General features: G+C 37.3%; 2 protein-coding genes across 2 annotated transcripts; both read right to left on the bottom strand.

The window, feature by feature from the left end:
• Positions 1–18,225: 18,225 nt before the first annotated feature.
• CCER1 (coiled-coil glutamate rich protein 1) lies at positions 18,226–19,494 on the bottom strand (the record flags this gene model as incomplete). The annotated part of the gene is made up of 1 exon (XM_084255967.1): positions 18,226–19,494. One exon carries the CDS (start codon positions 19,492–19,494, stop codon positions 18,226–18,228), a length of 1,269 nt encoding a protein of 422 aa, XP_084112093.1.
• A 6,091-nt stretch (positions 19,495–25,585) lies between these two features.
• On the bottom strand, positions 25,586–53,572 carry EPYC (epiphycan; the record flags this gene model as incomplete). Its single annotated transcript, XM_084255342.1, has 6 exons — positions 25,586–25,756; positions 27,211–27,306; positions 28,842–29,044; positions 30,591–30,749; positions 33,566–33,734; positions 53,408–53,572. The coding sequence occupies 6 exons, from the start codon at positions 53,570–53,572 to the stop codon at positions 25,586–25,588; spliced, it is 963 nt and encodes a 320-aa protein (XP_084111468.1).
• Between the last annotated feature and the right edge of the window lie 18,517 nt (positions 53,573–72,089).

The following is a 72,089-nucleotide window of genomic DNA, read 5'->3' as shown; positions in this document are numbered from 1 at the left end:
CTAGAATCCATAGTTATCTGGACTGGTTCAGTGAAGAAACAAAACATATGAAGATATTTTCAAGAATATATATGTTTATGTAATAGATCATGAAATGCAGACATATTACTGATGTAAATGAAGTCAGAAAAATCTTGGCGGAATGAAAGAAAAATGAGTGTTGGAGGGTCTGGGCATCTCAGTGCAAAGACAAATGTGTCATGAACCTCCCTGGAGTGTTGGCAGGATGCAGAGTGGAAAAGGAAGCTGTGTTCACTTTCCTCAAATTTCAAAAATGGAAATGTGCTTGTGTGTGTGTAAAATTTTTGGATTGTGCAATATTATCAAAAGTATGTGACATTTACTACAAGAAGGGTGAAACATAGACACAGGGCCATTTAAAATTCTCAAGGCAAAATTGAAACCTGTGTCTACATCCAAAAAATTTATTCCTCTTCCCTGAGAAGGATGTCACTCTTCATGAGAGTAAGGGGTAAGAAAACAGAATTAAAAATGAAGGGGACCAGTGGGTCTCCCTCGTGGTACAGGGGTTAAAGACACAGAGCTATCAAGCTATCACCAGACACTGCGGCCTGAGTTCGATCCCCAGCCGGGGAGCTAACCCACATACGGTGCAGCAGACCTCTCCTGTCTCACCAGCTGCTCCCCTCACCAGTGTATTTCAGTAGATCTACCTGTTCTGTTCCCCACTTTGTCTCTGGTGAATCCTCTCACCTCCCTCCCCAAACCTCTGTCCTACACCCCTGTTCTTGTATGCATAAATAAATCTTCAAAAAAGAAATGGGCCAGAGAACAGAGACTTAAATTTAAGTTTCCATTAGTCTGTTGACTCCCAGTTATGACAACAGTCAGAATGGGATCACAAAATAAAGTATTTGAGATGGAGTTGTATGCCAGTGGGGTTTAGTTCAAGAGCCTGCGAAACAGTGAGTGTAGTATGAATTTTCGACACAGCTGGAACAAATGCAGAGTTTAAAGGTGGAGAAGGAGGTCATGCTGCAGAGACAATGAAGCAATCAGTGGAAAGTTGATAGCAGCCAGGAGGCTGGTAGATGGAGAGAGAAGTGTAGCTGATTCTTGTTCCTCCCACCCTCACCCAGTTCCTTGAGCTCGAGAATAATCAGTGTATGCTCAGGTGGCTTCGAAGGGAGTCACGTTCTTCGGAACAGCACAGGATTTAGAAAGACAGAAAGTTCGTTCTGTAAAACGGTTGAGAATTCTGGGAAAGCATTTACCATGGTAGGGGCAGGAGGGACTTCTAGGTGTACTCGGTGCCCTCAAACAGGGCATTGCTCTCAAAGGGTACTGGGCACTTGGGGTTAATGCTCTGTGTGCAATACCTACCTCTTATCAGTTTTTTCTTAAAATTTGTTTTGTAAGGGAAATTTGCTGGGAAGATGGAGAATTCCTGAGGGCTTACCTGTTGTCCTGCCTCCCTTGAGTTACCCACTGCTCCCCTTTCTCCCACTGCCCAGCAACTGTAGTTACCCCAAGGGGGGCTAGGCCTGTGCTTGAGGAAGATAAGTCCCAGGGGGAGCAGGGAGTGAGGCTTGGGTTCCTGTAAAGGTTTGCACTTCCCAGTGAGGCCATATCAAACACAACAAAACGGCGTGACTGGTTGAGAGAGAGAACACAGAAGAAAATATTTTTCCCTGTTTTCTTGCACAAGGGGCCCTGCATTTCACACTGGGTTCTAGAAATCATGCAGCTGGCCTTGACTGGAGGCTGCTAAAGATAACAGGGGCAAAGAGCAAGGGAGAACAATGTTGAGAAGAGGGTTGGAGACACGCACATCAAGGCGAATTTAGGGGAGGACCATTGAAAACCATGTAACAGGGGTAGGAAGCATTTGCATTTCGAGCAGTGGTCAAGGATGAGATGGTGACATGGAAGTTACTCTGTCCAAGATCCAAGTGGAACTCTGATTTTTGTTTTTTATTTATTTATTTATTTAAATATTTTATTTTATATAATTCTCACATATTTTTTCATCTTTGCACAATGTATGCATTTTCATTTTGGTTATATTAACCATACAATTGCACCCCCCCTTATTTTGACTCTAGTCCTTCCTTTCCCCACCCCTGATCCCCCCACCACCCGTAGTGTGTCTCTGGTTTATAGTTGCTTGTTGATTTTGATTTTTACTTTGTATTGATTAGTCTTTTTCCTGGTCTTTTGTTTGGGTTTTCTAAATTCCTGCTATGAGTGAGACCATCCAGTATTTTTCTTTTTCTTTATGGCTTATTTCACTGAACATGATCCCTTCTAGCTCCATCCAGGTTGCTGCAAACTGCATGTGTTTATCTTTTTTGAATGCTGAGTAATATTCCATGGTGTATATGTACCACATCTTCTTGATCCAGTCATCTATTTTGGGGCATTTGGGTTGTTTCCAAAGCTTAGCTATTGTAAACAGTGCTGCTATAAACATAGGGGTGCAGGTGTTCTTTGGAATTGATGTTTCTGTGTCCTTTGGGTAAATACCTAGGAGTGGAATTGCTGGATCCTATGGAAGCTCTATGTTTAGTAGGTCCAGAAATCTCCACACAGCTCTCCATAGTGGTTGGACCAGTTTGCACTCCCATCAGCAGTGCAGGAGAGTTCCTTTTTCTCCACAATCTCGCCAACATTTGTTGTTGCTAGTTTTTTTAATATGTGCCATTCTCACTGGTGTGAGATGGTATCTCATTGTAGTTTTGATTTGCATTTCCCTGATTACAAGTGATGTTGAACATTTTTTCATATGCCTGTTGGTCATTTACATTTCTTCTTCAGAGAAGTTTCTTTTTAGCTCTTCTGCCCATTTTTGACTGGATTATTTTCTTTGTTTGTGTTGAGTCTCATCAGCTCTTTCTAGATTTTTGTGATCAGTCCTTTATCATTAGTGTTGTGTGCAAAAATTTTCTCCTGCGACCAACTAGGATTCATTCCAGGGACACAAGGATGGTTCAACATCCAAAAATCAATCAACGTCATCCAACACATCAACAAAAAGAAATACAAAAACCATATGGTAATATCAATAGATGCTGAGAAAGCTTTTGATAAAGTACAACACCCATTCATGATAAAAACCCTTGAAATTCTTGGGATACAAGGAATATACCCCAACATCATAAAGTCCATATATGACAAGCCAACAGCCAGTATCATTCTCAATGGCAAAAAGCTGAAAGCATTTCCATTAAGATCTGGAACAAGACAAGGATGTCCACTCTCACCACTGCTTTTCAATATAATACTGGAAGTCCTAGCCAGAGCAATAAGACAAGAGAAAGACATCCAAGGAATCCAAATAGGAAAAGAAAAAGATAAACTATCACTATTTGCAGATGATATGATAATATACATAGAGACTCCCAAAAACTCCACAGAAAAACTAATTCAACTAATCAATCAGTTTAGTAAAGTGGCAGGATACAAAATCAACACGCAAAAATCAGTAGCCTTCCTATACACAAACAATAAATCTGAAGAAGAATAAATTTTAAAAAATCCCTTTTATTATCAAAACAAAAAAATCAAATACTTGGGAATAAATCTAAAAAAAGAGGTAAAGGACCTATACAAAGAAAACTATAAAACACTGTTAAAAGAAATAGAAGAAGACACAAAGTAATGGAAAGACATTCCCTGCTCATGGATTGGAAGAATTAACATCATCAAAATGGCCATCCTACCAAAAGCAATATACAGATTCAATGCTATTCCAATAAAAATTTCAATGACATTCTTCAAAGAAATAGAACAATTATTGATGAAATTCACATGGAATCACCAAAAACCCGAGTAGCCAAAGCTCTTCTGAAAAAAAAAAAAAAAAAAGGGAATGGAGGCATCACACGCCCAGACTTCAAACTATGCTACAAAGCAATAATCATCAAAACTGCATGGTATTGGAACAAGAACAGACACACAGACCAATGGAATCGAATAGAAAATCCAGAAATAAACCCACATATTTATGGTCAACTAATATTTGACAAAGGAGCAAAGAATATTAACTGGAGCAAAGAAAGTTTGTTCAATAAATGGTGCTTGGGAAACTGGGTTGCTACATGCAAAAGAATGAAGTTTGACCACTACCTCATACCATGCACAAAAACCAACTCAAAATGGATTAAAGAACTAGACATAAGACCTGAAACCATGAAATACATAGAAGAAAATATAGGCAAAACACTACATGACATGCACCTCAAAGACATCTTTACAGACACATCACCCAAAGCAGTGATAGTGAAGGCAAAGATAAACAGCTGGGACTACATCAAATTAAAGAGCTTCTGCACAGCAAACGAGACAATAACAAAAACAAAGAGAAACCCCAAGTGGAACTCTGGCAAAAGTTGTAGTGTGAGCCCTGAATTTCAATGCTTAACCTACTGCTGCTGGCCTCTGCCCCTGGTGCCAAACAGAAAGGTGAAAGCTTTTCCTAAGTTGGTCTGATAAATCCCACCCCAGGGGCTATTTACTTAGAGATTTCATTTTAGGTTTGAAAAAGCTCCTTATGTTGAATGCAGCAAGACACTCCTAATATTGGGAGGGTGGGTGGGGTAGGCAGAGGAGAGAAGTGCATCTCATTCTAAAAGCAGGATATAGTCAAAACCTATTGAATTTACAAAGGAAAAAAGAAAAGACTTTGATTCCTGACTTTTCGATGAGCAATTGAAGACCTTAATTTGAGGTGTATCTGTAAAATGGGGAGGATGTTGTACCTGTGCTATTTATTTTTACTGTTCAAGGTACTTCATTGTCAAAATATATAGTAAATGTGAAATTGTGTTTCAAATTGTTACGTAAACATTAATTGGTACTTTAATTCTATATGTTTTAAGGATGCTATGATACTTAAATTATTTTGTGATGGTGTTAGGAGAGAAACACTGAATTATGCTTCATCTTTGCCAGTGCCAGAGTTAAGTCTTGGGGTGAAGAAATGATAAATGTAAATACAATCAAAGCAAAAGCAAAATGTGAAGTTCCAAGCAGAGGAAAGCTAAGTTTATATATTAAAATACTGAGTGTGAATGGGTGCGTATCCTAGAAGATATATCTTTTAAAAATGAGAACAGATTAAGAAAAGTTATTTTCTGAATTTTAGAATTTTACTCTATGATTTAATCTACAACTAAGAAATGCCTTCCTTATGTTATTTTCTTTCTCTTTTTTAATATCTTATAGAATAGTTTAAATGTTAGTGGGCTTAGCTCTATTTACCCCCCTTTCTTCAATTGCCAGTGGGATGCTCACAAAATAACTATTGCAGAATGTGGGAAAAGAATAAGTACCAATTTAAAGAGAGCAGTGAAGCAATATTACTAAACAATGCTGCCAGGATTTTAGGAAAGAAAACTATAGATAGTCAAGAAACTAAAATTCCAGTAAAATGTTTCCGTCCCCTTCATTACTAACTGAAACCCCAGCTTATTTCAAACCAATGTTTTTGGGTACTTTTCTCAAATATGTTTTTAAAATGTTAAAGTAGATAAATCTACCTATCCAATTTTTCAAGATTTTGGAAACAGAAATTAAAATCATATTGTGTGCCAAACTGTATCCCTATACCCCACCACGCCCTTTCTGCAGATGAAAACTGTAACTAAAATAGGGGAGAAATATCAGGTAAAGGCACTTGGTCAATTCTCTTAGGAAGTGCATCGCTTCTTTGAAAAGATTGCCACCTAGAGGAAAGTATGAGTCAATGCAACATCTGCAATGCACCACGCATGCTGCATAATACCAAATGACAGATTTAAGAAGAAAACCATGTAAAATGTTCTCATATGTCAGTAATGAGGTAGGCCACCTAGGAGACACATACTATTGGGCCTAGCATGTGTATTTGTGCACAATTTTGTTTTCATTCTTAATTAGCACTAGAACTGTATATTGTCCTTGCTAATACATTTGGACTTGACTTAAATTTTTTCCTCTATATCTAGAAATATTTTTAGAACAAATATCCTTAGACTGTCTTACAGGGATAAAAATTATATTTTGTGCAAATTGTGCTATTTGAAAATAATCAGCGATTTTTAAAAAAAGATTTGTTTATGCATATAAGAACTGGAGTACAGGCCAGAGGTGGGGGGTGTGAGAGGATTCACCAGAGAGAGTGGGGAGCAGAACAGGCAGATCTACTAAAACATACTGCTGAGGGGAGCATCGGGTGATGCAGGAGAGGTTTGCTTGCACAATGTGGGCTGCTCCCTAGCCAGCAGGGAAATTGAACTCATGCTGCAGTGGCTGGCAACAGCTTTATAGCGCTGTCTTTAACCCCTGCGCCATTAGGGAGGCCCCAATAATCAGCAATTTTATTTAGTACCCTGAAAATGTTTAAGAGCCCAACAGGTGTACACATTTTTATTTGAATTGTCTTTGAAATTAACAAAATATTTCAAATGTCCCCAGTTGAGACCGAGTGGGCTGGTAGGATAATTTGGTTGGTTGGTTCAGGTGAAAATGGACTATTTTTGGATAAATGTCTTAGAGAATCACTGCATTGTCTGAAAACATATTAATGTGAAATATGATCCATCTACTGATCTTTATAAATTATGTCTTTTACAGACACATGTTACAGATATGGGAGCTTGAAAGAAAGCAAGACATCTTTAAGGTAAGTTTAAATATGATTCAGCAGTCATGACAAATTTTATGTTTTTTAAAAATTACTAACTTCAAAAGTTAACTCTTTAAAAAGTCCCTAAAACTGATTTTAAATTAAATCATATGTTCTGAAGGAAACAATTTTTGCTTAATTCTATGCCACTGCACTGTGAATTTTCACTATGTCAAGAATTATAGAGTAGATAAGAATATAAATAAAAAACAATTTTATGGATTATTTGAAGTTTTGTTGTCTGTGTCTACACTTAATTAGATCAGTCGTCATACTGTTTGGTGATTGGCTATTAACGCATCAATTTTCCCAACTAAATGGTTAATTCCTCGGGGACAGATAATATGCCTTATATTCAGTCATTTTCCGGTTTCTATTTGGACAATGTTGGATCTGATTAATCTGTACCCATAAAAATAATGGTTAAATATTTTGAATATATCCTGTATATGTATCTATAGCACTTAGAATCATGCTTGACATTTAGGAGGGACACAAAACACGATGGATGAGTGAATGAAAGACCTCTCAATTTGGATCTGCCCTCTGCTTTCAATGTATATGGATGAACTATAACTCTCTCTCACCAAATAAATAAATAAGAAGCTAATCTACTAGAGAAGGCAAAGGCAGACAAATTGTTCTTATTCCTTTTTAGATTAGCTTATGCATCTTTATAGGTGATCAATAGTGACACACAATGTAGCTAATTTGTCATTTGAAATTATATAATTATATATATCTTAGGAATAAGTAACATTTGCTAATAGAAAATATTTTTGGATGCATTTAGAAGAATGATAAATTTATTTACCTGGATAAGTGAACTTTATGTTCAACCACTGCGTAGTTATTTAAATTACCTGGCAGGGCACAGGTAATACTTGCAAGCTATGTTAAATTCAATTAGCACTGATTATCTTCATTTTGCAAAATAACTGTGTTTGAGTGGAAACTTTAGTTTTCTATCATACCGCATAAAAATGAGTAATAATGGATTTTCCAACTGCTGAAAAACTCTACATCCTGAAACATATTTGACCTCAGGAATTTTATCTTCAAGGATCTCCCTTGGTGTACATAATCTAGATCAATCCACACCTCTGTCTAGTTCCTATCAACAATGCGTCACCACATTTAAATCCCCATCAAATCATACCTTGTTTTATTTCCTACAAGACCTCTTTCCCCCTAAGTCTACAACTTTGCGAAACTGGCTAAATTAACCCCTGTTCAAAAAGTTTACTGGTCATTACTCATTGTCAACTCTCTTGTAAAAAGTGTGGAATTTGAGAGTGGATTTACAGGGGGGGAAACTGTCTTAAACTAAATGAGTGGAGAGGCTTACAGGGAAGTGTTTTAAGTTATAGAGACATGAACATGCCATTAGCCAGTAGAAATTATTTTGAAGGAAATATAGCTTCAAGGTATACCGAAATTTAAACTCCTTGCTTTTGTTCATACTTGTGGCTGATTCTGATGCTTGCTCTAGTGACATAGGACCCACAATACTTTACATGATACTATTCCTAATTAAATTTCCTTGTAAGTTTCATCCACATTTCCTATTTATATTTCTTGCCTGCTTTAATTCCTGATACTTTCCTGTATGGGTGAACTTTTCGCAACTTAAAACACTTAGACTCTTCATTATACCTATCACTGACCTCTTGATGTTGACCACTGCTTTTAGTTTTTATACTGTGTACCCTCCCCCAAACTGTGACTGCCATGTGCCAGCCCTCAGGCTCTCGTCCTACCAATAGCTAGCAATTTTCCATTTCCACCCACTTCCATTAGTGACAGCTGATTCCTAATTTAGAGAACTAAGAACTCTGTAATCAGAGCAAGCTTTATACTTTCACCTTAGAAGAAAGGGGAAACGCACTAGCAAATCACTCTAATAACATGCATATCCCAGCACAGTTTTGCACTTTGCTTCTTTTCTCCCTTGAAAACTTCTCATTGCATAAATAATTTATCACAGAACCTTTGGACATCAATTACTGAGACTCAGCATTTTCCAATAGATTACAATATGCAGTATAGGTGTACAAGTTTGACTTTGGTTATTAACACAGTTATGTCCTTAAATAATTTAAACTGAATCTAAAATTTCATCCTACTCCCTTCCATTTCATGGAGTAGAGTTAAGGATATAAGGAAACAGACTGTGTGACCTCCAACCTCTGTCATCTCCAAGCTGATTGATCTTGAGTTCCTCAGCAGCACTTAGCTTCAACTTTCTCAATGGTTAACCAAGTGCAAGGGCTCACACAGGCCCCGGCACAAGGGTAAGGGCTCAGCAAAAATGAAACGAGGAATGAAATAAGTATTGGTTGTTTTCAATTTCTAACCCAGTCACATTAAATTGTAGAATTACAAGAAAATACATTTTCAGTTGCATTAAGAATCGTTGATGTGAACATTAGCAAGGTAGTTCATACTCATGATTCTGTGACCCAGCAAATTGGAGCCAAGAGCTTCCTTGTAAAAAGATTCTGTGTGCAGTTCTTATGAGGTTCTACATGCCAACAAGGACATGTCTCTGATATGACATAAGGTGCACTGCAGGGTGAAAGTGAAGCAGTTGAATATATGCTAACCTAACAGTTCCTTCCTTGCTTGGTCTTCTCTAAGTTTTCATACTGAATGTGGCTTTAGTACAAATAACATGAATAATTTGCTATAGTTCCCTGTTATAACTAATAATCACTGTTTCTTCACAGTTCATTTTATTTTTTCATGCCATTTAAAATATTCATGCAAGGGTTCTGATGTACAGGACTCTGCAATGGAAATAGAAAATCAGTTCCTAACTCTATAGAATTTATTAGACAGACAAGAACCCCAAACAGTTAACTATCATTTAAAATGGATAGTGGCGGTAAAGTGTTAATAAGGAGGTAAAGCAGAAATACCCACTACTTCTAGAGGTGCAATGGAGCGAATAATGTATGCATTACTAAGAAAGTTGTAAATGTGGAAACTGCCTCTCAGGCTAAGGCAGAGCCAATCCTTAGTGGCTGATTTATGTTTCCAATGGAAGTGGTTAAGCAGCTGGAAAGAGCTGGAAATAGGAGAGTAATAAAAATATTAATTATCCTCTGGATGCCAGAGCAACAAATAAGCAGGTTTTTCTCTTCTTGTAACATGCTGTGCTCTCATTAGTGACTGTGACCATTAATAAATTAAATGACACTCAAGTCTCAGGAGGTAATTGTCTGTATCACAAGTTCTAGCAATGGACAGGTATTCTCATTTTTATTTCTCAGGATTAAAATAGTAAGAATGATTTAGTTGGACAATTTGGACATACAATTTAACCATATAAAGATAAATTCTAAATTTGTTAATTGTCTTCTCTGCTGTCAGTATCAAAAGAAAAACAAAACAGATGTACTGCCGGTGGAGAGTGCTAATGTTAATTTGTGGTGTTAATGTGAAAAGGAACTCAAAATAGATTTATTATAGTAATGCCTTGAGATAAGCTTTTCTAATAGTATAAAATTATTATAACTGTATAAAGTTAATAAGCCATGGACTTCCAAGGACTCTTTTGGCTCTATATTTTTTCTCTTTATAAACTTAGGTAGTTTGTATTTATGGCTTTATCTCCTAGGTCAAATAAATACTAATTATTAAACACCAAGGTATACGGTGACATATTAAAATAAGCAATTATCTTAATATGGTTCCTGGTGCAACACACTTGAAATACTTCTTTTCTATGTATTAATGTATTAGCAATATATTAATGTCCCAAAAATGCATGCGTAAGTAAAACAAAAATGACCATAAATTTTGGTTCACATGTAAATGTTTTACCTTTGCCACTAGGTGGCGTCTGAACGCTCGTAGTTGTAGCACATTCTGCAGAAGGCAAAACAAAGTGTACAGAAAGGAAAGATAGTTTTATTATCTTTGCTTTGTATTTAAATGTTTGTGTTAGTATTTATCTATCTTGAGGGTATGGGTTTATTACATAAAATGGTGTGGAATTCACAAAAATTTAAGGAAAGGGAAAACATTAATATTTCTTTTTTAAAGAAAAAAAAAGATAAACATTGACAGAAATGTATCCTGGGAATATTATGTAGAGTTACCTCATATTGAATTCAGTTTTCCATTTTATAAAATAATCACTCAGTTCAAGGGAATTCTACAATCAATAGAGAATTGACAATAATTACAATACATAGCAGCATTAAAATTTTGCTTTTGGTGGAATTATTTAATGGCAAATGGCATATGAAATGTTTAATCTAATAATGACTTTGGTAAAATCCACTGTAAATTAACACTAGTTAAAAGTCTTAAATTACTAGAACTAAAAGTGACATGTTAAAAGTCAAAGTTACTCTTAGGAAAGAATATTCAAATATTTTATTATAGAAATATCAATTACTATAAAAAGTTCAAGTGCCAATGAAAATATTTCTAAGTAGTATCATCAGTTATAGTTAAAAGTTGCCTGTGAAATGAGTTAGTTATTCAAGTTTTTCCCTCACAATTTTCCTCCAGATTTGTGAACGTTAATATCTAAATTTATAGGACTGTTCTGAAATGGAGTAATGCATATGTCTGTACTAAAACACAAAGTGTTGTAAATAGTTAGGTGTTGTTATTTCTTAATCATTGTGTGTACATTACAAGCAAGTGCAAAATTCAGGTATTGCAGACAATCCCTAGCCAATGTGTAAAATCATTCTAAATGTTGTATACAAACTATTAAGGCCTCCAAATATAATACCCCATCCTTGAGATACAGATCAATGGAAACAAACCAGTGACTAGTTAATGCCACAGCAAGGAAGACAATGAGATAATCTGTCTCCTGTGCATCTTTTTACCATTCTGATCTCAAAACTAATAGAAAAAGCCTCAAGTACATTATTCTAGGTACTCACACACTGCATTTAACATTATAAATCTGACCCAATATATATGTTTAAGCATTAAAAACAAAACATTCAAATGTGATATGAAAACATTAGAAGATGCCAATATTAATAGCTTGTCTTTGAATATTGTGAGACAAAACCTTCAATAATGTGGGAGTATTATAAATGATATCCTGTTATCTTACGCACCTTTAAAATTATCCATAAATATTATATTTTCCAAAGTCAAGTTTTGATTTTAATTACAAATTAAAAGCAACACATTATCTTACCTTTATTTATTCCACTTATTTTTCCACTATACATGTATATATATTTCCACAAATACATAAACATATTGACCAATCTTTTGTTTAGATTGCCATCCTATGACCGGCATAAACTATTAAGTGTTGCGTTGAGCAACACCACACTGATAAAGACATGGGAGTGGCGGAGCAGGCTGCACAAGGCAGGATGCTGCTGAGAGCAAGATCCTGGCCATTTTTATTGATATAATAATCATAGAGAATCAGCTATGTGCATTAGGACAAGGAAAAAAGCATGGGTGAAACTCAGGAATGTCATCTAGCTCTTGGGGGACATGAGTCTGCTGAACATGTTATCAGCTTGATGATCAAGTGTCGTAATCAAAACTAGACCCCAGACCCCAGGCCACGGTCCTAATTTTATCAACAAGGCATTCCACTGATCAGCTTCTGGGGCCCCTTGTCATACATCGGTCCTTGGCCTCCCCAGGCGTTTCCAGTCATACCTCATGATGTATGAGTTGGAAGTAAGTTTATGCATCCGTCCTCAGTCTCCCGGGCATTCCCGGTCATACCTCTTGATGCATACCCTTCCCAGAGTGGTCAAGTTTTCTTCTCTTGATTGTATGAAAGGCACTTTGTAAGGTTTGGCTCATATGACTGTGACTGGACAGTTCTGACCTTTGTATAGGAATGCAGGATTGCAGGTAACCATAATGGTGGCTGAATAGGCCACTTAAGTCTAGCAGCCACTTAAGTCTAACAGACCCACAATTAAGCTTTCAGTAAGGATTACAATCGAGACTGGGAAAAAAGAATCTCTTCTTCAGGTGCCACATTACCAACAACATATAAAGGAAATTCCTTGGAACTCAGGCCAAACTTACTGAAGGAAATCAGGTTCCCAGAGAGATTATTCTAAATAAGACAATGGGGAGATAACGCAGTGGATAAACAATTTTGAACTCAAAGTTGTTTTCTAGGGTCTTGTAACAATCTACTTATTAGAATTTCAGGTTATTTTTTTGTAAAAGGAAAATAAAGCATTAGTTTATGGGATGTTATATGTTTATATAACACGTGATGCTGTGTTAAGAATTTTCTGTACCCTCACATTTTTTGAAAGCTTAGTTCTCTGTTCTGAGTTATGTGTATACATACCTGGCTTATTTCAGCTATATAATATTTATAGGAACTTTTACAATCTCCAGGTACAGCATAAGGCAGAACCTTCTTCTGTAAGAATTATGATGCATACATTTTGATTTTGAAAATACACAGTCTAATATCCAGTGCTTGGATAAGAAAGACTGATCCTGACTTGAGTGGGGACTTCCAGCACTAGCCATAAGGCTATTAGTGTCGACCATAAGAAAGGAAACATGGACTGGGTAGATGGGGAAGAGCAGGAAGAGAAAGTGTATTCTGGCAATGAATCAGCTCTAGAAATTTGGTTTCTTCACAGTGTCTATACAGTGTGTGGCTCAAAGCAGTGTATCTGGTAAGACTTATTCAAGAGCAATCTCACTGTGTTAATGAATCCTTCTGCTAATCATCTTGTGAGATTTTACATGAATAGCTGCTCTAATCACTAACAAGTGAATTTAGGTCAAGGGTCTCTTCTGTGTATTATTAAGTAATAATTATAATTACTAAGTATTGAATATCACTATTCTGAATGTTTGATAAGTATTGGTACATTGTCTTCATAGACTTATTTAATGCCATGAGGTCTGGTCTGCAGAAGAGGAAAATGAAAAACCAAAGTATCAGTAACATGCCTCAGGCCACACCATTAGAAATTAATAGAAGTTTTGATTCCATAAACCATAATCTTCATCACTAAATTCCCATGAGTACTCTGCAGTAGGTCTAATCCCTACAGCACAGAGCTTCTAAATCTTTACTGGGTCTGTAGCTTACTCAGATGTATTGCTCCAAAGTAGATTCTAACTCAGTGGGTCCGGGTGGAGCCTGGGCTTTGGCATTTCTAAGAAGCACTCAGGTGGTGCCAATCCCTGGCATGTGAACCCCACTTTCAACATCAAGGCACTAGATCAATAGATTTGCACCATTTTTACTATTTTTTCCCCAGAAGCCAAAATTAAATTTCAAGGACAAGTGAGTTTCTGTGGTTACAACTGCAGTATCGCAGTACACCAGAATGCAGTATTTCCCTAGTTCTATGAATGCCTCTAATCTCACCTTCAGAAATTGAGATGATTTAAACTCTAACATGCAGTTCAGGATATAGTGATATACAGTAGACAGAGTGATTCTTCTTAAGTATTGGGTTATTTGAACTTCACAATAGGCCTGAGTGGTGGTGGAGCCTGATAAGAAAACAAGTGGCTTCCACTGTAGGTCCTAAGCAGAGACAAGACACAGATGCCCACATTTTTCTCCACCAGCTGACTCTGATGTCAGGCATGTCTCATCAACTGGCTAAAGGTAAATAGGTGGAGAAAAGCCAAAATTAAAAAAAAAAATGTTTTTCACTTCCTCCCCCCAAGACCACCTGCAGGGTGAAATTGTATCATTTTCTTCCCAGGGTCTGGAGATTAGGTGTTGCTGGGAAGAGGGTGGTCATTCTTGTATTTATTTTAATGGGACTAGTATGTTGGAATTAGTGTCTTCTTTCTATGTAGATGTTATAGAATTTTTTGAAAACATACTCAGAATTCAGAGTTGATCCTCTAAATGTATTTCATCCTTAAAGGGCTTATATTTTCATAGACCAAAAAAAATCCCTTTATGTTACTGTGAAAACAAAGTAATGACAATAAACCAAGAAATGATGTCAGTCACTGGGAAAGGAAAATCCCAGAATCTCTGCATGTTAAAACATCTGAGAATAGACAGCGAAGGTGCTTATCAAGCATAGGCTTTCTACATATATTTATAATTTACACTGCTATTTTTCTGACAGTTCTCAAAGGAGGTAATCATTCTAGAATTGGCTGTGGTGCTTCATGTCACTGTGTTCAGTCATCAGATTTGACATGTCTTGAAGAAGAATAATGAATGAATTTTAGAAAGTTGTGTGTTGTTGTCAAGTGTACACTTACCTTTAAAACCAAAGACTGGGTTTATTCTGAGTCATGTTGGTACTGGTGCTATTGTGTCATGGAGTTGTGCTGAACAAGTTGTAGAGCTGTCTCCATGGGAACGGAGGACCTTGGAGCTCTGGGCACGCTGGGCAGCAGTGCCAAGAACCACTCCATGACATGTGGTGGGTGGGAAGGTCTCTGGAAAAGTGAAAAGGGTATACTGGGGTGTCCAGCCCACCCACCCATCACTGACAGGATTTAATAAATTTTAGCCTTCGGGATTAGTAAAGGGACTATCACAAAAGCTGGTTTATAAAATAAATGAGGTTGGGTGGAGAATTGGTGATTAATTTCTTCATTTATTTTTGCTGGTGCCTGCTTTAGAAGGTAGGGGTTGTTTAGAAGTGAGCAGATGTGGGCCTCCCTGATGGTGCAAGGGGTTAAGTCTCAGCACTATGAAGCTATCTGCAGCCACCGCAGCATGAGTTGATCCCCAGCCAGGGAGCTACCCACATGGTGCAGCAGACCTCTCCTAACTCGCTCGTTACCCCCCTCAGCAGTGTATTTCAGTCAGTCTGCCTGTTCTGCTCCCCACTCTCTCTGGTAAATCCTCTCATTCCCCCCACCCCACACCTATGGCCTACACCCCTGCTCTTGTATGCATACATAAATAAAATAAATCTTTAAAAAACAAAAGTGAGCAGATAACATGGTTGCTGCCAACCTCTCTCATTTCTGATTGGTTGCTCCTTCAGGACACTCTGGTCCTTTTGTCTTCAATTCTTCAAAGATGCCAAGCTCCTCCCAGCTCTCAGCATTCAGTGTCACAGCTCTGTCTACCCACAGGAAACATCCCCAGCTTCACCGTGGAGTGCTCTTATGTTACACATTTTCATAGTGGTGCATTTCCTTTAGAATATTTGATGTCACTATGTTCTCTAACTCTTCTTTGACTATCTTTACTATTATACTCAAAAGCAACATGAGAGAAGGGATTTTGCTTATTCACTAAGGATCCTAAACAGTTGACTCCTAGTAGTTTAGTAAAAAAATGTTGCATAATGGTTCATGAATTAAACTCCTGAGGTATTACTCGTGTTTACAGCCCTTAAATGACTAATGGTTAAAGCTTTATGCATGTGGGGGCAATTAATGTGCTGAGTTATTTTTATGTAAAAGTAGAATCTTCTGCAAGATTATGGAGAAATTCAATCCTCAATGAAAGGATTTTTCAAATGAGAACATACTTGAGATTTAGTGATGAAGTGTCTTTAGATAAAGGACATAAGGGTTATGATTTTCAAGGATTTACTGACTCATCTTATGGGGAGCCAATTTTAAAGAATTTTTACAGGTCACTTGAAACTGCATCTTGTAGAAAATAATTTCTTAGACTATAATTAAATGTTTGACATTCACTGCTGGAGTTTGGAGTGGTGTGACATTTTAAAATTCCTATGATGTTTGCATTTTCTTTTTCTTCTATTCATTCTTTTGGTCACTGAAATATTTAAATTTTATAAATATCTAAATTTATTTCTGATATTTAGATAAGAAAGAAGAAAGAGTACTTTCATTTAACACTTTTAATTTTAATTTAATAGCTCAAGTTTATCGCTGTGATTAAGTTTCAAAGCAAGGAATATAGGAGTAAAATCAACATCCAGCTTAGGTATCACCAGATAGTCTTCAACAAGGAAATAGTAAATTGTGGTTCAAACTATACTTAGAAGTACAGCTTGTCAAAGGTGTAATTTTGTGAAGCCAGGTTCAAATTCTTCATCTGGGGATATTCTGGGAAAGTGCCATAAATGCTATAAACCTTCTAAGTTATGAGAATTGGGTGCCCAAGAAGAAATGTATTACTACATATTAGAATGATGTATTCTTCACATGCAATTGTTTATTGTTTAGACATTAGAAAGTAGCTTACCCAAGCTTGCACTTACACATCTTTCTTTACTGTCCTTTCTTTACAAGGAAGACAAACTGGGAAAGAACATATCCCACCCCCAAAAGGCCAATAATCTTTTTGAAAAAAAAAAGCTAACCTGCAAAAAGTATTTGTATGATTCCTGTGACTTTATGACAAGGAATATATTTAGGAACAAGGCTTAGAAATCTAAGCTATGTTCCACTGTTTGCAGTTACCTTGGATTTTAACTAGCTGTGCAAGTTGACTTCTGCCCATGGGGAATCCTCTCCATGCATGGATTTATGGATTGTTGAGCCATGGCAGAGAACCAGTTCCACAGAAGCAACTTCATGTTCTGAGGAAGATCCATAGTGCTGTGGAACAAGGAATATAAATGAGAGATGCCACAAGAGACCGCAAGTGGGGTTACCAAATACAACTCTCAAAAATGAATTCTGAAGGTGGAAAATCTACAAGGAAAAAAAGATTGTTTAAAAAAGGCCTTTAAGGGGGGGTCTCCCTGGTGGTGCAAGGGGTTAAGACACAACCTATGAAACTGTCTGCAGTTCAATCCCTGGACAGGGAGCTACCCACATGGCACAGCAGACCTCTCCTGCCTCACTCGCTGCTCCCCTCAGCAGTGTATTTCAGTAGATCTGCCTGTTCTGCTATCTACTCTTTCTCTTGTGAATCCTCTGACACCCCCCCACACACCTCTGACCTACACCCCAGTTCTTGTATGCATAAATAATTTTTTTTTTTAAAAAAAGGCATTTAGGGCCTCCTTGGTGGCACAGGTAAGACACAGCACTATCAAGGGAACCCCCGCCCCTGCAGCATGAGTTCGATCCCTGGCCAGACCTCTCCTGTCTCACCGTCTGCTCCCCTCAGCAGTGTATTTCAGTAGATTTACCTGTTCTGTTCTCCACTCTGTCTCTGGTGACTCCTCACCCCTCAGCACCTCTAGCCTACACTCCAGTTCTTGACTGAATAAATAAATCTTTTAAAAATATAAAAACAAAATAAAATAAAAAGAGGCATTTAAAAACTGGTCTGTCAGGTAAAGCGCCCTGGCGCACAATTCATAGCCATGACAAACGCTCAAGCGTGGAACAGTCAAAACACGTGGATGTCAAAAATACTAATTGTTTACACTTTGTATAAAAAATATTTTCAGCATTGCCAAAAGCAAAAGAGAAAAAAATCCCCAGTGTCTAGAGGAGAAAACACCAAATGAATATATTCAAAGTGTAGTCACAAAATATTTGGTATTTAATCGTTTCCACGTATACTGGGATTGGAAAGCTTCCTCTCCCCACCCCCAGTCATACACAAACACAACGATTTTCAAACATTTTATAATGGCCGAAGAAGGGGCTGCAGAGGTAGCTTTATTACTGGAACTCACTTTTTAACAAGTTGATAATCTACTTTTGCCTCAAGTCAGTTCCATCCCATTCCTCAGTCCCTTTCCTGAGGTCTAACAGTTCATGTCCTGTGCCGTGAGGAGACCTTCCTGCGGCCCTTTGGGGAGCATCCGTTCCGGGCTTAAATAAGCGCAGGTTAGAAAGTTCTCTCTCTCTTCTTCAGCCCCAATGAGGAAGGACAAAGGCATTTCCAGAGGTAAATGATTTTCTTCCTCTCTCGGCTCTCCCTCCTCCAGGCCCTGGTCTAACTCCTCCTCATCACCCTCGCCTTCCTGCCCCTCCTGCACATAGTCAGCCTCTTCCATGTCCACTTGGTCAGCCTCTGCTCCTTCCCCGCCATATTCCTCCTCCTCAGACTCCTCCTCAGACTCTTCCTCAGGCTCCTCCTCAGACTCCTCCTCAGGCTCCTCCTCAGACACCTCCTCAGGCTCCTCCTCAGACACCGCCTCACACTCCACCTCACACCCCTCCTCACACTTCTCGTTTTTCTCCTCTTCCTCCGCCAGCTGTGGGATGGGAGACGAGTTTTCCTCGTCGGGGTCAGGGCTGAAGACCAGCGAGGGATTCTCCACGAAGCTGTACAACGTTTCGGGCAGGTCCGCCTCTTCCTCGCCGCCGCTGGGGGACTCGTTTCCGGGAAAGGCGCCCGTCGGGGAGCCGCCATCGCCCTGGGCCTGCTGCTCGCGCAGCGCCCCCTGCTGGCGCTCCAGCTCCTCCTGCTGCCGCATGTCCTCGTAGATCTGGTTCATGATGAACTGGGTGGTGTTGCGCGGCGCCCGCATGCCCGGCGCCCGCCACCCGTACAGGTTGACGGGCCGCAGCAGCGTGCTCAGATCCACGGGCGGGCTCCTGGGGCAGGAGCGGCGAGGATGGCGGCGCAGCCCGCGGCCCCTGCGCCCCCAGCGCTTCTTCCATCCGGGGGGCCGCGCCCAGCCGGGGATCCAGGGCCCGCGCAAGCAGGAGCAGCAGCACAGGCAGAAGGGGTGCAGGCCATACACCCGGATCAGCTGCACCGGACGGGGGGGCTTCCGGAACCCCAACGGAGGTGGGCGCCAGGGCCCTCCCCAGGGCCTCCAGTTGGAGTACACGTCCCAAGAGGGCCGTCGGGGTGGTTGGAACCAAGGGCCAGGGCCGTGCTGTTGTCTTGGCTGCTTCCTCGGGGGCTCATAGTCGGCCTTGGGGCCATAGCGGTACCGCCGCTTGTAAATCGGGGCGCCTCTGTGCCTTCGGTGGCAGGAAGACCAGGTGCCCAAGTGGGCCGAGGATGCCCAGCCGCCGCCCAGGTTGAGGGGGTCCTCCCTGGTGTCCAGGGTCTCGGTCATGGTTCAGCGAGCCCCGGTGTTCTGGAAGCTGGCCTCGACTTTGGTCAGATGCGACGGCCTGGAGAGCTTGGGCACCCCGACTGTCTGCACGCAGCGCCACGTGTCCGCCGCTGGGGTGGCGCGCCCGCCTCTCCAGGAGGCCCCCTTTTCTTCCCTCCCTTGCTTGCGCACTCGCTCTTCCGTCGGAATCTCTGTCCTTCGCACCAGGGTTGTCTCGCCCAGGTGGGCTGGGTGGAACTGGGGCTGGGTAAGGATGGTGCGGGAGGAAGGTGTTGGTGGGCGACGCGCAGTGGGACCCGCTCCCAGGTGCCACGCACACACACCCGCCTCGGCGGAGGCACGGGCTGCGGCGGGGCAGCAGGGGTCGCGCGTACCTGGCTGCTCCCTTTCACAACCTAGGTGCTTCCCCGTCGCCGTCCTGGCCCGACTGAGGTGGTGCGGGCAGCGGCGGCCTTTAAATACCGGCCGGAGCCCCCTCGTGCCCACCGCGTCCTGGGTTGCCCTGGGCAACAGCCAATTAGGATGGAGATCGTTCCCTCTCTGCGTGGGGGCCAGGTTCTGGCCAGAACCAGGTACCCAGTGAACATTCGCCTGGGGCTTGTGACGCAGTTTTTGAGAGAGGCCAAGCCAGGGGGGACTAGGGGTTATGCTGCCCAATGCAAGCAACGTCTGTAACAGTTTATTTGAACCCTTTGTGCTAGTCTAACATGCGAGAATGTAGGAGATGGACATTCGGCCTAACCCCACTGAAAGGGGCAGGTGGGAGAACCCCAGAACAGCTTGTGAGAGTGGGTGGATAGGAGAGTGGGTAGAGAGTGGGTAGATTGGAAAACAGCACATAGCCTACATCTTTGGGGAGATGGAGGGGGTTATGAGGAAGCTGCTAGGGTCAGAGAAGTGGGCGCCCGCCTTGGCTTATGTCCAGTGCGCCCTGGAACTGCCGGGAACGTTATCAAGGACGCGAAGGCTTACTGCGTTGGCCCGGGGAGGTGGGCTCGTGACACCTGATGCTCTCCCCTACCCCAAGAGGTAGGGATCATTTCTGCCTCCCAGAGTAGGATGTTGAGCGGGTAAATTGCCTAAATCATGGGGCTGATGAACTTCAGGGTTAATATTTAAACTTAGGCATGTCTGACTCCAGAGCCGAAATTCTTGATAGCGTTGCTACACTCTACTGACCACTCTCTCTAAATCGCACTCTAAATGAATAAATGAAATCTGTGTGAAAAAGCAGTTTTCTAATTAAAATGCCATGCAAATGTCCATTCGCTACGCAAATGTCCATTCACTGCATTCATTACCAGAATGTAGCATTACCATAGGTTCTTTTTTTTTTTTAAGATTTATTTATTTATTTTACACAAGCACTGGGTACAGTCAGAAGTGCAGGAGGGTGAGAGAATTCACCAGAGCCAGAGCGGGGAACAGAACAGACAAAACGACAAAATGCACTGCTAAGGGGATCAGCGGACGGCAGGAGGGGTCTGCGCGCCATGTGGGACCCTCCTCCGGTGGCCGGGGAGCAGCCGGGGATCGAACTGGCGCTACAGAGGCTGCGGGCAGCTTCGCAGCCCAGCGCTCAACTGCTGCGCCACCAGGGGAGGCCCTACTATGGGTTCTTAAGAATGAAACTATGCTGTAGTGAAATTTGCCTGTTTCTTCTTTGTTTTAAAAAAGATGAACTCACAGGTAATTAGGATATCATTTTTTGATCTGTTGATGTGAGCTTTACACAAATAATTTTGGCTGCATATACTTTCCCTGGGGTGAGAGATAGATCTTTCACATTCATCCTTCCTTTTAAATTCATTGACACTATATCGTCTTGCTCTACCCTTCCTCTTCTCAAGCAGCAAAGTGTAATTTGTGATTTTTAGTTTTATCAATGAATTGGCAAATTATTCACCTATAGCAAATCACCCCCCAAAATTGCTACCATATTTTGTTAAACACAGTCATCAGAAATGCAATGAAAGGTTTTTAAAAAATTTTTAATTGGCCTGTAGTTTTTAAAAACTGCAAAATAAAATGCTCTTATTCAGTGCTAAAATACAACATACTTATCACCTTTTAATAAATTGTATTTGTTTTCTATTTTTGCACAACAAATTCCCACTAAGTGACTTAAAAGAACAACCATTTGTTATGTTAGTCCAGAGCTTCCTGGTGTCACGGGTCCAGGAACAGCTTAGTTGGGTCCTTTGGGTCCTTAGCCTCTCTTGAGGCTGTGATCAAGGCATCTGACTGGTTTGGGTTATCATCCAAGGACTTAATTCAAGAAGCTCTGTTCCCAAGACTTTCATGTTTTTGGCAGAATTCATTTCCTTGTGCCTGTATGACTAAGGGATCTGCCTATTGCCTGGAGAATATCTTCAGTGTTTAGAGGTCACCCACAGGTTCTAGGTTTCAAGAGCAATTTTTTTAGAAGATTTATTTATTTATGCATACAAGAGCTGGGGTACAGGTCAGAGGTGTGGGGGTGAGGGTGAGGGAGCAGTGAGAGGATTTACCAGAGACAGAGTGGGGAACAGAACAGGCAGATGAACTGAAATACACTGCTGAGTGGAGCAGTGGGCGAGACCGGAGAGGTCTGCTGTGCCATGTAGGTTGCTCCCTGGCTGGCTGGGGGTCGACCTTGTGATGCAGAGGCTGCGGATAGCATCACAGTGTTGTGCTTAACCCCTTGTGCCACCAGAAAGGCCCAGCCAAGAGCAATTCTTAGAGACTGACCTCACTTCCCTGCCATGGGCTGCTTCAACATGACTGCTCAGATCAGCCAAGAGGGCCTCTGTAGTGCTTTCTAGCACAATGAACACACACACACACACACACACACACACCTGTATTATAGTTATAAACTTGACAGTGGGAATTTGCAACATCCATCACCTTAGGCCCAGGTCCTAAAATTTTTCAAGAGGAGAGCATTATGCAAAAGCATGAATACTATGAGATGGAAAATCACAGAGGCATGACCTGAGAGTCTGTGTGCCACATATTTCATGTAAATTTAGTATAATATGCCTTATTAACTAGTCATAATTTTGGCTGATTTTAATGACATTGTTGCATTTTGAAATTCTGATAAGTGCCATATATGATGACATTGGTTATACCTTGCTTTATGTTATGCAGAACCTTATGTTGAGAACACACTGCAAACTTAATGGTTTATTTTGTGCATTTGTGTGACTTGAAAAGAATGAATTCTAACACTTGATGGCAGTAGTAACTCATTCAAGATTAGTCTGCAGGAATCCCTACACAAAACAAATTATGGCACTTAGCTTTTATATTTTATCAAGAATACCACATGTAAACTATCTAGAATTGTCAATATTAATTATTCTTTGTTCTGGTGCAGTGCATTTACATATATTCATTATTTTTTAGCACTTTTTCAATTAGCTTTTAGAAGCCAAACCTCAGGTAATTAAAATTATAAATAAGTTTTTTTTAAAAAATTGGAAATACTTGATACATTTGATCAGAGAAATAAAATTTAACAATTATCTTAAGTGTATATTTGTAGTCAATAAATTGCTGTGGAAAATAATATTAATAAATCATATTTTATGCTCTCTCAAAGACGTGACTTTTTCCATCCTGCAGATGCAGTACCCATATTTTGTAATGTAAAATCAAAAGTAGTCACCATCTAATGGTCACCAAAGCTACATACCAAGCATTTTTTCCATTTTTTCGAAAGTGAATTAAAGGGATTTTAAATTATTCATTGTTTTCTCTTGATAATTTGGGAAGGTGTTTGGTTTGTAATTGAGGGGTTCTGTGCATCAGAGTACCATAGTGCTACATTTCTACTTATGAATCCTTGTATCATTTAAGCAAACTATGAAAAGAAAGTTAATGTTGTAACAAGGTAACTACACGTAAATGTTTCTACACATTTTAAAGAGGATTAAGAATGAGGATTTTACATTCTTAATAGTACTAAGTTTAGATATTAACTACCACCTTTTGAAAAGATTATTAATGCTATCACAATTTAGGATTATTAGAGAATTAGCACATCATATTGTAGTCACATCTGAAAAACTTATGTAATTGGTAGTGATTAGATAAGAATTATTAGCATGGAAAGGTTTGTTATCAACAGTTTAAAGTCCAATCACTATGGGGAAAGAGAATGCAATGTTCCCCATTTTCTTGGTGAAAATGTAAGTGGGTATAAATCCTTGAGAGTAATTTAATAACATTTATTAAAATAATATTCTTTGACTCAGAATTTCACTTCTATGAATTTATCCATAGATACACTCTCCATCTACAAAAAAATATATATTTATGTTCATGCAAAGGCATTCTTTGCAATGTTATTGTAACTACTAAAAAGTTAAATGTACATCTGTGTAATAATCAGGTATGTATTTTTCAGAAACAGTAGAGTTGACTGTGCTGACATGGAAAAAATCATCAAGAAATGTTTTGAGGTCCTCCCCAGTGGTGCAGCGGTTGAGCGCTGGGTTGTGAAGCTGCCCGTAGCCTCTGCAGCGCCGGTTCGATCCCCGGTCACCGGGCGAGGGTCCCACATGGCACGCAGACCTCTCCTGCCACTCGCTGCTCCCCTTAGCAGTGTACTTCTTCAATCTGCCTGTTCTGTTCCCCGCTCTGGCTCTGGTGAATTCTCTCACCCTCCTACGCTTCTGACTGTACCCAGTGCTTGTATAAATAAATAAAATAAATCTTAAAAAAAAAAAAGACAATTAAAAAAAAAATGTTTTGAAACAAGCCAGGTTCAGAATGGTAATATTTTGTATTTCATAATCTAGGTTCACACTCACACACACACACACACGCACACAGTGGTGACATTTATATTCGTGTAGAACATATATATATCAATATATATTTATGTAAAAATGGGAAATTATTTCTGGGTAGTTTTTGTTTCTCATGGAAAACTTCATAAAACTATGCAAGAAGCCGTTGTCTAGTTATTTCTAAAAGTGCAGTTTGTGGATTGCAATTGGATGAAACTTAATTTTTATTTTTTAAATTTAATTTTATTTTTTTAAAGATTTATTTTATTCATTCATACAAGCACTGGGTACAGTCAGAAGTGCGGGTGGGTGAGAGAATTCACCAGAGCCAGAGCGGGGAACAGAACAGGCAGACTGATGAAGTACACTGCTAAGGGGAGTAGCGAGCAGCAGGAGAGGTCTGTGCGCCATGGCAGATGGAGAGATCATCCTCTCCTGGCAGCCGGGGATTGAACTGATGCTGCAGAGGCTGCGGGCAGCTTGGCAACCCAGCGCTCAACCACTGCGCCACCCGGGAGGCCCTGAAACTTAATTTTTATTGTGTATTCTTTTGTTGCCTTTCAGTTTTTCACCATGTGTCTGTGTGATGATCATACATTTTCTAAAAGATATTAATTTCTTCCCTAATGCGGATATTGTGTCATTGCCTACATTTTCCATTCTCTGTATTTTTTTTCACAAGCACATAAATTATACTGATAGCTAAGCAAAGGTCTAAAATGAGTTGAAATGTATTTTTGATGATAAAATATGATTCAAAAAACTGAAGCTAGGTACATTACTGTTGGATGTGGTTATTTGCATGTTGTGACTATAATTAATATTTTCCCACAAGGTCATTTTAATTTTTAAATATTTTTATTATTTTCTCAATCTCTTTAACGGATTTGGAGACAGAAACATGCTTTAGTGGAAAAGAGAAACAGAAAAAAACTTAATTAAAACATCTAAATCTTGGCAATTTGCCTAGTGTTCATTTTTAATTTTCCTAATTTTCTACGTAGTTTGAAATTGTATAGGATAGGAATCCCTAAATTTACAACTTACATGTGATTTACAGGAGCGTTTATGAAATATATTTTCTATCATTTTGTTTTGCTTTTTCTATACATCTTTTAGTTTACTCCTGACATGTCTTTTTTGTAGATTACTAAATTGCCATCATAGCTTCAATTTTTAGTTATATTGTATGCAATCATGTCATCTTTTAGAATACAATTTGAAAATATCATGCTGAGTTTTGTTTTTGAAGAAAGTAGTAAGAATTGTATTGTTATAGTAGCCACTGGCATGCTAACTGTTATGTGAGATTAGACAAGACTTCCGATAGGCAAACGAGGTAGGCACATATATGCTTGAGGAGTTTTGCTGAGATTGATAGGATTTCCATCCAATCGGATATCTTCGAGTGCCTTTCGAATATAAGTCAAATTTTTAACATTGCAGAAGGTATCTTCATGCATCTCCAGAATGTTGTTATTCTAAAAAAAAATAAGACAAGAGATAACATACCCTTAGTTTTGACTGATAGCATAGTTTATTTTGCATCAAACTCATCCAAAGTGCACCTTACATGATTATTACAGATGTATTTTATTATGCATCTAGTACTTTCTAAGCCTCACCTAACAAAATAGACCTTCTCTTGTTCTTATGAAACTTTTATTTCAATAATGGAAAAATGAGACAAGAAAGTGAAAAAATAAGTTAAAAATTTATTTTCAAAAATAATAACTACTATGAAGCAAGGACAGTGACTGAAAAGTTATCTTAAGAGATAGTTCTGAAGCTGAGACTGGAAGAACAAGAAGACATAAGTATGAAAGAGCCAAGGTAAGAAAATCCCAGCGAGAACACCAAGTGCAAATTCTGAGTATTTATTGTGGAATGTCAAGAATGGAAAGTCAACAAGGCTAAATTGAATTGAGGGAGCATGATTTTGAAAAATACATTGAATATATTTCCCATTCCATAAAAACACCCATTTTAAGTCTCCAGTTCTGTGGCTTTTAATATTCTCACAGAGTTGTACAATCATCACACAATTTAAAACATTTTAAACATCTGCCCCCAAACCCATAGATATTAGAAACAATCCCCCATGTTCTTTAGTCCCTGGCAACTTCTAATTTAGTTTTATTTATATGGAATTCTCTATTCTGGACATTTCACATAAATGGTATCAAATAATATACCATCCATGTTCTACCTGCTAGAATTATATTTTCAAGCTTCATACATGGTGTCAAGTATATTATTGTGTTTAATTGAACATATTTTAATATATTTAAATAAAATATAATTAGAAAATGTTAGATGATACCATATTTGAAAATGGATTTTCACTCATTACTTCAAAGATGACGTGTATCTTAATGGAATTTAAAATAATGTGAATTTTTAAATAATATTGGTTTAGGAAAAAAAAAGAAGTATACGATCTTAATCCAGAGAGGTGGAAGTCTGTCATCAATCAGCAGATAGGAAGCCCTAGGATTAAATTTAATTTTATATAAAACCTAACATCAAATTTAAAATGGATGTTTTTCCCCCTTAAAGCTTGAAATCAAATTAAGTTTTCTCTCTTTCCTCCTTTTCTATTTCCAAGCCTTATGTATTTCTTTAGCAGATGAAGTTCTCAAATTTTTTTCAATCTTTTTGAAAAATAGTCTTTGGAAAAGCTTCTTGACTTGTGTGATAAAATGAGGCATTTTTATTTGGCAAAGAAGGAAAATAAAAGTAAGGTTATCAGAAATAAATTACGGTAGATAGGATCATAAATTTACAAGTATCTTGTACTGAGATTGAGAGAATGAGAGAGAAAAAAAAGATGACATGTGTAGTGTGATATAACAAAGTGCTTTTAGCTTCCCAGTTTCCCCGTTTGCTTTTATTTCCATGGGGCTGTAGGACACACCCTCATAAGGAATCCTACCTGGAGGTGAAGCGCCCTTAAGTTTTCTGGGAGTGGAAGAGGGATGTGATCCAAGTTGTTATCGGTGAGGTAAAGATGATGTAGATCATACATATCCTGTAAATATTCCAGACACAGGGACTTACTAGAAAGTAGTTCTTTCACAGTTGGTATTTTCCATCACCCTGTCCATGCAACCATTTGTAAATGAATACCTGCTTGTCTAGGTCTTGTTTTATAAAGTTGAAGCAGATCAGTTTTCAAAGTTAATATACGATTCAAATGAACTTTGGAGGAATTGACTGGAACTGAAAATTTCTGGATAAAATAAGTCTTAATTTCTAGGAAGAACCTTGCTTTGTCAACTCTAAGTTTCTTGATTTAAGTAAAGTAGCTACTTCCCATGGAAAGTATTCTGCAATAGGATTTTTGAGGACTTTGCTGAGGCATAGTCAAACTTGCTTTCATATTATAGGGATGGAGAAATAGGAGTTTCACCCATCAAAAAGCTGGCTCTCTAACCCAAGTACCAGGAAAAGGGCAGCCTCATAAGACAGAAAGCATTTAAACAATAGCAGGTCTAATCCAGGCAAACACACAGAACAAACAGATTCACCATCACCTATGATGACCTCAGCAGAGTGGGGAAACTGGATTTAGACCCTTAAAGGTTATAATGAGGTGGCCTAGCTCCCTTGCCCATCTCGATGGTGTCTAAAGAAGGCTAGTGGAGAGACAGGACTTTGCCTAGTGCCCAGTGTTAATGGATTTATACAATCCCTGTGATCTCCCTGAGACTAACATGCTGTCCTTTCAAACAGTATTTTAAATTGGTCAACATGTATTTAGAGGAATAGCCTGTCTGGAGTAAGATTGAACAAGGAAATCAGTTAGTTATTGTTTATATACTCTATGCTGTTAATTTCAAGCAAGTCATCCTGGCCCTCAACTTCCTTCCTTCCCTTAAAAAACAGAATTCTTAAGTTGAAGTGAATCCATTCTCCTTACAAAATAATTTAGAATGCTCCAAGCATCATCACACCCTGTACAAGTAGTTATTTTAATCACATAAAATGCTCTCCTTAAGTAGAGTTCTTGGAAATATAAAATTGCCAAGCTTTATAGATTATTAGTGATCCAGGCAGCCCCACCACTTCTTACCCCAGTTCAGCTTTCTGTTCTTAATGCTTCACCAGGTTCAGAATTTACAAAGGCTGTAAATGATGGTGCAAGGGGTTAAGTCTCAGCACTATGAAGTTATCCGCAGCCACTGCAGCACAAGTTCCACCCCTGGCTAGGGAGCTACCCAAATGGCACAGCAGACCTCTCCTGTCTTGCCTGCTGCTCCCCTCAGCAGTGTATTCAGTAGATCTGCCTGTTCTGCTCCTCACTCTGTCTCTGGTGAATCCTCCCCCACACCCTTGCACTCTGGCCTACACCCAGTTCTTGCATGCATAAACAAATAAATCTTTAAAAAAAAGAATTTACAAAAACACAATGTTTTGCCAAAACATGATTAATCATATTGTAAGGTTTATTTTAGCAGTTAAAGTTTTATCAAATGGAATCCCTTTAGAGAAATAAAAAAGACTAGCATTGACAACAAATGGACTGGAAGATGAAAGTCTTTCATATACAAACTTAAAACTTACTTTAAATGCTTCTTGCTTTATTCCTTTCCTTCCAAGTCTATTGTTGCTAATATCTATAAATGTCAGGGTGTTTGGCAATTCTGGGAGCTGCCTTATTTTGTTGTCACGCAGGACAAGCTCTTGAAGCTGAGGCAGCTTTCTAAATGCATCTTCATCAATCTCAGATATTAAATTTGATGTTAGATCAATTCTTCTTAAATCATCTAGAAAATAAAAAGAATGCTCTCGATCATGTTTGCTTGCATAAATCTAAGATCATAAATTTTCCCACATCTAAGCGCATTTAAAAATGAACTTAATTAGGAATGGAAAGTTAATGAAATATTTCTAACTACTTTATAAATATTTGTTTATTTGCAATAGTATTCATATTTATAGGAAAGTGTAACTTTAGCAAGTGGCACATATATTTAAAATAACTTTTTTCGTTTTCCTATATTCCTTATACATTTCATTTAGATTTTCCTCTTTAAAGGTTCTTCTTCCGGGCCTCCCCTGGTGGTGCAGCAGTTGAGCACTGGGCTGCGAAGCTGCCCACAGCCTCTGCAGCACTGGTTTGATCCCTGGCTGCCAGCGAGGGTGCCACATGGTGCGCAGACCTCTCCTGCCATGCCTGCTGCTCCCCTCAGCAGTGTATTTCGTCGGTCTGCCTGTTCTGTTCCCTGCTCTGGCTCTGGTGAATTCTCTCACCCTCCCGTGCTTCTGACTACACCCAGTGCTTGTATAAATAAATAAATAAATCTTAAAAAAAAAAAATGTTTCTTCCTCCATAATGGGACATTGTGTATTTTTTAAAACCCCAAGATCCATAAACATCAAAATACACAAACATTTAAGGGAATTTTCAAATGACTGAAATAATTATGAGGACAGTTACCAAAAATCTTCTAAGTTGGCAATAATTATAGTCAGAATTTAGGCTTGGATTCATCAATCAGAAAGAACTGTGCTTTAATGGAAGTTTATTCACACGAGCCAAATCCTAGTAAATATTATAGCATAAAATGCATTCTAACATGTAAAATATAATTATTTTGTTAGGGGGAAAAGGATGTCCTAAAGCTAATTCCATACAGGCTTTGTGGACTCCACCCCCACCCCAGGCCAAAGCCAAAGTCACTGGGAACTCCAAATCCCATCACCACCAAAGGGAAGGTGGCTGGGACCTGAGGGTGGGGTTAAGCAGCCAGGTTGATATAAGGCAGACACATGGGCTTTGGAAGGGTCCCCCATTTTGGCTCTCCGCCAGCTCGCAGAGTCCGGCCAGCTCTGAGAGTGACTTTGGGTTTCCAGGTCGGCGGATCGGGTAGGACGCATTAAAGACTTTATTTCCCTATTTTCTCCCTGAGTTGTACATTTTCCTTATTTCCTCTTCCCTTGTAAATAAACCTTTTATGAACCTTTTGTGTGTGCCCGTAGTGGAGTATTAATAAGTCCCTTTTAAGCGCGCTGGTGAGGACCCACAGCCAGGAACCCGTTCAATATCGGGGCTGCCCTATAACAATTTATGCTTTCTTTTTAATGAAAAATAGTTTATTTGAAAACTTCAGCTATAGATTCTCACAATGACCTTTCATGATTCACTAATTTATCATAATCCAAACAAACCTTCAATTATATAAACAGGAAAAATAATTGATTTATGAGCCCTATTTTGATATTCATTTTCTCTACCAATATTTGACAAAGTGGCAAAGGTTTTAAAACAGCCTGCAAAGAAGAAAAGGACATGGATGTTGTCTTCCATACTTAGGCTTGCAAAATCATCCTTGTTGATCTTCTTAATTCTGTTAAAGCGGGAATAGAAATAAGCAGTGTTCTTGGGCAGTGGTGGAATGGCATCAAGTTCATGGTCATCACAGTATACAGTGGTACTTATACAAGTACACAGAAGGCAGGTTGGAAAGTCTAAAAGAGAGAAGCAAATAAGTTCATGTAAGTCACAAAAGACATTTCTAGGAAATGTGATTAGTCCAGTTTTTAAACAACTTCGGACTCCCACTGAGTATTCTGGTATACTTCCTATTTTCTTCTATCATTTCTTGTACTTAAAATAACTGTTTTTTCCTTTTTCCTATATTCTTTATACATTTCATTTAGATTTTACTCTTTTACTCCCATGATGGGAGAATGTATATTTTCTAAAAACTCAAGATCCATAAATATCAAAATATACAAACTTTTTTTTTGAAAGATTTCATTTATCTATGCATACAAGAACTGGGGTACAGGCCAGAGGCGCGGGTGTTGGGGGGTGAGAGGATTCACAAGAGACAGAGCGAGGAACGAGGAACAGAACAGGCAGACTGACGAAATACACTGCTGTGGGGAGCAGCGGGCGAGTCAGGACAAGTCTGCTGCACCATGTGGGTTTCCTCCCTGGGTGGGGCTCAAACTCGTGCTGCAGTGGCTGCTGATAGCCTCATAGGTTGTGTCTTAACCTCTTGCGCCACCAGGGAGGCCCCCAAATTATATAAACTTTTAATGGAATTTTCAAATGATTGAAGTAATTATGATGACACAATGAGTCAAACATGCCAATTAAAGCTGTCCCAATAATTAATATATTCTCTATAATCTTTGGAATTTTTATATTAAAGTACTGAATGGATACAGCATGGTTGTTATTTTTATACCTGTTAGAAATTGTTTCAAATGTACATACTAAATTGTGCTTGTTATAAAGTTAAAGCATTTCATCATATTTTTATTAGGTCTTTGGTTCAATATTTAAACACCCCACTAACCAAAATCTGCTTCAAGAAAAAAATTAGAGTAATAATCATTAATATTAATTTACTCTACATGTACTTTTTCGATCCTTTCTATATAAATAACATTGTGCTAACAAATAAAACAGTGGCGTGTGTACAGAGAAGTTCAATTTTATGATCTGATATGTGAGATGAATATTAATCATACATATAAAATGATGTCTATGGTATATGTAATGAAATATCACATGAGCATAAAATAGGGCAATGTGGGCCTCCTTGGTGGCACAGGGGCTAAGATGCAACCTATGAAACTATCTGCAGCCACTGCAGCATGAGTTCGAGCCCCAGCCAGGGAGCTACCCACATGGTGCAGGCAGACCTCTCCTGACCCGCCCGCTGCTCCCCTCAGCAGTGTATTTCAGTCAGTCTGCCTGTTCTGTTCCCCATTCACCCCATACACCTCTGGCCTTTACCCCATTTCTTGTATGCATAAATAAATCTTTTTTTAAAAAAAGAGAAATCTCTTTAAAAAAAAATAGGGCAATGTGACTCAGTCTGAGCATCAGTTATGATTATTTGAGGACGTGATCATTGAGTTGAGACCCACAGGAGATCTTCAGGAAGAGAAAAAGTTGGCCATGCAGTTGGGAGGGAGGAGTATATAGAAAGAAGCAGCAGCTCTGTGTACCAAGTGCCTTCCTTTTGGAGCAACAGGCAAAGGCCCTTGTGCCAGAGCACGAGGCACTGGGGTGTGTAGATATAACACGCACAGGCCCTTGTCTGTGCAACAGCTTCTGTTCCCTATTTTAAGGATGGGAAGGGTTTCCGTGTGATCAGATGTGCCTGTTAAGATTGCTGTGCTTGGAGATGTGATGGGAGACTGAAGGAGGACCTCTGGGGAGAGTGGAAATGAATTGTAGTCTAGATTAAAGATGGCAGTAGCTTGGCTACATAGTGGTAATAAAAAAGCAGCAGGTCTGAAGATACTTGTGAAGCTGGATTATACTAAACATTGATCTCCAACTCTCACTCTTACACACACACACACACACACACTTAGCACCTCCTCCTTCACTAAGGAAGGAAGCAAACAAGATGGTGCAATATTACGGAGGCTTAGTGGACAGCAAGTTTGAAGCAGAAGGGAATAGAAAATTATATAAGGTAGCAGAGATAGCATGTTAAGTTAAGGGCTGAAAAATGGTGCTTGGCTTAGTTGTCTTGGTGATAATAAGAAACTTCATTGACAGGTGTGGTCCTGCTAGGGCCAGAGTCAGATTGTAGTCAATGAGAAGGAAGTCATAGGTGAGAAAATAGTTACAGCAAATACAGACCATGGTGTTGAGATGCTTGACAGTGAAGGACAACATGGGTGATAACTATAAGAAAGATGTGTCTGTGGTGTATGTAATGAGGGAAATTGACTAAGGTGTAGGAAGCAAAAAAGCCATTTCTGCTGTGGAGGACTGAGAGGAAGCCTGTTTTCCATTAAATGCACAGACAAGAATCAGGGCAACTTCAAACCAGCGTTGAGAACACTAACACCGTTGACCTGTGGCAAGTTATATCCACTTTGATCTAATTTCATGTGTACAGGGAGGTTGCAATAGTCAAATGAGATTATATGAAGTGCTTACCATTATGGAACACAGATCATAAATGCTCATTCAAGGCAAAGTAGTAGTATTGTCATCACCACCATCTACATCACCTTATTGCCTTGAACTGCTGTGGCCTGATCTTCTACACAGATTCTGATCTTTCTAGTACTGTATCTTTTGCTCTAGAAATGCTTTCTACCACAAAGGCTTTGTGTTATAACACCATTCCAAATTTTGGTTATTTGATTATTTCCACCAGTCCGAAGTGGAATTATTAAAACTGATTTATATTCTAATATGAAATACATTTATATTCCATTCCAAAACTTTCTCTTTGGGCCATGTGGGTTGGCTGTGTAGTTGTAGCTCCTGGTCTCAATTACAGTTCAGGTTGGATGGACCTGACCTTCATTGGTGTGGGGACCCAGAACCCCGGTGAATTCAGGTTCCTGTGGGGAAGAGCCATCGATCAGCCTGGGGGTGGATTCCTCCTCTTCTTCTCCATCCTCCTCTAGCTGTGGGGACGGGGTGAGGAGCTCTCTGTTCCCAGATGGCATCATGGTCGCTATTTCAATCTGGAAGAGAAGTAGAATTTCATCAAGCAGCCTTGTCAATCATACCCTGCATGGCTGAGGCACGAATTTAAAATTTATACCCTGTTGCCACAAGAGGTCGCTCGTGTTCTAAAATTTAACTCAGTAAACCTGCCTGCCTGGAAAAGCACATATGATTCCAGTTACTCTTATTATTTTAAATTCAATTCGTTTCTCAAATCGTAGTAATAGTTTCCAATACTCTTTAAAAACTCCTCTTGCTGTTTTATGCATCTTTATATGCTTGTTCATATCTTAGATTTTAAAAAAATATTATCATTTCTTTTAGGGTTTACCAAACATTTGAAAGGCACATTGTAAGAGTGTATTACTGTGAAAGATTAAAATTAATCCAGAGTGTACATAATATAATCCAAAAGTACCTTTAAATATTCATCCCAAATTCTGTTCCCTTCGAATATGTTAATCAATAAGAAGTTGATTTTTATGTTCCAGTACTTTAATCCTTGGTGTCCTAGATTCAAATTTCTGTTCCAATATTTTTGCTTCCCCCAATTGTATTTTACTGAAAAACTCTTTCTACTAAAATAAAATGTATGTTGAAATAGAAACTATGATTAGTATATGCCATTTCTCATACATTTTTGACATTTTTTTGAATAACAAGTATTACCAACAACATTTGGACATAAAAGATTGACCTTTTTGAGAATTTTAAAAATTAGGAGGCAATTATATGCTAGAAAAAGAAAACTCAGATTTTTTTCAGGAATTATATTTTAGATTATGCTCATTTTTCTTTCATGTATATTTTAAGTACTGTGCTGTTGCCCCTACAAACAGTTTGCATTTATAACAACCCCATTCACTCTAAACACTCTTCCCTGTCTCAGTGTCTATTCCTTTTGTTACTCAGTAAATGTCTACCTCGATGACCTCATAAGCTTTGGTGAGAATTATGTACCAGACAATTGGGTTGTAAATAAGCAGACCCCACTTCTGGGGCATAGGTTCCTTATGAAATCCCAGATTCTTCTTTGATCATGCTTATATGATCTCCCGATCCTTTCTACCCTTTTACATTGTTTGCTTTTATCAAAAAAAAAGACACAAAATTTCTTTCTAGTTTATGTAACATCAAAATGACACCTGATACAGTACTTTTATATGTAAAGTAAGTTCATAATTAAGTAGATATTTTGTAGAAGTTATAGATAGATGTTTTAGATAACGAAAACTTCTTAAAGATGTACTTATTTAATGTTTCTTTTGATAAATTTGGATTTAATTCTTCACAAATGAAAATTATCCCTTTCCCCCCTGCCTTACTGAAAAATAATTGACACCTAACAGGCCCCATGAAATTTCTGCCTATCCAGACCTACTGGATGGTGAACTCTGAGTTATGGCTTTTACCTTTGTACTTCTAGGCTATAGCAGAATAGGTGATCAACCATCACTTACTGAAGTATAATTTAAAATGTTGCTTGTCCAGAATGTATTTAATTCACATCTCTATGCTTAATTTTAGAGATTTTGCTGAGAAGTATTACTGATTGTAGTGCTTACTTCAATGCATTTAGAGCATCATATTAAACCCAAAGCAAATCATACTATTTGGGTACATTAAGAAGCCATACATGAGGATATAAAACTTGGTCAGAAGTCTCTGGTTGGGCACATTTTCTTAAACAGAGAGACATAAGGTTTCCATCTGTAGGGTCAAAATGAGGCAGATTCAGAAGGAATGGATTTGCACAGAGACCAAAAGGAGGCTCCAGGAAGAGAGGAAATTGAGACAGATGTTTCATGGAACAGAGGCAGCCTAAAGGGAGAAACACATTCCAGACACGTTGCCTTGAATCTTTAGCTTTGTAGGAAAAATGTTTGCACATACTTTTTACAGATAATTGTTTTTCCACTGATTTGATGGAAGCTGTAAGATCTCGCTTGCCATCCAATATAATGAGGCAAAACAGCATTTTCACTTATCAGAAGCTGTTTTGTTCGTGTTTACTTGCTAATAAAATGTGAGTGATGAACATCTTTTAAACCAAGCTTTAAATTGGTTCAGAAAAATCATAGAACTGAAATTCAGAGTGCCTTGAGAATTTTTAGCCTTTACAATTGTATTTATTTCTCCTATTGAAATGAAGCAGTTGAAGCTTCTGTCTTTTTCCCTTTTCTGAAAATTTTCATACTGTGATATGAAGTTGTGAGACAAAGCATCAAAGACATAAGGCTGGGGAAACATGACCACTTCACCTGACAGACTTTTGTGCTTCTGCTGCAGAAAGCTCTATTTGGACATAAACACAAATGGCCAGAAAATCTCCCTGCCTCCTTTCATTCAAACTATAATTAATAACATTCAAATGCAAATATAATAGAACTTCTCTTGTAAATATTCATTTTCCTTAGTTTTCGTCCATTCTTTTCCCCTTCACTTTGTTTTATTCTGATTTGCTTCCAACTGAATTGTTTAATCCATTCATTATTTTCCTCTAGAGTTTAAAAACAAAATACAAAGGTGCATGCCTCCATATGACCTTGAACTTAGCCATCACTGTACTTGAAGATCTTCTTGACCTGATACTAGCAGGACAAATCTTGGGGCTGACTGATATGCAGCAAGTTGTCTGTTGCTATGCTTTTGATCACCAGGCCTTAGAGAATAAAATAATTTGTGTTGGGGTAGACTGTTTTAGGAGTACCTTCCATGTGCATGAAGGGTGTATCTCTATCAGAGACTCTACTAGAACCTACAGAGATGGAGGTAGAGTGAGGTCTCAGCAGATATCCATCTGGAGCGATAAAAATGCCTAAAGGAGTCCTCAGACTTGCCTTTACCTCATGCCCTGCAGTATGGATTCCATTAAGCAACCCAGCCCCTTAATATAATCTCAGAGTCAGGGGGCTGAAATGAACTGGAAGTGTCTCAAAGATATGATAAGTAAAGTAGATCACAACCTCTTGTCTGGAATATAACAATAGTCTAATTACAGGATGTTGAAATCTCCTCTGGTATATATCTTCACAGTGAGAACAAAGTCATAAAAAGACAAGCTTGAATGTGGTGACTTCTACTTAAAATCCTTGTTTTCTCAATGTTTTTAATAACATAGTAGCTTAGCAGAACTGCCACACGTTGATGAAGAAAAAAAGATGTGTTTGAATCTATTCTGACTAGACGTGTTTGAATCTATTCTGAGAACGTAGCAAGTTACATTACCTCCTTGAATCTTGCTTTATTTATTTGTGAAATGCTAGTATAAATAGTACAACTGTTTAAAATGTGGCTAAAATGGCTAGAAATGTGAATGCATGTAAAACTCTTAGAATAATACCAAACACATAGTAAGCGCCATGGAAATGGTTGCTGTTTTCATTACAGTAAATTCAAAACTCCTTGATTTCTAGGGTCTTACATGGCTTAGGCCTTCTAGTATCCCCTTCCCTCATCTCATGTCAATTGTACTCTTGCTGCACTGGTGATCTTTAGTTTCTCATATTATCATTTGTTCTTCTTCTCTAGGACATTGCACATACTAGATATTTCGTTTGGAACTCCCTCGTTCTCCTTCTCTTTTTCCAAAATTTATTTCATTTGTTAGCAGCTTTTTCAAAGGTGTAATTGATACACAAAGAAATGAACAACTTTAATATGTGCAATTCGATAGATTTGTACGTATGCAATCACCTGTGATGTCATCACTACAATTAGAGACGTAGTCAACACCGCCCAAAGGGTCTTGATGATTAACTAACTATGTATCCTTAATAACCAGTTCAAGTCTTCTGCAGGGAATCCTGCAAGGAATGGGCCATCTGACTTAGACGAACATAGCATGGCTCTCAGAGAATTAGGTACTTTGTGGGGAAGTAACAATTATCCTTATGAGAAATAGACCTTACATTATTAATCCATGAATCAGCTTTCTTGCACATATTTTAATCTTCAGATGATTGTTGCTTGCCATCACTCATATAAACCTACATTCTGCTCTGATTACAACTGATTGTGTTAGTCAGTTGCAGAACCTGAAGGCTGCAGACCATCCCAGGCCGTGTTGCCCTCAGGGAGCGCTTGGCAACTAGGCAACCGCTGAAACTGACAAGTATGAAAACTACCATATGGCCTTCACGTAGGTAGATTATAAAATTCAAGTGGTATTTATTATTATATTCTCTCACTTTTGTAAGAAATGAGCATTATATCAGGATGAAATTTTAACCTGGTTAAACACAATGGCTGAGAAAATCTCCTGTATTCCGCCAAACAGTTTCATTTTCCTCCTGGGCACTCAAGCTAAGTACATTTTTCATTTTCTTTAACTTTCAACCAGGTAATGTGGCTAGTTTTCGCCAACTGAATAGGAGGGGAGGGGATTGTTACAACAGATCTAAATCAGTGAACCCCCAAGTGAAGATGGAAAAGTTCTAGCGTTAAAGAAGTTTGAATTCCTGAATAACCTGCCGGAGGATAGTCAGCTTGTTAGCTCACAATGTATATTCTGTCAGCAAGATATGAATTTTTATTGTCTTAAATCACTGAGATTTTAGAATTGTTTGTTATAACTGCTAGGGTAACGGACTAATATGGACTTTTTCAGTTCTTGTATTTTTAACCATTTCCTAAGTATATTGAGGAAACAACTTTTAATATTTTTATGGGTGAAGATATCTCGCACGTATCATCGACTTCAGAAAAAAAACAAATGCATATTTTTCTTTTGTTTTTCAATCCTCTTTGATTTTTCTTTTACCAACAGTTGTCCTGTGGTCTTGGTTATTTGGTGGAGTACTTACTAAAATTTTATACCACCAAATTTAAGTGAATTCACTATACTTTGATTTATTTTAAAATATCAGGATTTTATTAAGTCAAAATTAATCTATGTAGTGAATAAACACCTGCAAGTCAAATACCAAATTTACTTAATGACTTTTTGTTTATGTCAAAATAACATCCAATAATCAAAACACTTTATTTGACTTGCTAGAATACTATGCATGCATTTATGAAAACATGAATGTTTTCTTAGGTTTTTTAATCTGTTCTAGTGGATGGATAGTTTTCATAAATTCATAACTCCAAATGGTAATGCTTCTTTGTATCCAAAGCAATGTTTAAGTGAAAAATCCAATGGAAAAAAAAATAAGAGAGGATGGTTTGAAGGTTTCATAAGAGGATATATATAAACCCCCTCTAGTCTGTGCCTGTACTGGGACATTAGCATTCTTTTTTGTTTACATATTTATTTTCTCATTTTCTTTACTTATTGTTCAAAAATGGCAATATTCCATTTTTTGTTGCCAGAAAGAATTTTTTACTTCAGTGTTATCCCAGTTTATTCAGGACTCCATTCACCACTCTCCCCTTAGGCTCCAGAAACTTAATCCTTTCAATATCTTAGTTTTCAATAAATGTATCATCTAGGTCTAATTGAATGTCTCTAAATGATGTTGGTAGGGAACTTTGGCAAAGACTTTAGAAACATTATCTAATAACAAAGTCAGTTCATATTCCTGTTCCCTCACTGCCCTGTTCCCCAAGTAAGGATGCCAGAAAGACAATTTAGTGTAGGCTGAAAACAGTAATCTCATGAGAATGGAGGGAGGAGAAGGAGTCAATCACAGTAATTGGAAACAAAGAAGTTGGACTGAAAACCCAGAGATTTGGAATCTTTCAAACTCCAGCTCTTTATTTTATGCAGGAATAATTTAGTGCTTTTTTCGAGTTCCAATCTTTCCTATTCCAGCACAAAGCAAATTGTTCCTTCTAACCCAGCTTTAGTTGAAGCACAAAGAATAATAAATCATGTCTTTTCATATGTAGAACTTTCTGCATAAAACTGCTATTCACTGATGATGGTGATGAGGATGATGGTGTGATTTATATATTATCCCAGGGTAATTATAGACATTTGAATGGGGAAAAAAAGTGCATTTATAGAAGGTCTCCCACACAGGACCAGTTAATAGCCAAGTGCCTTTCAAAGAGATGATTATAACAGCAACATTTTTTCTTCTGTCTAGTATCAGTGGAAAAGTCTTGCAAAATTCCACATATTGAGAAGACTGTCTTTATTTCTTGGGGTCAAAGTTACTTTTTAAACAGGTTCAAGAATGTATTAAACCAGAATACTGGTCTGAGTCCTCTTACTGCCACCAATATATTCTCTATACATATCCCTACCTTGGATGGTCAATGACACAGAACCACAACAAAGGACTTTAGGTCAGTCAGTGCTAGAATAGTATATATCAAAGGAGGAGCTGTTTTCCAAGAGTTCAGACTCTTTCAATTTGTTGATGATTATACATTTTGAAGTCATTACCATGATAGAAAAGTCATCCTACCAATAGGAGAATAAACTATATTGTGGGTAATTGGCTTTGACAATTTTTTAAAGATTGATTTATTTATGCATACAAGAACTGGGGTACAAGCCAGAGGTGTGGGGGGTGAAAGCAGTCACCAGAGACAGAGTGGGAAACAGAACAGGCAGATATACTGAAATACACTGCTGAGGGGAGGAACCAGCGAGTTTGGAGAGGTCTGCTGCGCCATGTGGGTATCTCCCTGCCCAGGAATCGAACTCATGCTGCAGAGGCTGCAGACAGCCTCTTGTGCCACCAGGGAGGCCCTGGCTTTGACAATTTTTGACTCTATAATCATTTTCTCTTAAACTTGAAATGTACCAATCGGCTTACTCTTCATTCTCTTTTTATATGTGTTGTAGATTAAATATAGTTATAGTAGAAGTATTCTTTTTAATCTGAAATGTCCTGGATTTGATTTCTTTCATATTTATATGCCTTCAGTCTGAGTTTTGAATTCATAGCTCCAAAGAGAACACTTAGAAAATGATTTGATCCAGCCTCAATATCTTATAGATATATTTGGTCTTTGTTAAGAAATGGGGTATATAATATATATATATATATATATATATTTGTGTACATACTGTTTATGACTTTAAATCCCACACTGCATATTAGCAAAGAGCTTGGCATGATGTCATTGGACTGGCTTTCAGTGTCCACCCATCTGGTTCTCATGCTGTCTGCATTAAAGTCAACAATTGCAAAACCTGATGAATGATAACATTACTATGCAATAACTCATGAATTATTTCACTGTCTGTGTCCATGAACCTTAATGAATACAGGGTAAGTCACTCTGTTCCTAGCCAATGTGAGACAGTTTACTAAAACTTGACCTAGGAGTGTTATAATGAGAAATTGATGAACTTAAGGAAGATACAGTAAAAATTAGGCATATTAAAGAAGGCAGGACAATGAAAGTTCAAGTCCAATCATGGTTTAGAAAATATGATGGGAAAACATGTCCAAGGTGTGTTTATTTAATAAATATGAAGCTTTCCAAAATGTTTTTGAATCATATCTATAATCTTATCTTTTTAATCTGTGTCTATGGAAGAGTCACACGAGAAAATCTAGAGGACTATATTAGAGGAACAAAAGTCTGGACCAGGAAGAAAAGAGAAGGCACTTATCTAGAACACAGCAGTAGAGAAGTAAAGGAACCAAATTAAGTTTAGCAAAGTGGGCCTCCCCGGTGGTACAGCGGTTGAGCGCTGGGCTGCAAAGCTGCCCGCAGCCTCTGCAGCACCGGTTTGATCCCTGGCTGCTCCCAGGCCACCAGCGAGGGTCCCACATGGCGCGCAGACCTCTCCTGCCACCCGCTACTCCCCTCAGCAGTGTGTTTCGGTCCTTCTGCCTGCTCTGCTCCCCACTCTGGCTCTGGTGAATTCTCTCACCCTCCCGTGCTTCTGACAGTACCCAGTGCTTGTATAAATAAATAAATAAATCTTTAAAAAAAAAGATTAAAAAAAAAGTTTAGCAAAGTGATCAAAAGAAAATAGCAATCAATCCAGACTGAAAGAATGGGTCAGGGAAGTCAAACATTGAATCTGAGTCCCACCCCTAGAGATTCTGACACAGTAGCAGGGGATGGAACTGAGGCATTAGGATTTTTAAAAGCTCTACAGGTGATTCAAATATGTGGCCAAGGTTGAAAACCACTGGGACAACCATGGTGCTCGCGCCCGAGGGGAGAAGTCCGATATGTCAAAATATGAACAAGGATGTCGGACAATGTCATGTCATTAAAAATTAATTAAAAACCACCAACATGTGTAAACTATTCTGCAGAATAAACTATAGGAGACAGAAATGTTAATGAAGTCCTAGAACTTTCGAAATGTCAGTCGAGTCTTGATGAGAATGTGGGAGAGGGATTGTTTCTCACTAGGCTCCCAGGGGCCATTGCCTTAAGAAACATCAACAGCTGCTTCATTCACTGGGAAAAAACAAAAGCAATGGTACAGAGGGGAACACTCTGGGAGGCAGGTTTCTTGAATTCCTCAGTAGGAAGCAAGTCACTGGGGCACATAATAACTGGGTTACAGAACCCTCCCTTGGCTGAAAGTTCTGGTAGCTCCCAAGTAGCTCCTAACAGCACACATGCAATACAGCATCAGGTGCCAGAAACTCAGATCTTAGCCAGAAAATGGGAAATCAAAGACTTTGAATATGAAGAGAGAAAGCAGAAGAAACTTCACGTCAGACTTGTTTACTGGACCAGTGCAACTGTGTGTGTGGTGTTGTGTTGGAAAACTGGAATACAACATAAGAGACATTATATTGAGGAAATTTCCCAGTTCAGTGCTTATCAGACCACAGATGGATCAGAATGACCTAGAGGGTTTGTTAAATTACTTAAATTGGGAGCTTGATCAAGGCTTTATATCTTTTAGATATATTTTCTTGGCAATTCTTTGTTAAGAAATGGGGTATATAGTACCTATCTGTATATATACCATTTATCTCTTTAAAGCCTACATTGAATATCAGTGAAGTGCTTCACATGATGTCTTTTACTGTCCACTTAGCCACTGAACTCCATCCACCATTAGTGTTTCTGGCTTACTAGGTTTGAATTTGGATTTGAGAATGTACATTTCTGACCAGCATCTAGGTGACTCATGAAGCCTGCTCAGCAACCACAACTACTCCACTAATGGTAAAACTGCCCCATAATTTAACTCCAAATTTTATTGGAGTTTAAAATTTTCAGATGGACATATTTGCAATGAACATAAGCTGACCAACATCTAGATGAATCTAAATCAAAATTTTTTCCATTTTCTGACTTCTCATTTACCACCAAGTCTCTTATTGTGTGCTTGGCTACACTGTGTACTAATTTGGGGATATATATTAATGTCTGGAATAATTATTTTAGGGACTCAACATTGACTTGTTCTTTAAGTGTGATGGAGTTCGCAATCAACACTGCAGAAAGATGGCATGTGCAATTCATGCTTGATTTCTTTAAACATCAATGACACAAAAGATTTGTAAAGAGCTAAAAACAATGCAGTTCTTCCAAAAGAATGACACCTGTATCTGAAAAACTCCACTTAGGTTGTAGTTACCAAAAAGGTCCAGGTACTAAGAATCCAACCAGATCAGATGAAGTAAAAGGAATTGAGGAACGGGAGTCTTTGGACTTTACATTATGAAGCAAGGAATTCTAATTTTGTAGTGCAAATCTAGATTGAACAGGTTTAAATTTTAATTAGCAAATTGTGCTTATCTGTAGTCCTTTATTTTTCCTCAAATACTTCATAGAACTAAAGGAGTTGTATACACATTCATGGGATTTAATTTTTTTTAATTGTATCATTGGAGTATGTTTACTTAACATTTCATTTCACTGCAAAACCTCTCTTAAATGCTATCCTAGGTAACAGCACTCTGTGTAATTTTAGATAGAACATAGACTTGAGAGTGAAATTTCAATCTTGTGTATAGAGAGGCTGTTGAGATAAATTTATCAATGCTCTTGGATTCATTATAGAGCCTTCTGGGGTCAGAATCCACAAATGGCTAGTGTGTGCTGCAGCGACCACGGGGTAGTGGTTGCCCTGGGGCTAGGTCTCATGAAGAAGGGAGAATGACTGATCTGAAAATGTGCTGCTTTTCTCTCATAGAGGGGCAGCCATAGTGGAGTTAATGGTCAGCTTAATGATGCAAGAGGCCCTGTCCTTTGAGGTGGAACTGCCTTTATTGGCCCCTTTATCACCCCTCCTGAGGAAGAATAAATGAATAGGATAATTGGTGAGTAGAAAGAACTAGGCCTGATGGTTCAGCTTCCCTTTTGGGGAGAGTTACCTGTCTGTCCAGAGCATTTACTCTGGTTTGCCCCTCTAGGTATTGAGATTACTGGACCAGGGACTCTTCAGAGGTCTGTGGTCAACCATCTCCCCTCACATAGTCTATTTCTGAGTTTTGTATTGGGAAACTCATAGTGGCTGCACAACTAAGTCATATATTCATCTTAGTCTTCATCAGGAATAAAGGGAATGTTTTGAATTCTGTCTGTGTCCCATTTAAATTTCTCAATGAGTTCTAAAGTTAGGTAGGACATAGGATAAGCATAGAGGGGTTCCCTTAAAACTTAACATTTATTTGGATCTCCCTTTCATGGCATAAGGGGTTAAATCTCAACACTTTGAAGCTTTTGGCAGCCACTGCAGCAGGAGTTCAACTCCAGTGCTAAGGAGCTAACCCACATGGTGCAGCAGAACTCTCCTGTCTGGCCTGCTGCTTCCCTCAGCATTCTCTTCCACCTGTTCTGCTCCCCATTCTGTCTCTGTTGAATCCTCCCACCTCCCAGCACCTCTGTCATACACCCCAGCTCTTGTATGTTTTTAAATAAATCTTTAAAAACAAATAAACAAAAAACCTTAACACTTACTGTCCAGACAAACTTCAATATTTTATGTATCTACATGTGTTATAATACAAAAAAACATGCATTTTTATATACATACCTGACATCTGGTCTCATGTGATGTTCTCAAATCTTGTTTTTCCTTTGCTTCACTTTCTTCATTTACGTTGTTATATTACATATAATAATGTAGTAGTATAATACATAATAACAAATAATATATGCTTTGATATTGTAGAGAATACAAATAACATGTTTTTATAAAGTATGAGATAATACAATATATGCATGATATTTCAATCTATATTTATATAAGGTGTCTATTTCTGGACACTCTGTGGCATGTATTCATGTAAGTGGCCTACAGTACCTTTCAGAAAAGGCAGTGGATAAACATACAAGTAAAATAATTCATTTCAGATTTGCTATAAGGTCTGTGAATCATGAGAGAATTGGGGACATCATTTTTCAACATAGGTAGCTAGTGATTGAACTCACAGAACTCTTATGTCCCAATACTTAACCATAGATGTTGCTTATATTTATCTTTTTCACTCCCTCTTTTGCATTGTAGTTATATGTGTTTATAGGACTACTGGGGAGGGGGGTGGTACTGAGGGACAGGAAGTGATTTGCTCTAATTTACCTGGTACCATTCAAAAGACTAATAAGTAAATCTATAGTGAACCCAGACCCAATGGAGTTAGTCTTCATCATATTTCCAATTCCACCCCTTCCTTGATTACTGGTGCATAAGCTTCCATGGCTGTTGATTGAATGAGTGACATGATGGTAAAGCTACTAACATCTATCAAGCAATTGCTATGGTCCAGGCTTTGAGCTAAACAAAAAGTTTATTGTGTTTAAGCCTCACAAGCCATCTCATAAGACAGAAGCTGAGGCTCAGAGGCATTGTACACTTAGGCCATGTAGTTTTTGTGACAGAACTGGGTCTCACACACAAGGGGTTTGACTCCAGAGCCTGTGTCACCCAAGTTTGTTAACTCTATGACAAATTGCCTGCCAAGGATGGGACAGGGAGATACTTGAGCAGCATCCAAAGTCAGCGGTTTCTCCCACTATTCTTCATAGTGTTATATTCGTAGTTTAAGTGTCAAGGCAAATCCTGGCAAAAATCTTCACATTTATTTGCTTAGTTTGGGAGCTCACTGTGCTAGTTAATTCCTACCCAGTAAGCCTAGTGCTGTAACAGATAATATTTAAACCATAGGTCAGTCTCCCATTGAAAAAAAAAAATGAAATTCAGAATGTTATTTGGAGTTTTACCCTAGCCCAGACTATGGTTTTATTAAACATAACTGATAACGATTTTATCTTTCCCCCCAAACTGTCCCACAAAGTTATAATAACTCTGGAAACTATGGTTTATTCTTAACATATGTCACAGTTGGCTGTCAAAGGTGTGAAAGAACTCTGAAATGTTCAGCATGGGTTACTGAAAAGTAATCTCCTGGGCTCACATACTGGCAGGCTGATAAGTGCCCTGGAATTCTGCTCTGGACGTGAGTCTGTGCTCATATTGATTTGAGTGATCTGTATTAATTATCTAGAAGAATGTAATCATGAGTGCTGGCACTGAAAGTGTGTCTTATTTTCTATTTTATCTTGAAAAGGGATGAGGGAGAAATGTGTTTGGCAAAGATTACTCAGTCCCCATATTTCTGACCAAGCAGCTCTCAGTTCAGAAGGATCATTTTACTACTCACTCCCTAAAATACTTTGACAGCTAAGAGATGCTTAGATAGTATCTTAATTATAATCACTTAAAAATTCTTTTTTTTCTCATCCCTAATAATCAAATTACTAAATTTTTGAGAAAAGAAACCTCAGTATTGGACACAGCTAAAAGAAATAAAGATTAGAGAGAAAAAGCAGAAAATAATGGAGACTTTCAGTGCCAAAGACTTGCGTTTGGCGTTAAAAGAATGATTTAAATTTTGCTCTGGAAATTACTACTTGATAAACCTTGGGCAAAATTCTTATCCTTAGTTGTTTTTATGAATGGTGATGTTGATAATAATAGATAATAATGATGTTTTATTTTGAGGGAAAGAATTAGCTTATATTTGTGGTCTCATAAATAATGTGTAACACAAATTCAAATACAAACAAAGTACTGACAAAGACTACCAGTGTTCTCTTTATTTCTTGATTAACCAGCATAATTATATATTTTTGTTGCTTCATTTTTTAAGGTTTCCAAATAGTTTAAGACTCGAATGATTCAGCATTGTTTTTGAAAAAAGCATATGCAATGTCAGTGATGAGGCAGGGTGAGAAAGAAGAGTAGCATTTTCTTTTTTCTCAGATCCTGAAAAGAAAATTTAATTCAGGCTGACTGCGTTAAAGTTCTTTCCTCCAATTAGGGGTGTTTTATATGCAAATGAGATGCTTGAAAGTTTACAATATATTGGAGTCATTGACCAAAGTGAGGCATAATTTCAAATATAAAGATAAAAGTATGAATATTTCATGATGTGGTATGGTAGCATATAGTATTGTAAAGCAATGTCACCTAAGAAAGTAAAAAAAAAAGAACAAACAAAACATCCAAATGAAACTCGGGGAATTTTTAAAAACAGTACTGCAGCTCTTTTTTTCTACCAAAATAAGTAATAGAGATATCACAAAATTAATTACTTTTTGTTAAGAAAGTAGATTAATTTTGAGACAAACTGCCATTAGCATTATATAGCAATTAATTAAATTTAGAAAATCTAAGATAATTTTTATAGATCATTATCTAAAGTGGAAATTGACTCTGTCTGTACTTCTTTGAAATTACATTGATTCTACTGAAGTGATTTCTAATTCATAGGCATTAACATATATTCTAAAATTAATTTAATGACACTCTATTATCATGATGACAACAGAGAATCATCAGTGCTCAATTATTAATCGATACAATGTCCTGCACTGATTCATCTCTCATTCTCACCACTCCACTAAATTTAATTTTCATTTCTATAATGAATTATATATTTCATATCTTTCTTCACCTACAAATGCTAACTTTGAAGATGAATTTGTTTCTCTCTCTGAAAGAGAAAAATTGACTTTAATTTTAGATCGGTGGAGAGTAAGCAAGGAAAGGATGCTCTGTGTAAGAAATTACCATTCTGTCAGTTACCACCATTATTCATTATTAGTTGCTATTAACTTATGGCTGTATATTCCATCTCATTCCAGAAAGTATATGAGACAGTATCTAAAGAGTGCATCCTAATGCCACAAAAAAAAAAAAATCTATACGAAAAAATTAAGATGACACAGAATTTAGGAAGGAAATATAATATGGATCTAAGGAAGAAGCAGTCAAAAATTAAGCTCCAGATATCTGAGCAAATTGACAAATCATAGAACATGGTGGAGGAATGTTGGAACCCTAGTGGTGGGCAGGGTATGAAAGTGTCCATTCACATAGGCTGGAACTTATAACCCCTAGAGTAGATATAAAGATGTAAACTGTCTATATGTCAACAAACATAATTTGGAAAAAAAATGACTAAGTTATATATCATAGAAGGTTGCAATACATTCTGATACTGAGGTCTGAGAAAAATTTCTCCTCCACATCTCTGTGAAGAGCCTTGTGATGTCATTGCAATGCTCTACCCATACCACCTTACAGTAAATTCGATCAAGCAATAACATTCTTGGTATTTATTGAAGATGCAGAGACACTTCAGGTACAATTGTGTAAAAGCAAGTATTTAAGAATAAAATAGCACAGTATAAGTAAGGAGAAGTCTAATTGTCTGAGTGGAGCTCAGGTAATTTTACTGGAGAAGCAAACTTCATTATCTTTCAGCAGAGTCTCTGTAAATATTAATACAGCCCTGAGTACTTCTCTGGGCAAGATAAATTACTCATAAGCAGGGCCCAGGTCTTTCTTAGACCTTATAAACATAGATAATCAGTGACCCTAAAATGGTACCATTAAAGTGGAAATGTCAAGATCAAATACCTTGATGCAAAACACAATCTCAATTGAAGCCACTCTAAGTATACCAAATTTTGAGCTATGTAATCTTCTAACAAACCCTTTAAGGCAAATAACCAAATATTTTCTTGGATCATAGAGGCCCAGTCATGTGTGCTACATGTTGGAGAATGCCTCGTCACAATTATTCTTTGAAGTGCTAGTTTTAAGCCATTCTCTCTTATGGTAATTAGATAACTTGTCTGTAAAGGTTACTTCTCTGTCGTGTTCACTCATAAGAATACTTACTCTTTTAAGAGCATTGGGGAACCTGGCATTCAGGTCAACTAAAACTCATATCAAGTTAAAAAGACAATTTGGAAAATGGTAGAAAAGGTGGGGAGTATGATACAAACTTTTATTAACCTGAGGGGAATTATTTTCTGATATGAGAAGATAATATCATCTTTATTATATTTCTTAATAACTATAATTGTAGTCAAGTTACTGTTCTTTGTCTAAATACCCTCAGCTATTCAATGATAGTAATTATAGTACTACATCATTTTGTTGTGAGAAATAAGTGAGAAAATGCATACAAGGTGCCTAGGACTGTACCTGGTATATAGTAAGTTCTCATTTAGGGTTAGAAACTATTCATCAGAGAACAAAAAAAAAATTTTTTTCTCTTATAGCCTATAACCAATTCTTATTCCTATCACTATAGGAAAATAAAAAAGTGCAGTAAAAACTCCAATTATTTTATGTTATAACAGCAAATTTTTCCACTGACTAATACAGAACATTATAGTGGAATTGCTGCCCTTAAAACCTGCTCTTAACATAAAATTCAGTGGGTCCTAGATATTCTAGATTATCAAAAATTACATCAATCATCAGTCTGGGATACTATTACTGCATACAATATTCCAAAACCGAAATACTTTGATGATCCTTTTCCAACCACTGAGGATGTAATGCAAATGTTACCACTAGTCAAAAATCAGTAAAGCTCTACTGAGATTGTACCTCTAGAATTGGAGGTTGTATGGCTCATTGACTAGAAAAATCATTGGACTCACAAATGCAAGTCTTGCAGCAGCATCAGTGAAATTTAATGTTCAGAAAGAAAGTTTGTTAGTACATATTAATATGAATTTTCTGCTGCTGCACAAATCTGCTCCCATTTCTTAGCTCACAGTTTTGTCAGAAGTCCAGGAATTGTCTGAGTTCTCCATTCAAGTACTCACAAGATCAAAATCAAAGTGGTGGTAGATTGTGATCTTGTGTGGAGTTCAGAGTTCCCTGCACCTAGGGTACTAAGTTTCTCATGTGTCTCCTGACTGTCAACTTCTCTCAGCATCTACAGACTTCCTGAATGTCTCAATACATGAGCACAGCCATCTTGAAAGTCAGCCACAACAGCTTCCCTCATTAAATCTCTCTCATGCATCACATATTGACCCTAATCTCAAGACACTGATTTAAGGACTCATGAGTTTGGACCATGCCATCTGAAACTACCTTCCTTATTAAATTTTAAATGTGCCATTTAGCATCATCCAATTATAAAAATGATATACCAATATATTCATTATGTTAAGGATTATGGAGGGCAAGCGTATACCAGGGAATGGACCATCTTAGAATTCTGCCTCCCACCATATCAAAAATTTAAAGTTTAACTGGACAAAACAAAGACCAAGTGTTGTACTATGTTGGCCTAAGATGCTAAATCCTAGAATTCATAAGAAAGAAGTGGCATGTCTTTTAGAAGTACCACAATCCCATAAATTTATAATTTTAGAATATAAGATTGCCTTTCTCATCATGATATATATTTTCCACTAAAGTAGACAGAACCATACTATTGGCACTGAGGATAAAAAATTGAAGACTCTAATTCCACCATCATACTTTATGAATTTTTTTAACTGTGCTGTCTATGGGTGTGTTACCAGTGTTCACTCAGAAAGTGTCTCAGAGGATTAAGAATATCTGGACCAACCAACTTTAATTTTATAAGGATGAGATAAATAAGTTTACAAGGAGTCACTGGAATCTGAACTTCCATGACTATATTCAAGAAATTCTAAAATCTTTATAAGAGTGTATCTATTGGTTTTATTTCATATCTTCTCAAAATGAATTATATACTAGTTCTTTGCAAAGCAATTTTTATTAATAATTTGTTAAGATCTGATCTAAATGTCTTCTGAATTTTGTTTCTTGGCATATTATTTACTCTATCATTATTTTGGGGTATTTTGTATTTCTCTTTTCATATATGTTGGGTGAGTGGGTTGGTCAACTGCTTTTCTGATGATGACTTTGCTACAAAGGATTTTGTTAAGTCAGGGTGACATATATATATCAATTAACCACAAGGCATCTCTAGGTACTCTCTGAAGCTCTGGGTTGTGAAGGATACTGAGTTTGGCTAGGCCAATGTTAAAGAATTCTGTGGAATGAGGTGCTTGTATCATTTAGAGGGTAGGATGTGTAAGGATACAATGCTACGTATTTGGTTACATGTAGGAAAGTTGCTATTCTATAATATCAAATACTGAGGAAAGATGGTATACTATATCATCTTTATAGAGATATATTTATTAGTTTTCATTTCTTGATGGTAGGAAGATCTTCAGACTCTCATGAAAATACCTAGGGCTTCCTAGGTAGCAAAAAAGATCTTGAGTGCACAGAATGGCTTAAGAAGGCTCTTTATGATAAAGCTCACCTTCTTCACAATTTTGCCTAGGGTAAACTTGGTCCAAACTGCATCCTTTTTTTTTAAAGATTTATTTTATTTATATGAGAACTAGGATATAGGCCAAATGCATGGGAGGGTGATAGGATTCATCAGAGACAGAGTGGGGAACAGAACAGGCATACTGGCGAAGTACACTGCTGAGGGCAGCAGCGGGCGAGACAGGAAAGGTCTGCTGCGCCATGTGGGACTCTCCCCGGCCAGCAGGGATCGAACCGGTGCTGCAGAGGCTGCAGACAGCTTCCCAGCTCGGTGCTCAACCGCCTGTGCCACCAGGGGAGGCCCGAACTGCATTATTTTTGTTGTGCATTTGGTCTTCCAAAGTGGGTAAACAGTTATTTTGAGTTCATTCCCTGACTTTGCTCAAAATAAAGGATTCACTTTTGTAATCATGAAACCTCTCATTCTGTAAAATATTTTCTAAATTATAGAGATGATGGTTTATATCTAGAATATATCTATAAATACATTTTATATTGTGTATGAAATATTTGTTAGAGGAATGACAAGTTTAAAGTAAAATATTGGATTTGGTATATAAATGGTAATATGTGATGAGTTTAAAAATATTTTTTATATATTTGTGTATTTTTTCATATTTAATGTATTCACTTACATAGCTTTATATTTATGCAAGGTAGCTAAAGTAGCAAGGAAGATGAGGTAAGCACTGGAAAACATTCTTCTTATACTCTACATTGAAGTATTAGGTTGGAGCCATAAAGCACATATATTAAGATGGGTATTAAGGACCTCCCCGGTGGCGCAGTGGTAGAGCGCTGGGTTGCGAAGCTGCCCGCGGCCTCTGCGGCGCCGGTTCGATCCCCGGCTGCTCCCCGGCCACCGGAGGAGGGTCCCACATGGCGCGCAGACCTCTCCTGCCGCCCGCTGCTCCCCTCAGCAGTGTACTTCGGTCCTTCTGCCTGCTCTGCTCCCCGCTCTGGCTCTGGTGAATCCTCTCACCCTCCCAAGCTTCTGACTGTACCCAGTGCATGTATAAACAAAACAAACAAACAAACAAACAAACAAATAAAACATGCCTCTATTTAAAAAAAAAGATGGGTATTAATGACCACAAATTGTCAATAGGAAATCCCCCTTAGCAGAACAGAAGAATGTAACCAAATGAATCAGATCATGAATATTAATAAGTACTTAGAAAATAGAGTCATAACTAAATGTCCAGAAGAAAGTGATCTGCTGTCCATACATTCTGAAACCTTACTAAAAAGAAGAGAGAAAGGGAGAGAGGCAGGGAGAGAATAAGAGAGTGAGGGTAGAAAGAGAGAATCATAAAGGAGAAATGAGTGGGGAGGAGATTTTTTAAAAACTATTGTACTTATTCTTGTATTTCATAACGAAATAAATAAAAATGAGATTTTTACTATCTTAATAAAGATATACCTTATTTCCACATAATTTAAATATATGCTATTTTTCAAAATATTTCATTTCTCTGGCTATCAAAAATAGTTATTCTAAGAAGATTTACACTGAAAAGACTGCCAAAATATGGTATGATCCTGTAAAGGTGATGTGAATTCCCTTTTGGTTTATTTATACTTAATTAGTTTTTGTCAATGTTGTACATTAATTACCCTCCAGTTTTTCAAGGTCTGTTTGTTTTCTGATTCAGAAAAATTAGTCTGTATCCTTTAGTTATGTAAAAAGCCTAGTATTTAATTAGGAACATGTCCTATCAGATTTATGTAATGGGCTGTAACCTTGCCAATACCTACATTGCTTCTGAGAGATAATCAGTCATTTAGGAAAACACTTTTGCTTTTGGAATACAGGGTGTTCCAAACCACAATCCCTTTGTAAGCTTTTTATTTTCTTCTACTTTATTTGAATTTCACTTTTTCCTTTAACCCAAACTTCTTCATGATTGCCCGCATATTATTTTAGCTTCTCTTTTCTCTGCTGATTGCCTTTTTTCTCATTCTGTCTGTACTAACATGATAGAAAAAAAAAATTAATTTAAATTTGATGAGGAGATATGTAAGAAATGAAGCAAACTGGAAGGAAGCAAAAGGTTGTCCCATTGTTAACCTCCAAAGGGTTGAACTTATACTGGAGAAAAACTTACAGTGAAAATATTTAGAACATCTCTACTTAAACGGAAGCAAAATCTATTTGAAAAGAACAAATCCTAATAATCCTTCATACATTTGTTTTTAAAAGTCCCAAGAGCAGAAGGAAACAGTTACCTCTGACTGATCAATAGGTATGTTTTCATAGTTGTATAAATTATCCAAGTCTTCTAAGGTGGTGTCGTAGGTTTCTGAGTCATAGTTGATGAGCTCTGGAGTTGGAGCTGCCACAGCAACATCAAAGATGACAAGTCCCAGAACGAATCTTGCTAATGTTTTCATTTTTTTAATTCCTAATCATAAAATATTAACATGCATAAATATTTAATTGATAACAACTTATGAATAGTTTGCATAAAATAGCAACGATTGATCAATGTCAACACACACTGAGAAACTCAAACTGGTAGCTTTCCTTGCACGGATAATTTATAAACATTAAAACAAGAAATTAGGGCCTCCCTGGTGGTACAAGGGGTTAAGCACAGCACTATGAAGCTGTACTCAGCCTCTGCAGCACGAGTTCGATCCCTGGCCGGCCACAGAGTTACCCTCATGGCACAGCAGACCTCTCCTGTCTCGTCTGCTGCTCCCCTCAGCAATCTGTTTCAGTCAGTCTGCCTGTTCTGTTCCCCACTCTGTCTCTGGTGAATCCTCTCATCCCCACACCTCTTCCCTGTACCCCAGTTCTTGTAAGCATAAATAAATATTTCTAAAAAAAAAGACAAGAAATTGTATGGTTTCTGATGACCAATTATATCTGTTATTTAAATTCATTCACAAACCTATCCATCCACATTTTAACAGTAGATGCTGTTCTTACAGTGACACTGATTTTATATTATATAGAATCATGAAGAAAATGGGATATAGGATGAAAACAATGGACTTATTTACATGAAAGTCTTTACATTACCTACAAGTTTTACCATTTACTAAACATTTTGATTCTTTTATCAACACTGGGATATAGGAATGATGATGATGATGATGATGATGATGATGACGACATTGACAATGACTCTATCACACTAGTTTTTAAATGAGAAAATCAAAACACATTGATACAAATAGGACTCATAACTATTCCTTGTACATTTAAGTTTAGAGCTTTTACCAGACAATAATAATATTGTTTTCTTGTACTGCTTTGTTGCCTCTGAGTAACATCAATACATGCATAGTGCAATATGTAATAAATTATTATTTCATGCAGTATTTTTCAAAAACATTCTTGACTAAATGGAGCAGAAAAGAAAAATATATTCTCTCTAGTCCTTAGTGTTTTTTCTTCTCAATTGTTAACAGTCACCTAAAGTTTAAACTCAGAATCAGTAGAGTAGATGTGGAAGAGAATATTTGGCTAGATTCCCTGAGAGAAAGACTGGCTACATGTGGATTAGAGAATTCTTTTGTTTTCTAATTCTTTAATAAGCATCATCTTTATTTTTTTCTGTAATAACATCAAACTGTTTTTGGGGGGTGGGGATTTAATCAAGAGCTTATAAGTTTACTTTAGCTTGCTAAGTATTCCTTTAATTTCAGTTTAGAGAAAAAAACCCTCATGTTTAATTTTAACCATTTGGGGCCTATAAGAAATGCTACCATCATTCATTAAGGAAGTAAAATATTTGTAAAACTTTTTATCAAGCATATCTAATTTTAAAGCTTTTTGCATTTTGGATATACTTCTTGGGTTTTCTTTCAGAACAGTACATGTGGTGTTTGTACTTAGGCATACATATAAAAGGGAATTCATGATAAATATTACTTTCAAACTTGAATGCTTTCGCAGACAAACTAACCTTCAGTTACTTGAAAGAAAGTCTTTATGAAGCAGGTTTAAGCAGAAGGATGTAAAATTCCCCTGAGAATAAGTAGCAGTACAAGGAGTTCCTTTTTATCCCCTCCTGTGCTTTCTCAAATAAATTTTTTATTCACAGTGGGTAAAGTAAGGCTCTCTTTTACTTGTCTTTGCAGAAGTCCTTGCAGGATTGCAGATTTGGAACTGTTTTATTCAATTACCAACAAAGTCCTGCTTAATAAAAGAGCATGATTTACAAATCCTCCAGAAACCATCTCCCATATTCAAGTGGGAAGCATTAATAGTGTCAACCACTAACCTAATATTTTTCCTTAAAAAATATTTTCCTTATCCATTTTTGGCAACTTTCATTGTTCAAAGAATTTATGCATTTTTAATTTATTCTTTTTTAAATTCAATAGTAACTTATAAATGCCTACAAATTAGAGTTTATTTGCATTTGGTATATGCCCTCCAGTTATCAGCAATAAGGCAGTCTGTGTGAACCCTAGAAATATGAAGAACATTTATCTAAGTTTAGTTTTAAAGCATACATTTCCTTTCTTCAAGTGATTATATTAGTATTTAATGTAGTGTCTTTGTTGAAACTTAGAATTTGTTGTTTCAGTTAGTGATATTTTGAAAATGTATCTTCTATAAAACTTTAAAATATATAGCTTAAAAAGACATTCTAAATGCATAGTCCTTATCATCATCCATATATTTTTAAACACCTGAAATATCACCATTTTCTTCTTTTGATGATGTCTCAACCAATATCAATCAATAGTTTCTGTCTTTACTGGCAAAGAACGTGGTCTGTGTCAGGGCACTTGATTTAAGGAATATATTGGAAATGATTATAGTTTTATTGGCCTCTGTCATAACTATAAAGATCAACTATTTGTTGCATGTTATTAATTCATAGGTTAATTCAAAGTTTTGTATTTTCCAAGAATAACATAAATATAAAACAGCAAAATTAAGCTGAATCCATTGAATCTAAGTTCACCATGAGATATTCAAGCAAGCTGAATTATTGTTTTAAAGGTTATTATAGTAGGAGAAAAAGCCCCTAAATGAAGAAGAAAGCAAGTGTAAAAACTTACCTTTGGCTCCTACTTGATGAAATGGCACAAAATGACTGAGGATGCAGAGCCAGTAGTATTTGCCCCTGACCAATGGTTGTGAATTCTGGTCTGTGGGAGGTGGAATTTACAACACTCAATTTTCTGTTTGGAAAAGCTAACCTTGAGAAATGTTTCTCAGACTTTAAAAAACCCAAATTGCTTTATAGTCATCCAACCTAAACAGTTGACTCCAAACTACATAGTATCAGAAGCTCTTGAAATCATGTAAAAAAAAAGTTTTAATTGCCAATGTGTCATCTTGAAATTTTTCAATAAATAAGGTAGATTAACAAAACTCTTCTGGAATAAATGACAAATTAAGAAAAGAATAATGTATGTTGGTGATAGTAGAGTTGGATATTTCAGACATGTTCTATTAAGCAATAATTTTTCTAAATCTTACATATCTTGAATTGCTTTCTTCTCTTTTCACATATGTTAACTGAAGTTCAATAATTATGTAAAACCTTGCCTCTTTAATGTTGGGTCAATAAAAGAAAAAAATCAAATTATTTTGATTGCTGGAATGCTTTGAGAATAATGAAGTAATGAACTTTTTGCATGAAAATTTGCAAAAACTATATCCAGAAGTAATGCATAAATATGATGAATGTTTTATAATTTTTTTTAAAAAGACTCCTTCCGCTCTTTTATCTACCAGAGCCAAGCAAATCAAATTACATAGAAAAAATTCCCCAGAACAGATTATTTTAGGCTCTTGGTTCCTAACATCATTTGTAAAATTGAGTTTTATTACAGGTGTGGAGAAAAATATATTTGTGATATTTTTCACCTCTATTCACAGTATAAGAATTCTAGAGAAATATGAAACTGGTATGTGGTGTGTTTTACATAAATCTAGGAGTCTGTTTCTAATCTGTGCATCAGGAATTTTTCCTCACTACAAGAAGTGAATAACTGTTGACCTTTGAAAATGACTTTGGTCCTGGGCAAATTTGAGAGGTGGGTCTGTATTCAGGACTTTCATAGCCCTTTGTGCTTTCCCTCACACTTTTATCCCCTAAAAATTTCTTTGCTCTACTATTCTGAGTATGAGCATTCAATTTCCCATCATCCCTAGTGCTTCCAAATATTTTGTTCTTAGTGCGGGGTCAGTTTTATTTGTCACAGAAACAGTGATGCAGGGTAGGACTACCATGACCTTTCAAACAGGTGAGAAATCATCCAGAATCCTTGCAATCTGACCACATAAAGCCTATTTTCAGAAGCATTTCTGGAAAGAGGGCTGAATCTGAGTCCCTATGATGCGTCTGTTTAGTAGCAACGTCCCACATTGTGTGTTAAATGAGTTCCTATCATTAATTCTCTCAATACTTCTCAACTAGAGTAGTTCTCAAATTCACAGATGGGTAAACTGACACTCAGACATTAAATTATCCAGGTTCACAGGAGACATAAACCTAGAGAAAAGCAAACTGGGTCAAGTTCCCAGATATTACCAAGCCCATCTGAGGCAAAGTCAGAACTAAAAAGGCATGTTATCTCTCAGTTACTTAGGTTATATTTCAAGGCTGTTTAGCTGTCTCTAGTTTTTAGGCTTTTTCAGATTCTTTAGAACAAAGATAGATAGATAGTTCATAAAAGCAGATTTCTTCCTTTTCCTGAATTATTAAATCTGTTTACTTAAACCCATTGTCAAGCGTAAGAAAGGTGAGATCTGCCCTTACTTCTGGAGGATTCTGACTAATACTGTGAGATAATATTTCCAGAAATAACATTTAGCACTAAACTTTGGTGAACTATGAATAATTAAATAAATATCTTCCTTAAGCTTTAGAACACTATCTTAAATGCAGTTCTTTCATAACCATTTAAATACCAATTTTCCCTGTCTTAATATTAGATTTGAAAGTAGAGATTATCATTCCTGATCCTTCTCTTCTTGAAAATAAATACAACTTTTACATTTCCTTATAAACTGGACAGTTTTTAAAGATCATTTTTCTGGTATTATTTGGACCTCTAATATTTCAAAATCTATTTTGAACTGTGGGAGTTCAATATGTAATAATCTCATGAGGACCTTATTTCCATATAACAGTGAGGCAGGATTAATTACTAGTTCCACCCTTTCTTATCCTAGATAAGTTTCTTATAGTTTCATGATAATTTTAATAGAGTCTGAACTTGGTTATCAGAAACCCTCAGGGAATCAGTTATCATGAATAGTTATATTACCTAGCTGGAATCAGAGGCTTTATGTTCTGACTCCTTTTAACCACTCCCCCAAATTTCTTACAATTGTTTACAAAAGGATTTTAAAAATCCTTTTGATTACAACCCTTTACAAAATTTACCCCATCGTATTCACCTCAACAATTAATTTTAAAATAGGCTCTTAATGATTGCCTCTCTCTTTCTGGAGCAGTGATGAGTATTGAGTAGTTCCTTTGGGGACAACTCACATGCTGATAATGTTTCTCATTATTTGAGTGTGTAGCGTTGGTTTGCTTGTTTTAATTAACATTCTTTGAGGAATTTTCTCTTCTGTACTTTTATTTACATATTATGGGACAGTTACTTTCATAGAAACCTTATGAAATAATTAATCTCATTAATTTATCTATAATTATACACCTAAAATGTTTCAGAATTGAAATGATAAAAATTTGAGTCTAGACCATTCTCTCCATTATACAATACTGTGCAATTGATGTTTGACTGTAGGTAAACACACAATGGTATTTAATATTAAATACCATTTTTGTAAATCTGCCTTATTTTTGAATTTACAATTTTGATGCAGTTCTCTTTTTTAGCTATAGTTATTTCTAGATTATTTTTTAAAATATCTCAAATGTGTTATATTCCCTGAGTCCTTGAAGGTTTGAATATATCTGTGAACCTTATACTCTAAGGATAAGTTGTTTGGTAAGATATTCCCAGTTCACATTTTTCTGAGAAAATTAAGATATTGTTTCATTGTCTTTGGGCACTAAGGTTGCACTGGAAAAGTGGCAAAAAGGAGTTGGGAATACACTATAGCAGTTTTGTCCATAATCACCAAGAATTGGAAGCAATCAAGATATCCTTCAAAAATGAATGGATCAACTTAGAGTAATATATCCATATACTAGGGTATCAGTCAGGTATTTTAATTTAAAGTTATCAAACCTCAAAACACTTGGAGAGTTGAATACATACTGTTAAATGAAAGTCGACAGTCTTGAAAGTCTACATATTGTATGATTCCAAACATGACATTCTGGAAAATCAAACGATAGATACTTTTTAAAAAATCAATGGTTGCCATGGGTTTAGAGGGAGGGGTAAAGGTGAAATCAATGAAGCACATAGATTTTTAGAGTAGGAAAGCTATTCTGTATAATATTGTAATGTTAGATATATGACATCATGCTTTTGTCAAAAATCCACAGACCTGTCAGACATAGTAAACCTTAATATAATCCACATAATATAAAATATAATATAAACTTATATAATATAAAATAATATATTAGTTCATTAATTATAATAAGTGTTCCACAAAATATGTGATAGAAGAAAAATGTGCAGGGTTGGTTAAAGGGTAATATAGAAACCTCTGTATCATCTGCTCAATTTTTCTTTACATCAAAGGTTGTTCTAAAAAACAAATATTCAGTCTTTTCATCTTCTACCAAGAAGACTAAAATAATCCTTCATTCACTAGTTTGCTTCATTTTTATGTACCTACATTTCGACCTCACCCCATATCTCTTCATGGAATTCTTATAAGAACCTAGACAAAATAACAATATCATACTGGCTCAAGGATAGAACATATTTTAGAATGAGGTAATTATTATTATAGGCACTACCACCTCTATGTCACAACTTCTAATTATGAATGGGCTCCTACTTAAACCTGCAGGGATAACCCACACACTATGTACAGCATGTACATGGTTTGTGCTTTAGCAAATATTTGTTGCTAAAGGAAAACATTTGAAACTCAAAGAGTTTTTTATTGGAACAAGAAACCATATTACACAGTATTTATATATATGTTCTTATATTTGTAATGTTCTTAGTACAGCATACCCTCTGATTTCTAACTTTTAAGGTCTACACATGCCTATAAATGCCAGTAGTCTTAACACTTTGCTCCCAAATTTCCTAACTCTGGTGTTTATTGGCTCAGTTACAATTAATATCCAGTCTTCTCTTGGCTGAAGTTAACTTTATGTTGTCTAACTTGTTTAAATCACTTGTTCTGAATTGAATAAGTTAATTCATGTATTTGTTTACAAGATGATGTGTTCTACATCTTGGCTTTCACAGCTGATGTAAGTGAATGGGCTTTTTGCTTTAAGCTTGAGTCTGATTCCAAAACACCATCCAACCTTTACTCTTTCATGCCTCAACTATTTATTTCACTTGGTGCTTGCAGCTTGAGCTAGCACCCAATACACCTTTTATTTTTTTTATTTTTTTAAGTGTCATAATGCAAAGTTGCTTTAATTAAGAAAAAGATAATTTCAGTGTACAGCTCTCATTAGCTCAGTGTGATCCTGTTTATCCTTTTAAAAATGGCTACTAAGTTTTTCTCTCCTTGTCTCAGGCTCCTCCAGTTATAATGATTTGGGAGGCTGTGGAGTGAAAATTCTCCAAATTGAGAAGGTGATTTGCGTTTGAAGAACAAAACAGGCATATCTCTTAACTACAATTAAAGCTTCTTAAGGACAACTTTCCTACACCAGTCCTTGACACCAGCTATTGATAGAAATTGGGTCAAGAAGTATACACCCCACAAATGGGAATCTTCCTATACCCTGCCTAATATGGGTGGGCACTCTACTGTGAGACTATTGACATCCCATGACCTGGGGGTAAGGTCATGCACAGTTTGTTCTGCTAAGATACATAGAGTTATGTATGGATCATGAATTCAGGTTGATACAAATGAAAGGAACAAGGTAGAAACTGGCTGTCTTCTCAGGGAGGGCAATTGCAGGCCACAAGTAAGATGGCACCATGTAGGGTAAGATAAAAGTATCAGGCTTTCCTGCCCTCCCGCCATCAGGATAGATGAAGGATGCCTGCGGTCCTGAATGCATGCCTGATGGCAGGCACCTGGAGTAGGGTGTGGGCATATGCAGATGGGATTCACCTGGGCTAAGACTGGGCTTTTAAGGGCGGCGTCACGGGGACGCCAGGAGAAGCAGGAGAGCAGAGAAAATGCAGGAGAGCCCACAAAGAGTGAAGACTTGCTGGGGGCTGGGAGGCCTGCCAGCCTCCCGGTTCCCCAGCACCCCTGCCTGCCATGTACCTGGTAAATCCCAATAAAAGCCTGGAAAGCCACTGAGGGCTCCTGGACTCTGACTCTTCCCTTACCCCGTCTGCTGGGATCATAGAAAATCTGCCCTGTGCCCATTCCTGCTCATTACACACCAATACAAGATGTGGTCGCTTTGGTTTCATTACACCAAGTATGTCTTGTGCAATCTTTGGGATATATTTATACTAAAAACATGAGTTCTTTGGTGGTGAGCAAACTATGGCAATGATGCTTGAAGGGGCAGGCAGCCTACACTTCTATAGTGGAAACAACAATGTAAACCAATATTAACTCATTCAAAAAACTAAAAAATAAAAATGAAAAAATTGTTGACCCAAAATTCAAATTAATTGAATGTTGTAGGGTAAAGAAAATGTCAGGCTTTTCTGCCCTTCCGCCATCAGGATAGATGATGGATCCTTGTCCTGAATGCATGCCTGATGGCGGGCACCTGGAATAGGGTGTGGGCAGAGGTAGATGGGATTCAGCTGAGCTAAGACTGTGCTTTTTAAGGGCGGCGTCACGGGGACGCCAGCAGCAGCAGCAGAAGCAGCAGCAGAAACCGAAGCAGAAGCCGAAAGAGAAGCCGAGAAGCAGCAGAACGAACGCCAGAGATCCCAGATAGAGTGAAGACTTGCTGGGGGCTGGGAGGCCCCAGCCAGCCTCCCAGCCCCCCAGCCAGCACCCCTGCCTGCCATATGCCTGGTGAACCCCAATAAAAAACCTGCAGAACTACTGAGGACTCTGACTCCTCCTTTACCCGGTCTGCATGGGATCCAGAAAACCTGCACTGTGTCCAGGTCCGGCCCTTACAAATGTGTTGTGTTTTTAGCTGTCAACCCAACTTTTCAGAACTTGAGCAAGAACTGTGAGAGTGACTCTCTTTAAACCTGAACAAATCATTACAAAGATTTCTCATAGAACCTCTGAATCTCCAGAATGACCAGGAATTTAAAAGTCATCTAGGAAAGCAAATGCACAATTCTTAAATACCTCTCAGGGGATATTCAAATGAAGTCTCACTGAAGGCAACTAAATCCACCTCAATCAAGAAGAATTTGGGAGCATATGTGTGGGGCTTTGTGGCTGATGGGATCATGGGAGGATTATTTATCCTTCGACAACTAATGTGATATCTTGAAGTTGCCCCAAATTTTATTTTTCTTTTTAAGATTTATTTATGGGGCCTCTCTGGTGGCGCAGGGGCTTAGGCACGGTGCTGTGAAGCTGTCCACAGCTTCTGCAGCACGAGTTCGATTCCTGGCCAGCCAGGGAGCAACCCACAAGGTGCAGCAGACCTCTCCTGGCTCACCCGCTGCTCCCCTCAGCAGTGTACTTCTATCTGCCTGGTCTGTTCCCCAACTGTCTCCAGTGAATCCCCTCACCTCCTGCACCTGTGGCCTGTACCCCAATTCTTGTATGAATAAATCTTTAAAAAAATCTTTTAAAAATTATGCATACAAGAGCTGGGGTGTAGGCCAGAGGTGGGGTGGGGGTGTGTGTGAGAAGATTCACCAGAGACAGAACAGGCAGGTCTACTGAAATACACTGCTGAGGGGGAGCAGTGGGTGAGACAGGAGAGGTCTGCTGCACCATGTGGGTCAGCTCCCTGGCCGGGGATCAAACTCATGATGCAGTGGCTGCTAATAGCTTCATAGTGCTGAGATTTAACCCCTTGTACCACCAAGGGGTACAAAGTTGCAGGAAATTTTAAAGGCATGTATAGTTTCAAAAATCAGCAGAGTGTAGGATTTGTGGAAGTACATGAAGAATTTTCTTTGGATTACCATGACAAGAGTCAGCAAGTAGTTTATTCATGGTTTTGTTGTAAGTCTATTGTAAGCAGGTTTGTGGCCAACACCTGGCCTGAAGTGTTACCATACATATGACATAAGTGCAGGCAGGTGTGAGTGCCCGATTCAGCCAGGATTCTGCAGGGAATCAGAAACAAAAGAATGTAGTATATATCCTATAGAGATTTATTTTAAGAAACTGCTGGAAATTCAGGCAGTAGTTGATGTTGTGTCTGAAATTCATAGGACAGAATGGCAAGTTGAAAACTTAGAGAGGATTTCTCAATTATACTTTTGTGTCTGGATTTCTTCTGTTCCAAAATCTCAATTTCCCCCTGAAGACATTTCACTGATTAGATGTAGCCAACTGATCTCTTTTACAAAATGCTTTCAAAGCAACTGTAGGGTAAAGGAATTAATCAGGCTTTTTACACTACTGGCCTCTGTGGCTATCACCTGCAGCCTTGATCATGTTGATGCAGAAGGCTCTTGGGAGTGAGGGCGGAGGGCACACGTGCCTAACTGAGGACACCTGGAGGATGGGTGTGCATGCATGCGTGGTGTGCACACTTGGGCCTAGAGGCCAGGGGACGTAAGGGTGATGTCTCTCAGAGAAGGTTGGCTCCAGGAGAACAGCTATGAGAGGACAGTAGAATGACTACAGAAGAGGCGAGACCACAAGTCGACCTGCGAGAGAGGTGAGAGAGATCCCAGGTAATAAACCATCACCCCCCAACCCCTCAGACCCCAGCCTCCCTGCCTTGCCAGCCTGCAGGTTTGCCACTGCAACAACATACAGACTAGTGTTTGCCAAACAATTGGACATCATTGCATAATAGTCAACACATATTGTCATCTACCACAACCTCTTATAACTGATGTTTATCTAAGGACTTCAAGGCATTTAATTTTTTATACAGGGTTAAAAGCCCCAGAATTCAATATTCATTGACTAAGTAGCCTTGCAAGTCATTTACTCTCTCCTTACCTCAGCTTTTTACCCCGTAAAACAGGAAAAATAGTACCTTCAAAGAATGAATATGAGGAATTTACAGTTAAGTGATATATTACATGCAAAATTATAAGCACAATTTCTAATGTACCTGAAACATTTAATAAATACTAATATCTTTATATTGATAGCTATTATTTAGTAACTTGCCATGATTCTTATTAGAATTGATGCTCTTCCCTGGATTATTTACTGGATATCCCTGCAGTGATGAATTCCTCCTTGACCACTATTGCTAATTCCGGTACACTTTCCAAGGAAGTCCCAGATACTGGGACTGTCAAAATGTAAGAAATTAATTACTCCTTTATTATTAACCATGCAAATTGCTGACGTGTTAAGACAGAGCTCTTTGTGAAGCCTTGTGGGTACACCCAGTTGATATCCTGAAATAAGACTGCTCAGATAAACTAGTTATCACTGGAGACTGAAAGGAGGGGTGGAAGAAAGTATAGAAGCTTCAAATTTTTGTTCTAAGAACAGGTATCTGAGAGTGGGTTTCATCTAGAGAAAAAAACTGTGCTTGAAAGGAAAAACGACAACAAAAGTAGAAGCATATTCAAAATCCAACTGTTTTCTGCCTGCCTTTCGCAAGCTCACTACTCCCTTTAAAAAGAAATTAAACACACTTAAAACAAGATAACATACCACCCACCATTTTCCCTGCATTTCCTTTTTTAAGTCAAAGAGCTTATGTGTCGATCTCTGGAGTTCCGGCAGAGGTAACAGCAGCAAGGTAGGGGCTCATCAGGGATATTTGAGAAAGGCTCTGTGAGCAGATGGGAAGTTGGAATCATTGCAGTTTGAAGGCTTAGGGAAGGTCACCTGATTTTTAGATTCAGGCTTGTGTGTTCAGTGGGAAACTGGTTAAACATAAGGGAAGGCTCCAACACTGCGGTGGTCACCAGCATACTGGTGCAATCAGAGGAACAAGCTCTATCCTGAGCTCACTTTTTATTTCTCACATGGAATCCTAGATGAAGAGTTAGCAAGTATTATACCTGAGAAACTAAATGATGAATTTGACATCACTGCTGTTTAAAAGGACTTGTATGGAACACAGCCAAGTTAAAAACACTGTGAGGGGAAGTTTGTAGTGACAGTTTGAGTCTTCTGTTGCTCTTTCTTAATGAAGGTAAGAGTTGTGGAATATTTCAAACATGTGCTGATGAGCTTTAAAGCAGGGTGAACTTTTCATGAACTTTATGGAAAAATTGTGTTTACACAGTGTTTACATTAAGTAGATGAGTCCCATCATGTCTGTTATTGTGAGGAATGCATGTGGAAATTTCAATTGAGGAAAGGGAATTTCCTTTTAATTTTACTGCAAAACCTTTAGAATTATTCAATACTTAATTTAGAATTTTCATTTCAAAGTTAAATCTTTTCCTAACACATAGACAGAAAAGGAAAGTCATTGTTTTGTGTTTAGCTTTCTGAATGAAATAATAATTTTATATGGCTTGGTATTTAAATTGTGTATGCCCCAATCGTTATTATTTAAAATACTTAATGAAGACTATCTGTGCCAGTTCATACCCTACTTTATATTAAATTCAGAATAAAAAAAATTTTACAAGGTGTATTTTTTCCTATTTAAAATTTTCTGTCATTTTTTCTTGGCACATTTTGTTGTTTTGAACACTACAAGATTAAGTATAAGGACAGTCAGAATTTAAGCACACACTGAAGTTTAGTACAATAACATAGACCCATTCTGGATGCAATGTTTTCTACAACTTTGCATGTCTAATGATAACTTTTGCATTAAGTATTATCTTTGGTTTCAACAAGGATTTATAACTTCTGGGTGGTTTAATTTTATGAAATGAATCGCTGTCAACCCAAGGCTCCAAATATTTCCTTTAAGAGACAATTTGCTGATTAAAGAAGTTTCTGCTTCCTTAACCCACCTGAATATTAAACCTAATCAAACATAGAATGTGCCAGCATATTTACAAAAATGCCCACATTTTGTAATTTTTGTCATTGTAATAAAAAAATTAAGGCATAGATTTATTTATACATGTATTTGATAGAAATGAAAAAGTTTTAAGTTTATAAAATAAGTATAACTGACTTTCTTCAATTGAAATAATAGTTAATTTTAACTAGATATGACAATTATGATATTTGCCAAGCTCATAAACTCATAAAAAAAATTCCACTTAGAGCTTTTATCACAAGATTTCTCTGTAAACCTGGCATTGGGCAGTGCAATACCACTCTTAGTACTTCTTCCTAGACCATGATTAAATGCTGCATATAGGAATAGTGCAATTGCACCGGACTAAGGTTTAAGTGGCAAAGTAATTATTGTCAGAAATTTGAACTAGGAATTATTGACCTGCTTTGTGTTTATGTCCATTGCCTTTCCCACATTTCTTCTAGAAGTATAATAAATTTACTTAGCAGAAATCAATTGAAATTTGGGAGGGATTGATACTGTCCCTGCCTCTGCTGGCACATTGATGTCCATAGATCTGACGCACGACCAGTACAGAGATGGGAATATATGTCAAGTAGAGTCAAACTGAGTACTTCTTGTGGATATTTTGTTGGAATTATTAATTATGCATTTTTAAAACTGATTCACTAAGATTATATGATTGCAGCTTCGGACTGGTGATATCAGTGTGGCCCATCGCATGCAACAACTGGTCTGATATAGACATAGATGACAGAGATAAGATAGATAGAGCAGTATCATTTGAACCCCTGCAACAACCACTCCTGAATTCAATGGCAAACTCTTACTATTTTTATTTTATATAAATTTGGTTCAGATTTCTATTATAATTTAAAATATACGAATTAATACAGAAAAAAATGCTAAAAATTATAAGAAATCTGAAGCTCAACCTCAACAGAGAAGGCATCCTTAAATCAAAGAAAATCATGAGTAACCATAAAGAAATCAAAGTTATGAGGGAGCAAAAACTATGAGGAAACATACTGATTTGAGGAAAAGAATGAAGAACAGATGTTTGGAGGCTTGTAAACTGCTGGTTACCATTGGATCCTCCAGAGCTCCTTAGACTCCAGTTCCAGTCCTGTGGGGCTAAGCACTGCAGTGGTTTTTCCATTGTTCCTCACTTCCAGTTACAAGGCTGAGTGTCAGACTTCTTTGGGTCCATTTGTAGCTGTACAATATGCTGCATTTTAGTTTATGATAACCTGAATAATTCTATTTCACTTGCATCCACAAGAGACTTGTTGAAACAAACTATTAAAAGCTTTAAATGAAACAGTCAAATTTCCAACACTTCTCCCACCAGCACAGCATGGTGCCAGTTACAGAAACATTTTAAATAATGAAATTGACATTTTCATCTGAAGATTTTATTTAATGGCCATGTATAAAGTAAAATTTTAATGTGAAAATTCTGAATCTTATAATTATATCAAAGAAACAAGAGGGAATTAAAAACAAAAGACACCAGATCTAATGAGTTAAAGTCTCACCCACCCGTATGACATAATTCAGTGTCTGTTACCTCCCTAAAGATCATATTTCTTATTTTTTTCACATTGGGAATTAGGAATGATAAATGTAAAGAAAAGCATGATAAATGTAAAGAAAAGGAGAGAAAATTTTATCATGCTGAAATTTAATACCAAAAATAAGCAGACAATCTCAAAAAGTAATCAGAAAATAACGACAATAACCATGGGGGATTAATAATACAAATAACAACTGACTTTCCATCAAAAACAATAGAAGTTAGATGATGGTGAAGTGTTATTTTGTAAGTGGTGAAAGGATGTCCACCATGAGGTTTATATTCAGAAAATTAAATTCTTCAAAAATAAAGATAAAATAAAGATCATCTCAATAAGTGAAAAATAAGTGTATTTGTATTCCACAAAACTATAAGAAATATGAAAGAAAATCTTTTGAAAGAAAAATTTGAAGTTGGAACATTAGAAATAAATATATAAACAAACATAGACTATATTTCCTTAACTTTATTTTAAAGAACTATATGTTACCATAAAACAAAAATCATTAAACTGTATCATGGGAGATATAACGTGTAGATATATGCAATAATAATAGCACAAAGAATGAGAAATAGCATTAACCTCTTTGAAATATGTATCTATTATTTGGACATGCTATATTTCCCTTGACTTATTCCACTTCTTTTTAAGATTTATTTATGCATACAAGAACTAGGGTACAGGCCAGAGGTGTGGGAGGTTATAGCAGTCACCTGAGACAGAGTGGGGAACAGAACATGCAGAATGGCTGAAATACATTGCTGAGGGGAGCAGCGGGTGAGACAAGTCTGCTGCACCATCTGGGTAGCTCCCTGGCTGGGGATCAAACTCGTGCTGCAGAGCCTGTGGATAGCTTCATAGGCTGCATCTTAACCCCTTGCACCACCAGGGAGGCCCTTCCACCTCCTTTATACTAGATCATTCCCTGCAAAACTTCACACCTTCAAGATTCAAGTCAAGTGTTTCTATCTGTGGCAGATTTTTAAGTACTTGCAGATTGAAAGAAAGAAGTACGCTGGGGTTCATTAACAGCAATTATAGAATTACTCTTTTATTATATCTACCCTGCATGAAAATTCCCAGACAGACACCCTCAAGAGCAGGCCTATATATGTTTCTTTGTATATTTCTTAATTCCTACCAATGTAATTACTTCCTGGTAAACATTTAAATGTACACTGAATGAAGAGATGATGGATGGATGAAGGAATGGTTGAGAGAATATGTTGATGAATGAGGAGGAAATCAGTAAAGAACTTGTACCAAAAATAAGTGAGGGACTACAACATTGGTGTTTTGTAAAGCAACAATCAGACAAAAATGCTACAAAAGCTATGAAATATGGTTTGGTAGCAAATATGGTTTGATAGCAAATGGTTTGGTAGCAAAAATGGCTTGGTAACAATTATGGTTTGGTAGCAAATATGGTTTGAGAAAGACAGGATTTGGAGCCATAGGTAAACAAATTATAAATGAGACTCTAATCATTGTGGAAAAAGAAAATGTGATAATTGAAAAGCTCCCAGGAATCTCTCAAATGCAACCTTTTTGTCCATTAATTACAAAACTTCTAACCTCTAGCAGTCTAAGTCTTTCATCCAAGAAAGCTACCTATTTCTTCCTGTAAAAAAGCTTTTGACTATATAAATGTTGATTGTGAATGGAAAATATTTTAATATGTTACAGAAGGCTTATTGGCTAACCAGACTTTTACTGACTATTTTCATAAATTAAGTTCCTACTGTTTAAAATGAGACTTTCTCCCTGCAAAAATTCTTTATCTTCTGTTTCATTAACATTTCATTAACATCTGGCATCAATAATATGGTTATTTAGGAAACAATTTTAACCATAAGGGTGTTTTTTTTTTTCCTGTCTTTTTTTTTTTTTTTCTTTAGGATTTAGTTTGGCTGGAATTCTAGGATTATTACTTACACATGGTATCTCTTTAAAATTCAGAATTAAACATTCACTAACTTCAAATCTTGAAGTAATGTTGTTTATAGGACATGAACTATCATGAAAATTTGTGTGAACTATGTGCAATTACTTTAACAGATAATTTGATTTCTCCTGAAGAAAGATTTTGCTTTAGCCATGTTAATTTATTCCTTTTACAAATGGCTTTCTGGCATTGGAAAGGCATTCTATTTTCTATTTAATGAAAAACGATAAATGTGGCATTGAAGGTTTTTAGTGCCTGACAGGGAAAAGAATAAAGTTATTGTAAACATGATAAAAATGCACTTAATCACATGTTCTTGGAACTTAGAACTGGAAAAACAGTTTCATCAATAATTCAGCTCATCATTTCTCACATGACAAAACTCTAAGGCCCAGACACAAAGACTATTCCAGGTTGTTGTCAACTAGAGGGCAAAGGCAGGATGAGACTACACTCTTTACTACCAGGACAAATTTGCAATACTGTACAAACACATGTAGTAAACAGTGCTAAAATGTTCATGACAGTTTTCAAACTGTGTCATCACCAATTATTCACAATGTTCAGTTGCCCAATTCACAGAGATAGAATATTGAATTGGTACGAGTGGGAGTAGTCATGTGAACACCCCAATATCCTCTCCCTTCACCTTAAAATTGCCAGAAGTGTTTTCCGTAGTCTTTCAGAGTCTCCCCACAGTGAGTCCCATTTGCCATCATGGTAATTCCTCATAGCACATCCTTTGTTACCTTCATTCACTTCCTCCCTAAAGCTTTGCTTGAAAATACATCTAATAATGAGTTACACCAACACCCTTGCCTCAGAATTTGCTGTAGGAACAACTAAAATTAGGACCAAAAAAAAAAAAAAATGGACAGTGAGTGTTTAGACTTTCCAGTTTCTGTAAAGAATTAGAAATTAGAAAGTTGGATTGGGAATGGATTTTAGCATCACATAGCCATTTCTGTTTTAGCAACTATTATTACTCTCCTTCAACAGAAAAAATGTTAAAATTAGAGAAAGTTAAAATCTAGCTATGTTGATGCTGGCTGAAATTATGCAAACAGCCAGTGATGTGGCAAAAAATATATAATGTTATTTACTTGTCACCAACTACAGGATGTGAGAGCTTGTTTGCTGTGAATGAAGTAAATCAAAGAGAAGCAGACTGATTTTCTTTTGTCTTAGTTGATTCTGCAATCACTCTGTTTTCCAGACTAAGAAATAACATTGATTTTTATTTACTATATATTTGACTGATTTGTTAGTGTAGGTGAAATATCTGTTTACAATTTTACTATTTATTTATTGTTTTCAATGTATTTACTAATTTGGTAATTCAAAGTAATAGCCTTTTTTTTTTTTCTTGAAGCCTATTTTTCTTCTTAATCTCAGCCATAACTTTAGTGACTAGATTATCCTTGCTTAAACAATGAGCTCATTGATTACAGGAACCTGACTACTAAGATAAGACTCTGGTAGGATTTCTAGTTCTAATTTCTTGTTTTTAAAAAAAAAAACTCACAATATTCTTGACACATTATTTTCTACTTCAATTAGACTGATATAGTTACTTTGGTATTTTGGCATATTGGGTACTTTTGAAAATTTTAGCTACTATGATACAGTGCCCCTGACATTCTCCTAAAAAAAAGTACGTAGCTAAATAAATGAACCATGAGTAAAGGCTAGCTTTCCACTTAGCAAAGAATATTAGTGATAACTGAATCTTTGTTGCTTTTCAAAGAAACCATTAGATATAGCATTAACAGAAATTAATACCATCACCCTTTGGGAAAAAAAAAAGGGGCGGCGGGGAAACGACAAAATAGTAACTAGTAACTTCAAGAGCACAACATTTTTTTTGCAAGAGTTTTATGTGCTTGGACTCACACAATGTTTAATGAATGATATTGTGTAATATGTACCATCTGGAATTAAAATACTTGTCATTTAGTAAAGTAGATAAAGAACATTTGGATATCTTTACAATATGTTGAAGACTAATCGTGTGATTGCCACAAAAGATATATAGAAAGCATTTTTTTGTCATTATTTTTTTCCTTATGTGCATGGTTTATGAGACACTAAATGTAAAACTAGTTTTCTTGTGAACTTTTTCTTTGGGTTTGCCAAAAAAGAGATGATTTAATTCTTTCCAGATTTGCATAGTTTGATTCTGTTGTCTCTGTGTATGTGACTGTGTGTGTGTGAACGTGCTAAATGAGCTATCATTTTGGAATATTTGTTCTAATTTACCACCATGCCCAATTTAAATTTAGTAGAATTACAACATACTTTTGGCATTAAAAGCCTGAACTAATTACGTG

The sequence above is a fragment of the Talpa europaea genome (genome assembly GCF_964194135.1).
Source record: "Talpa europaea genome assembly, chromosome: 15".
NCBI classification, from domain to species: Eukaryota; Metazoa; Chordata; class Mammalia; order Eulipotyphla; family Talpidae; genus Talpa; species Talpa europaea.
This window is presented reverse-complemented; position numbering and strand designations above follow the sequence as displayed.